Source organism: Taudactylus pleione, unplaced genomic scaffold (genome assembly GCF_031769625.1).
Source record: "Taudactylus pleione unplaced genomic scaffold, aTauple2 ptg000556l, whole genome shotgun sequence".
In the NCBI taxonomy this organism is placed as follows: Eukaryota; Metazoa; Chordata; class Amphibia; order Anura; family Myobatrachidae; genus Taudactylus; species Taudactylus pleione.
In genome coordinates, this window is record NW_028284958.1 from 208,453 (window position 1) to 276,489 (window position 68,037).

At 42.7% G+C, this 68,037-nt stretch overlaps 1 protein-coding gene across 2 annotated transcripts; it reads left to right on the plus strand.

The window, feature by feature from the left end:
* Nucleotides 1–4,588: 4,588 nt before the first annotated feature.
* RLBP1 (retinaldehyde binding protein 1) lies at nt 4,589–46,876 on the plus strand. 2 transcript variants are annotated; one of them, XM_088452835.1, is made up of 8 exons: nt 4,589–4,610; nt 17,905–17,944; nt 21,746–21,874; nt 24,786–24,990; nt 40,818–40,996; nt 41,609–41,767; nt 43,145–43,255; nt 44,344–46,876. In XM_088452835.1, the coding sequence occupies exons 2-8, from the start codon at nt 17,933–17,935 to the stop codon at nt 44,500–44,502; spliced, it is 954 nt and encodes a 317-aa protein (XP_088308961.1). In that variant the 5' UTR covers nt 4,589–4,610; nt 17,905–17,932; the 3' UTR covers nt 44,503–46,876. The 2 variants fall into 2 exon arrangements, with proteins under 2 accessions (XP_088308961.1, XP_088308960.1); XM_088452834.1 differs by lacking the exon at nt 4,589–4,610 and adding an exon at nt 13,953–14,092.
* Nucleotides 46,877–68,037: the final 21,161 nt, after the last annotated feature.

Sequence of the window (68,037 nt, forward strand, 5' to 3'; positions counted from 1 at the left end):
AGTTACTCTGAGTCTTATCCTGGCTCCGTGATTAACAGGGATGGCAGGCACATAAAAGGTGGTGTGTACTAGCAGCGGCAGTCCGTGGGCGCCACATACCGGGGGGTCGGAGGCTAAATAGCACAGCCAATGGTCATTACAGTACTGCTGCTGCTAGGCTGCGCTGATCGTTTTGACAGCGCTGAGACTGAGACAGCCTCCCCAGGATTCGCGAGTGATCAGTGTGGTATAGGCATTATAGGAGCACAGAATAATATTACTGCTGTGCATAGCACTTTTGACACAGCTAACAGTGCTGTTTGGGCTGGTGGGGCTCACCTCCCTCTCTGCCCTTATCTCCTACCTCTCTATATTTCTCAGTCTCTACTCTTACACTGTCCACTCACTACTGTATTCTTTGTATGTCAGTGTTGTGTACCATGGCTGGAAGAGGATCTAAAGCTTCACAGAAAACTTTTTCTTGCAAAAAATGCACAGGGACACTCATCTACCTCCCTGTTGTGTGACAATTGTGATTCAATGCAGCAGGCTCAAGGATCACCCCAGAGGAACTGCCAACTTGGGCAGCGCAGTTCACTTCTGTTATGTCTCACCTGTCTGCAGAACTGGAAGCCTCTCGTAAGGATAGAGAGGCTTCCAGATCTCAGAGGTCTACCCTCGCACCCCCTGACCCAGCCTGGGCTCGTTCCCTAGCTAAGTCAGTGGAGGGGCTCACAAAAGCCATGACTATGTCCCATGCCTCTTCCACGGGAACTTCACCACAGGTTCCCAAGATCATGTTGAGGATGAGGATATGCCCCCACTAGAGGAAGCCGAGTTTCATGATTCTGGTGAAGAACAGGTCCATGAACCTTTGTCCCAGGGGATAGAAGCTCTGATTTTAGCGATAAACCAGGTATTAAACGTGGAGGAAGTGGACCATGGTTCTGCTCGACCGCCTATCTTTAGTAAAAAGCAAAGACAGGCTATCTCCTTTCCAGCATCTGAAGAGCTGGATTCTATTCTGACCACTGCCTGGAAACACCCAGATAAAAAATTCCAGGTATCTTTTGTCCTACCCTTTCTCTACAGAAAGTAGGAAGCTATGTGAGACTCCACCCTCGGTAGATCCCTTAGTGTCTCGTCTGTCCAAAAACACGGTTCTGCCAGTACCAGGAGCCATTTCCTTAAAAGAGACTTCTGACAGGAAGTTGGAGAATACCCTAAAGTCCATTTACACAGTAGCGGGTGTGATTCTTTGCCCTGCACTAGTGGGCTGCTAGGTCAAACAAAAAGGCAATTGAAGCCTGGGCTAAACAACTATCTGAAGGATTATGGACAGGACTCCCATCTGAGGATCTTATTCCTTTAGCAAAACAGATTGGGGAGTTGGCTGCTTATCTTGACAAGGCTTCAAAAGAGGTATGTAATCTCACTTCTAGGTCTTCTGCTCTAGCAGTATCAGCCCACAGAGCTCTTTGGCTGTGGCAGTGGCAGGCTGATGCAGAATTAAAGAGGGTGGTGGAAGCACTTCTATTCACAGGTGATGTCCTGTTCGGAACTGAACTGGACAAGTGGATCTCCCTGGCTACGGGGTAAGTCTACTTATCTCCCCTCTGCTGCTCCAGCTTCCCATAAGCCTTATTCTGGCCCCTCCTTTCGGTCCTTTCATGACCCAGGAAGATTTAGAGGCCATTCCAGAGGAGGACCTACCACTTCTCATGGTTCCAGAGATAGGGGTAGAGCCACAATAACCTCTACACACCAGGACAATAAGCCCTCCAACAAACCAAATGCCACATCATGGGTTTCCCTCTCACCTGGGGGACCCCAGGGTGGGAGCTCATCTTCAAGATTTCAGGGCAGTGTGGGCACAATCTTGTCCAGACTCCTGGGTTTGGGACCTCATTACCCAGGGGTACAAACTCGATTTCCAGATCCAACCACCTCGGTTCTTCGCCGTTTAGATGCTCAGACACGCCTGCGTTCGCACCACCACTCCCCCATTCACAAGCACCTTCCCCTGTTTCCACCCACAAACAGCACTATCTGTCACTCAAGGTAGTGCTCAGTTTTTGTGCTACGAGCACACGATTCCCGAACGCAGTGACTGGCACGCGCACTGCGACGCATACGCGTGTACACAATAAGAACCATCAGCAGCTACGAGCAAACGCTTCTTAGCGTCCGGGTCTGAATCAGGCTCTTAGTTTGATGTATAATATGTGAATGGAAGTTTAGTAACAGGCTGAAATCTGTCCACTTTCGGCTTCAGGGCAGAATAAGCTGAAGGATCACCAGGGTATTATGTGTTATATATCCACATTCCATTTGTCTATAAACAATGTATTACCCAGGCTCAGGATGCTGATGCAGGATCTTAATGAGGAACTTAGGTCAAATTAGTTTGTGCAACAACCTGCAGGTATTACAGTAAATTAAAAGGGGTTTTCCATCTATTTTGCCCCCTATACCATCACTCTTTCTAAAGTGCCCTATTTTAAGTATGTCTCACAAGTATGACCCAGCACATATTTATAGGGGCATATTGAATTGGGTGCAAGAATAGCAAAAACCCCACACCAGCAATTTTTTTCCTGCAGGTGCGGGTTTTTTGCTATTCAGTTAGGTGCGTGTTTTATTTTTTTTCCACGCCGGGAGCTTTTTATTCTCGCACCTCCAAAGCAAGCATGATTTTTCCTAAAATCGTTCATTTTAGGAAAAATCTGTGGGACTTGCTCTGGCACCCCGGCGGCACCCCCCTTCCTTAGGACTAATTAAGCAATTGGAAGTTTCCAATTAGCTTCATTAGTCCTTAATTACTCACCTTCAAAACTGCTGTCTTCTGCATCCAGCCTCAGGAGCCAGCTCTTTTGCTGCAGGGTGAGTATGTAGTGTGTGTGTTGCTTGTAAGTGTGTATGAGTGACTGTGTGTGTGTGACCCCCGTTGTATGTGTGGCCCCCCCGGAATGGGCGCTGGGAGAGCTACATCACCCAGCAGCCCTTGTCCCTCCCAGGAGCCTCCGGGACTCCCAGCAGCCCCCTCTCCAGTAAGAAGAGAGAGGGAAAGCCACCAGGAGCTGCGGACACCCCCGGCCAGGTAAGCTGAAAGCCCCGCGACCACTAATTTTTTAATTGAATATCGTGGGTAACGGGAGCGCGCATACCCGCGGTATTCCTATATTGGGCACGAGGGGCACAAGGTTTTTTTCTTGCTAAACCTCGCGCCCAATTGTTTATGCCCCATAGTGTGAATGGCGAACTCAAAAACTACATAAGTGAAACTTTACACATCTTGAATTGTGCTGCGATTTCGCTCAACTCTACTATAGTTTGCCATTTGTCTTCATCTTTCCATGTGATCCTGAAGCAGGACACATTTATAAATTGTTAATGTTGTCTGCTACTGCAGTTAATATAATATGGAAATCTAGGTCATAAAAGTCAATAAATACTAATTATGTTCCAAAAAAATAAAGTAGTTGACTATCAAAGTATTCTGCTATTTGCATTAGAATCATGAAGTGAGACATTTGCCCAATTAGTTGCCATCTCCCTAACCCTTGCCCTCACTGAGAGAACAGAAACAGACGAGGAGCTTGGCATTCCTGACAGAGAGGCATCTTTTGTTTCCTCTGAATAAACCTAATGAAGAAAAGTTGTGTATTGAAAGTGAATAGTAAACATCTTCTGTCTGTGAATACACAGGGGAAGAAAAGTTTCCCCAAACCATATTACTGGGCACATAAGAAGTGTTTGCTAAACCTTGTTTTATTTTGCAGCATCTTCCCTTAATTGCTGTTGAGTATTGATTACAACATTCCTAATTGTATGTACTGCTCAATGTACTAAATAATGTAACACTATAGATGTGACAAGTGTATATGGAATGGTTATTGTGAATATCCGGTCTGTTGCTCTACAAAGGAGCCATGGCTCCCTCAGTTATGTGGGAACGAACCTGCTGACACTGCATTTGTGACATGACCTCCTATTTACTTAAAGCACTCTCTACTAGAACAAAGACTTACATGTTGTGTGATTCGTGTGTCTTTCATATTTCACCAGCAAATTCACTGTGTTGGCTATATCTATTACTAGCTGGGATAACCGCTGGGAAAGCCTGGGTTAAAGACAGGACCCAAGTACACCTGCAGCCTTTATTTATTTAAATTGTCCTCACCTATAACCCCATTCCATAGATCCTGAAAAGGACCCCACTGTTTATTAACATGCATGTAAACAGTGGCGTAACTACCGTGGGTACAAGGGGTGCGGTTGTTATAGTGCCCGAGCTGTCTCTGTGGCTCGCTACTCCTCCTGCACCCAGTCATGCACACAAGTTGGGCTGTTACGGGGCCTGGGTGTCAGAAATGTTGATTTGGTGCTGGCCTGCCAGCTGACTACAGCTGGTGCACTGAGAGACAGTCATCGAGAGACATTGTGACCGGTCGTGAGGCAATCGAAGCTCACGGATTGGCGCCAGATTCAAATTGCACTGGTGCTGTCTGTCCATGCCTGCCGGTGTGCCAGCTGTAATTAGCAGGCGACCCTGCCTCAAATCCCCTACATCTGCTGGCTGCTGATGGCACACATGGGAAGGCGAGAAGCTGCTGGAGGGACACGGGGAGGTGAGTTGCTGGGCGGGCATAATTTGTAAGGGACGCTACTATTGTGTGGAATAATGTTCTACATGGGGCACTACTACTATGTTGCATAATCTGTAAAGGACATTACTGTGTGGCATAATGTATAAGGGGCACTACTACTGTGTTGCATAATGTGTATAAGGGGTACTACTGTGTGGCATAACCTGAATAGGCTCTGTGCTGCATAACCTGAATGGGGTCTGTGTGGCATAACATGAATGGGCTCTGTGTAGGGACAAATGTTTGTGTTTTTTTACCTCTGGGGGTGGGGGTTTTACAGATCTTGCTATGTAGCCCACAAAGTTCTAGTTACGCCCTTCCATGCAAAGACAGCGGCTCTGGATTTAATATGAATTTACATGAGTCATCAAGTTTGCTCTGAGAGTAATAGGATACTTTTGTAGCTTTCTCACAGGTATTTGGCAGACTGCAAATTTCCACTGGAGCAAGCCCTGTAGCTGTGTAATTTAAGACTGCCCCAATTTTTAGGGATTGTGTGACAGTGTGTGGCCCTGATGAAGTTCAAACCTAGGCTAAAACCTTATCCTGGTCAAACTACACCACCATACCAAATTTGGTGGAGCTAGGTCCAAAATTTTGGCCGTGCATAAAAGACAGACAGACACACATTCTCAATTATTATATAGATGATGATTATTATTATTATTATTATTATTATTATTATTATTATTATTATTATTATTGGGCCTGATTCAGCAAGGATCACAATTGCAAAGTTCCACGCAAGAAGCTTTGCAATTGTAATCCTTGCTATTATGCAAATACAGCAGGAGGTGTATGACACAATCGCAGAATGGGTCCTGCACATGCACAGAGTCCTGATAATCAGGAATCTGCGATCAACAATGCACTTGCATGCACTGCTGAATCAAGCCCAGTGTTCTTTAGTTGTGAAATACTAGCAATTTATACACTAATGTGTCTTAGGGAAATAGTGATTTAATGGTGATTGCTTTTATCTGCTCAAATACAGCAATTTGGGTTGGAAACTTTGCACCTTTGTGCAACAAAATGTGTATTGTGAAACATACATATTGTATCACTGGGGCTTCATAACCCTGCCGGTTCTGCCACAGGTATGCCACAGGTATGCAGTCACCATGTCTCAATTCAGCAATGTCGACATAACATAAGTGTCGACATGCTATATGTTGACACTGACAGTATCGACATTATGAACATGTTGACATGTTAATGACGACATTACGGCCATGTCGACATTCTCCGGTCAACATAAAAATGTCAACTGTGAATGTCTAGAAAATATACCACAGTATTAGATTTTCCCATCTCTATCTACCATGTCATCATTGCTTTGTGTGAGACAGTCACTGATTGGTGAAATTGGTTCCGTATTGTAAAATCAGAGTCATGACCGTGAGATGTATATAGCTTTGGGGACTGATGGTAGTGTTTGTTGAATAGGATAAAGTATACTTGTGTGCTATTTAATTATTTGCTGTCATAAATGGGACTGCAAAAGAAGAAAAAACATATTTCCATTATGTTAGACGTCATGTGAAGCCACCCTGTGATCATGTGACTGGGCTTCAAATAAACTAATTTTTGTGTATCATGTGTGTCATTGAGTAGAGTAGACATGAATGAATCAAAACTGTTCTGCAAAATATTCACCTCATTTGGCTGTTAAATTCTGCATGGTTTGCTTAATTATTTCTATTTACTGTTCAAAGCACTACCACAACCACAACCACACCACAGAGCAATATGACCACCTCAGCTATATTCATATATTATAATGTTAACAAAATGTGAACTTTCAATTACACGGCTTTATTCAGACATGAAAACGTAACAAGACACCAACTTGTAATAGGTAGCAAATGCTGCTCTCTCCTGAGCAAGTAATAGTGTGACACCGTGATGGTGTGCCGGACACCGGCTGTCATTTACCGGGCCCGACAGCACTGACTGGGGTCCCGGTCGACAGCCTAATTGATCATGGGGTGGTCAGATTAGGTGCATTCCAGCACACCCCAAAAGAAAACATTTCATCACAATTTGCGATCAATTTGACCAGGGGCGGATTGGCAGTTACTTTCTGCGGGGAAAATCCCGGTGGGCCGATTGGTTGTGGGGCCGCTTTTCCATTGAGGCCCCGTCCCTTATCCCCGTCACCCGAGGCCGCTGGGTCCTGACACAGACTTACTATTTTTTTACAGGTACCCGGGCCGGCCCTGGTGCCTGTAAACAGAGAGACTGAAATCTGTCCACTTTCGGCTTCAGGGCAGAATAAGCTGAAGGATCACCAGGGTATTATGTGTTATATATCCACATTCCATTTCTCTATAAACAGTTTATTACCCAGCCGCAGGATGCTGATGCAGGATCTTAATGAGGAAATTAGGTCAAATTAGTTTGTGCAACAACCTGCAGGTATTACAATAAATTAAAAGGGGGTTTTCCATCTATTTTGCGCCCTATACCATCACTATTTCGAAAGTGCCCTATTTTAAGTATGTCTCACAAGTATGACCCAGCACATATTTATAGGGGCATATTCAATTGGGTGCAAGAATAGCAAAAACCCCGCACCAGCAATGTTTTTCCTGCAGGTGCGGGTTTTTTGCTATTCGATTAGGTGCGTGTTTTATTTTTTTTCCACGCCGGGAGGTTTTTATTCTCGCACCTCCAGAGCAAGCATGATTTTTCCTAAAATCGTTAATTTTAGGAAAAATCCGTGGGACTTGCTCTGGCACCCCGGCGGCACCCACCCTTTGGGCTAATTAAGCAATTGGAAGTTTCCAATTAGCTTCATTAGTCCTTAATTACTCACCTTCAAAAGTGCTGTCTTCTGCATCCAGCCTTGGGAGTCGGCTCTTTTGCAGCAGGGTGAGTATGTAGTGTGTTTGTGGTGCTTGTAAGTGTGTATGAGTGACTGTGTGTGTGTGACCCCCGTTGTATGTGTGGCCCCCCCGGGAACTACATCGCCCAGCAGCCCTTGCCCCTCCCACCAGCCCCTGGAGCCTCCCTGGAGCCCCCGGGACTCCCAGCAGCCCTCTCTCCAGTAAGAAGAGAGAGGGGAAGCCACCAGGAGCTTACGCGCCACAGGCTTTACAGAGCTGAAAGCCCCGCGACCACTAATTTTTTAATTGAATACCGCGGGTACCGGGAGCACGTATACCCGCGGTATTCCTAAATTGGGCGCGAGGGGCACAAGGTTTTTCCTTGATAAACCTTGCGACCAATTGTATATGCCCCATAGTGTGAATGACGAACTCAAAAACTACATAAGTGAAACTTTACACATCTTGAATTGTGCTGCGATTGCCGCGCCTGAGCCTCTCCGCGCCTGAACCTCTGCGATTGCCGCGCCTGAGCCTTGCCATGCCTGCGCCTCTCTCGCGAGGCCAGCGCGGCCTACTTAAACCCCGCCCAGCATGCCTTTGGCGTCACACACCGCGGAGGAGTGAAGAAGAAAAGAAGTGGAGCGGCCTGCGGGTGACAGCGGCGGAGGTAAGTTGCGGCGCCGGCGGGAATGGGAGGCCGCCCAGGCAGTCTGTCTCCTCTCTACTCTTCCCTCCCCAGGCTGTGAAGTGTCAAGTTTAATTTCACAGCCTGGGGAGAGGGCAGAGAGGAGAGGAGACATTCTGTCTAGCTGCAGTGCAGAACATTGGGGCTAGGTCCATCAGGAGAGACTCAGGATGTCTGGGGAGGGGGCCCTTCTAAGGGGGAGAGGAGATGATCTGTCTAAGGGGGAGAGGAGATGATCTGTCTAAGGGGAAAGGGGGATGATGTGTCTAAGGGGGAGGGGGTGAGGGGAGATGATCTGTCTAAGGGGTAGGGGGTGAGGGGAGATGATGTGTCTAAGGGGGAGGGGAGATGATGTGTCTAAGGGGGGAGAGGGTGAGGGGAGATGATGTGTCTAAGGGGGAGAGGGTGAGGGGAGATGATCTGTCTAAGGGTGAGAGGGTGAGGAGAGATGATCTGTCTAAGGGTGAGGGGGTGAGGGGAGATGATCTGTCTAAGGGGAGGGGTGAGGGGAGATGATCTGTCTAAGTGTCAAAGGGGGAGGGGGTGAGGGCAGATGATCTGTCTAAGTGTCAAAGGGGGAGGGGGTGAGGGGAGATGATGTGTCTAAGGGGGAGGGGAGATGATGTGTCTAAGGGGGAGGGGGGGAGGGGAGATGATGTGTCTAAGGGGGAGGGGGTGAGGGGAGATCTGCTGAACTGGGGGGAGATGGACTTTCTGTGGGGGAGGGGGGTCTGCTATACTGAGATGATCTGTCTGTGGGGTGGGCTCATTTTGTTCTAAGGAGATATGATATTTCTGTGGGGGAGGGGGATGCTATACTGAGATGATCTGTTCTAAGGGAAGATGATATTTCTGTGGGGAGGGGTCTGCTATACTAGGTGGAGATGATCTGTCTGTGGGGTGGGGCTCTGCTACACTAGGGGTGCGGTAGATGATGTGTTCTAAGGGAAGATGATATTTCTGTGGGGAGGGGTCTGCTATACTAGGTGGAGATGATCTGTCTGTGGGGTGGGGCTCTGCTACACTAGGGGTGCGGTAGATGATGATCTGTGGGGAGGGGGGGTATTCTGTGCTAAGGGGAGATGACCTGTGTGTGAGAAAGAAGGGCTATTCTGTGCTAGGGCAGGAAGACGCCACTGAGGAGACGCAGGATGATGACGCTGGGGAGGCGCAGGATGATGGCGCCTGGGAGACGCAGGAGGATGGCACTGTGGGGAGACACAGGCGGATGGTGCCAGAGAGAATTGGGGGTGGCACTGGAGAGGCGCAGGGGGATAGCGTAAAACACGTAAGGGGATAGGCTGGAGACACACCAAGGTGATGATGCTGGACACACACATAGAGAACGGTAGGACCACTGGTACTATTAGAAGAAAACATTGGGGCACAGTAATCTTCAGTAAAATAACAATTCTAATGAAACCATATTCTAATGCAAATGGTACCAAATGAGCAAATATACAGTATTTTATTAATATTAAATTGTTCAATATAGGAATCTCCCATTTTGTCCTGCCCCAAAACATCTGTTACTATGTATTATCTGGTTGAGCCTCTGTTGCATGATGATGACATTGGCTTTATTGCTACACAAACAGGCGGCTTCCGGATCATGTGATCTCCTGCATGAATAGTGATCACCGACTCAAGAAACTGCCTGTCCAAGAAGTATCAATTTCTTCAGAGGTTCCCCGCTGCAGAGAAATCATAAAGGTAAGAAAATACTTCTTCACCTGCCCCCCTGTGCTTATTCACTAAAGAGAGGGATTGGGGGCATGGCCATCATCTCCTGGAGCTGTGGGCATGCCCCTAGCATGAAATAATGGGGGGAGTGGCTTGTGGGCATGGCATTTCTCATTAGACTACACCCCTTGTAATTAGGCCACACCCACTTTTCCGGGCGCGCGCCTACGGTGCGCGCACATAGGGCCTCTTCCACAATTTTTTCCAGGGCCACTTTACATTCCTAATCCGCCCCTGAATGTGACTCTGCTACTAGAGAAATCCTCAGGAATTCTCAAGGCCTTTTTGGACACGGGCGCCTATACTAGGGAACCTAGGCTGAGGGACACAACCTTAGTGTCAGACGCAGCTAAGTCCAAACTTCCTCGAGGGGGTCCCTGGTGAATACCACTGGCACGTTAGACTCTGTGCCTCAATTCTAAGTCTTGTCAATCCCAAAGTACAGGTTAGCATGCACTATCCACCCGTGAGTTTGCAACAAACAGGAGCAGATGCGCCAGGAATATGACAGTAAGGGGTAAATTTACTAAAGGTCGATTTTGCATTTTGAGTGATTTGAGGTGCGATTTTCATTCGATTTGGCTTTGATTTGGGTTTTGAGTATTTACTAAAGGCCAAATCGCATGTAAAATCGAACTTCAAATTGAATTTGGACTCAAATCGCCCTCAAATCGCCCATCAGAAAAACATTGGTACTTTTACATAGCCCAGCACACAAAACCCTTATTTACTATCATTCAATTTGAAATCAACCTCAAAATCAGACTTCAAATCACTCTTCAAATTCCTAATACAATGGACCTGTTTCATGCTTTCGATTTGAGCATGAGCAGGTCGGATTGACACAGATACATGCAGACATCAGTGAGATGCCTGCATGTATCTGACTGTAAAAAGCAGTTAAAATTAGAAAAAAAATTACGTGAGGTCCCCCCCCAAATCATAACCAGCCTCGGACTGCTGAAACCCAGTTCTGGTTGACTAAGTACAGGGAAAAAATTATGCAGGGTCTCCCTGTACTTAGTACAACCAGCACTGGGCTATGGGAAGCAGGGCTGGTCCTGGATTTACAGGGAAAAAATGCGTAGGGTTCCCCTGTAAGATCCAGAACCAGCCCTGGACCCTTTCTAATGGGGGACTAATGCCACAGCCAGGGGAGCCCTATCACTGGTCCCCTGGGAGCCCTGACCGCTAGTGAGCCCAGGCTTTAGTAACCCTGCGGCTCCCACCATTGACTTCAATGGAGGGAGCCGTTCATTGGCTGAGAGGCGGGGCATGAACTCTCTCAGCCAATGAACGCACAGACATGGAGCTTCAAAGGATGAAGCCGCATCTGTGCACTTCATTCGGGAAGGAATAATCATTCTGGTTAGAATGATTATTCCTTAAAGCGATGGTCCGGACAGAAGAATTATTTCCCTGGTGAAGAAAAACCCCTTCACAACAGTTGGCCAAATCAAGAACATTCTCCAGGAGGTAGGTGTATATGTGTCAAAGTCAACAATCAAGAGAAGACTACACAAGAGTGAATATAGAGAATATATAGAAAATTCTGTCAATGTCCCAATATTTATGCACCTGACTGTGTGTATATATATATATATATATATATATATATATATATATATATTTGTTTTTGGTTTTTTTATCTTTTTACGTTAGCACAGATAAATATATGATCAGTCTTCCCCTTTCCAAAAAGAGAAGGAACTTTACTTTACTTCCTAAAAATGTGTATTCTAATGGTGCATACACACGGTCAGATCAGACAACGATAATGATAACGTTGTCTGATCGTCCTGCATGTGCTGGATGATCGATATCGATCAACCAGCACACCACCAATCCCCACAAGACTAAACGACCCACGATCAAGAATCGCGGGTCCCTATAGTAACCTGGTCGATATCGACCAGGTTGGCCTGCATGCACGGGCGATGGTCGTTATTGTTATCGACCATCCGTGCCCATGCATCGTCCATCGTTTGGGGGTTGGAAGGGGCCAAAAAATGCATGATATGAATGATATAACGATATCGTTATCGTTTATATCGTCCTACAAAATCTGACCGTGTGTATGTACCATTAAAAACAAGTATTCTGTACACTATAATCTTGCTTTTAAATCAGAGTCAAAGCAGTTTAACATTTACATTAATGTAAGCGTCTAAGACACATTCAACGGAACAGGCACAGCCTATGATCGTCATCAGTTTGCACAGGGTTTGAGCACTCACAATTCAGGTTCCTCTAAATAGGCAAATCTAAGGGGTATATTTACTAAAGTGCAGGTTTATAGAATTGGTATAAGTTGCCCATAGCAACCAATCAGATTTTAGCTATTATCTTCTAGAAGGTGTTAGATAAATGAAAAGTAGAATATGATAGGTTGCCATGGGCAACATCTCCACATCTATAAATCCGCACTTTAGTAAATATAACTCTAAGACTTTTTGCCAGCCATCTTGTCTGCAATACACGTCAACACACCCTTACTGTACTTTGTACCTTTACACCAAGATGGATTGCAAAAAATCTCATACATGTCTCTTTAGATTGATGTTACTGAGTACTGAAAGTCTTGTGCAAGTTGTGAGGTGATGATGAGGATGACGGCCTCAAGGCTGCAACACACCCATTAAAAGCAAGATGGCATTGTTATCAGGGGCTCCACAACATTTGGCTGGGGGGGCAAAATATAATTTAATTTTGGTGCCCACAAATATATATAGAACAGCTATTAGGATGGCCCTCCTCGGATTCAAGACAAACTGTTTCTTTTATGATCAATGTTTCAGATGCTTTATTTTACATCTTTCGACATATATAGATATATATATATGTATATATATATATATATATATATATACTGTAGATATACATTCACATATATATAAGTGGCGTGAAGGGGGGGTCGGGGGTCCCGCGAGATAGGGAGTCTGGGTGCTACAAGGGTGTTTGGGGGGAGGTAGAAAGTACAAAGGGGCAGCTGGGGGGTAAGAGGGGAGGAATATATAAACTGGGAGGGGAGAAGGGCGCAGGGCTGGTCCCAGAGGAGGGATCATCCCGTAGTTACTAGCCACTGTAGGGGTCGGAGCTAGGTGGAGGGAGGAGGAGGCGGTCAGAAAAGGTCTGTGGAGAGGGAGGAGGTGGAGCAGCTGGAAAGAGGAATAGCTCAGTTTCTGGCCCCATGGTAAACCTGCTCCCTGCAACCCAAATCGCAACTCAGATCATATACTGGCACCTCTCAAATGTTTGGGGGGTGGGGTGAGTTGCCTCCTTGCCCCCCCCCTTCCCTCTGGTGCCTATGTTATTAATGCTTGTTTTGCTAAAATAAAGTATGTTTCCTACTGTGTTTGGGAAGAGGAAGGCTGTCCATCTACTCCTGTTACTTGCATTGCGAGGAGGCCACGTTTGCTACCTACTCAGAGTTGGTCTGCGGCCAACTGCGTTCATTTGTCAAGTGCAACAGAATGTGCTGGTGCAATATAAGTACATATGTTAATAAACAAATAAATAGGTAGCAATATGCACTTTGCAATTATGTTTGCGTCCAACCTCGAATAAGGCCTATAATTCTTATGCACAGTCTAGTGTGCTTAGAGGTCGCACATGTCTTGTTACTAACTTTTGTCACTGGACATCTTTAACCTGCGTTTCTTACTTTCTGAGATGGTGCGCTCCTGGAAGGCCTGCATTACTGAGGAATATGGGAATATTTCCTTTCTCCCCTGAAATAGAAGCAGTGGGTTACTTGTAGGGAAAATGTAAAGAGATTAAATTTATGCTCTGATTTCTACTTGCACCACAAAGTCTACAGATTGGCATCATTTAACAGTCTTAACAATGAACAACACACAACGTTTAAATGTATTAATAAAGGGTACTCAGGATGGAAGCCAGGGGACCAGGCAAAGGGTTATTGTTCTAAATCTCACTCAACTTGTTCTCTCCTCCCTTTCTGCAACATCTAATGGCATCTATTGAATGTTCTGTGCTGATTTAATTAATAAGCCTGACTGAGTAATGCATGTGACGCCTAATCCCAACCTGATGACTATAGAAGCTTTGGGCCGGCGTCCTCCAAGCATACACATCGTGATTACAATCCATCTCAGCTATAGTTTTCTTATTTATTAACTTTTTCACGTTCATCATATCCTAACACTGACTTTCTTTGCTGTTTTGCTCACCTCTGTTCAACGGTGAGTATTATTTTTTTCAATTCGTTTTCAGGGTTAGACTGAAAGTTTACTCTGTGAGATGTGTGATTATTTTTTTTAAGCTCCACCATTTGGTTATCAGTTTCCTGTGACCTTGTATGCTATCAGCAATAATAATGATATATAGCAGAACAGGAAACAGATGCCTTTTCTGTTAGAAGAGAGAGCATATTTATCAGTCAAGGCTATATACAGGAACGCACATTCTGTTAAGTCAAGTAGACAATGCAGTGTTATTTCTATATAAGTTTGGCTCCAATCACTGTATTTATTTTTTCACATTGCTTATCAAAACCTTGTGCTTTTGTAAAGTAAATCTTTGTACTTAATAGCATGGGCAAAACCTCTAGGAGAATCCATTGCCTCCAACTACCCCTGTATAGACATTTAAACATTTGTCTCTATGAAATTCCAGGCAAATCGAAATTCTAGGTAAAAAGCGCCGTTTGCCAAGTCCTAGCAATAAAATCTTCAAATTACGCTTCGGTTTTGCCATTACCATTACATAGTACTATTTATGCATACATGTATGTAAAATTTATAATCTATGAGTTGGTACAATGGACAATTCTTCTGCTGTGTGCAGAGGTAGGGCGGTAGGAATAGAGAAACTACAAGACCAAAACATGGAAAAATTTGCGGCCAAAATTGGAGTGAAGAGAATATTTTATGGAACAGTTTTGAAAATGATCTCTTTCTGAATTAAATTTCTATTGCATGATAATTATGTCAGGTCATGTTGGTTGTTTTATCAATATATCTAGTGCTCACGTTATATTGGTAGGTGTAGTTTTCTATGTCAGTATAGAGTACAGCAGAACTGCATGATGATCATGTCAGGTCATGTTAATTACTTGTAGTCTGTATAGAGTGCAAGAAAATTGTATTATGATCATGTCCAGTAGCCATGTTATATTCTTGTAAGTACAGTGCCATGTTTCTTTATACATTGTGTCCAGTAGCCATGTTATATTCTTGTAAGTGCAGTACCATGTTTCTTTATACATTGTGTCCAGTAGCCATGTTATATTCTTGTAAGTGCAGTACCATGTTTCTTTATACATTGTGTCCAGTAGCCATGTTATATTCTTGTAAGTGCAGTACCATGTTTCTTTATACATTGTGTCCAGTAGCCATGTTATATTCTTGTAAGCGCAGTGCCATGTTTCTTTATACATTGTGTCCAGTAGCCATGTTATATTCTTGTAAGCGCAGTGCCATGTTTCTTTATTCAGTGTGTCCAGTAGCCATGTTATATTCTTGTAAGTGCAGTGCCATGTTTCTTTATACATTGTGTCCAGTAGCCATGTTATATTCTTGTAAGTGCAGTACCATGTTTCTTTATACATTGTGTCCAGTAGCCATGTTATATTCTTGTAAGTGCAGTACCATGTTTCTTTATACATTGTGTCCAGTAGCCATGTTATATTCTTGTAAGTGCAGTACCATGTTTCTTTATACATTGTGTCCAGTAGCCATGTTATATTCTTGTAAGTACAGTGCCATGTTTCTTTATACATTGTGTCCAGTAGCCATGTTATATTCTTGTAAGCGCAGTACCATGTTTCTTTATACATTGTGTCCAGTAGCCATGTTATATTCTTGTAAGTGCAGTACCATGTTTCTTTATACATTGTGTCCAGTAGCCATGTTATATTCTTGTAAGTACAGTGCCATGTTTCTTTATACATTGTGTCCAGTAGCCATGTTATATTCTTGTAAGCGCAGTGCCATGTTTCTTTATACAGTGTCTAGTAGCCATGTTATATTCTTGTAAGTGCAGTACCATGTTTCTTTATTCAGTGTATCCAGTAGCCATGTTATATTCTTGTAAGTGCAGTGCCATGTTTCTTTATACAGTGTCTAGTAGGCATGTTATATTCTTGTAAGTGCAGTGCCATGTTTCTTTATTCAGTGTGTCCAGTAGCCATGTTATATTCTTGTAAGTGCAGTGCCATGTTTCTTTATACAGTGTCTAGTAGGCATGTTATATTCTTGTAAGTGCAGTGCCATGTTTCTTTATTCAGTGTGTCCAGTAGCCATGTTATATTGGGTAAATGTAGTGTCCTGCATCTGCATAAACCATACAGTGTAATTGAAATGTATTATCACATATAATATTGGGTAACTGTAGTGTTCTGTATCTGTATAGAGTATTATATAATTGTATTCTCTTGCTTTCCTGCTGTCTGGTCATGTTGGATATTTGTAGTACTGTATCAATTGACACCGTAATGTTGATAGATATACAGGATATCTTATTAATTTCCTTACATGCCACTAATTTCTCTCTGCAGAGTGTGGAATAAACTAAACCTACATAAACATGTACGACTCCTTCCTAACATCCTTGTACAATTTATATACTTGTTACAGGAAATTATTTTGGCTATGCCCTTCCCTGCCAACATGTCAGCAAATAGAACTTGTAAAGAACCCCCAGTGACAAATGCCATTTCTGTTGCTGTATTTCGCTATGTTTCTGCAATTTTTTTTTTTTACTAAAACTGGATTACAGAAATAGTAATGGTTGCTTGTGGGCTTCATTTATAAGTAACTTGTTTAGACCTGCACATAGCAGCCTTTGATGGTTGTACTGTTTTACCATTTAAAGACAGCAGAAGACAGTTGCTGTATAATGTATTTTAGCTAGTTCCGTAGGGTTGGATTGCAAGCCTTAAAGAATACTCAAGTGTAAAGGCGAGTATCCACATGCCGATATTAATGGACGATTGAACGATAACAACATCGTTATTGTTCAATCGTTCATTAATCGGGCAGTAAAATGTTGGAAACGACCAGCGATGCGCGCTCCCGCTGGTCATTTCCGACATCAATCATCACCTGAACATGCCGGTCAATCAATTTATATGCATAATAAGCAAACATACATTGTATAATCCAGTGTATGCACAGTACGAAAACATGCAATATATGCTCTGCAAGCAGGCATATGTTCAGTTCTGCATCAGCCCCACAATGTGCTTGTAATATCTCTCTCTCTCAATGTATGTAATCCTGAAGACAGTGTGAATACACTGAAATGATGATTGTGACTTCTGCATCCAGCATCTCTATTGATTATTCTAATGTATATATACACACACACACACACACACACACACACACACACACCTAGACCCAACCCATTTTACTTAACTAGCAATGGAACTACATGTTTCAGCATGTCCTGCCAACCAAGCATACTTTTTTTTAACCCCCATTTTTTACTATTAAACACAAGTACATTAATTGGTTGTCCTTAATATATCATTCATAAGATAGAGATGCAAATTTGTGGTCTACCTCTTGAGGAACTACAAGTACTAGCATACCCTGCCACCCTGTATTTTTACAGTTACCTGTGGGTCTTACTGGAAGCAGAGGTGTCAACTTTTGATGACACTTTTTTACAGTGTACCTGTCCCTGTGTACATCATGATACACAACCCACAGCTATGACCTGTTTTTCCACAACACTTACCTCTGTTATCAAACATTAGCGGGGAACATTCAATTCTCCCTGAAGTACCTCACTGAATGGATGGCTGAAGGTACTTCCCAAATCATAACATTGATAATTATACTCACACCCACTAGTGGCGTGCTGGATAGTTTGCAATGTTTGGCTACCGTAATATATGGTGACGTGCGCAGCCGAGAATTGATTCGCAGAAATATTTATTTTGCTTTTAATGTTAGATCAATGTGATTTATATGACATAAAAAAGGAAAATTGTTATTTGACGTTAACAAGTTTTATGATATTTCCTCTGATTTAATTATTTCTGCAGCATCTTGCGTGGACATACAAGAAGTGAAATGTCAGACATTGTAAGTATTTTACTGTGGTGGGAATGTCTGTAAGTGCTCAGTTGGGTGCTGTGTTTTTCCCATTTGTGACTTTTTATTTGTTTTCTAAACAAATATCTAGAACGTGGCACTAATACCTTTCCATGTCTTGTAGGAAGCTGCTCTTTATGGCTATGAGCCCGCATGGTTAATGTATTTTCCTGCTTGGTATAGTATGTTACTGCAGATAGAAGTTTTGTCTGTTTATGATCAAGCCTAGAGTCAGTACAGCTCCAGGGGGTTGTGCTGCACAACCATAAGAGTTGTGTGTCCTAACAAAAGTTTCAGACCCCAAAACATTCTGTATAGGATAGGCCTCCAATTCTCTTTGTGTTCTGTCAACTAATAAACTAGTTATTACTCAAATATGAGTATTATTATTTTGTTTGTCTCTGATTTCCTGTTCATAAACAATAATCTATTCAAATGTTTTGGTGAGTAGCTTGAAATAGATTCTGGAGACTACTCTTTATGGAGCCAGTGTAGGGATTGGCAGAGTGGTGCAGCAAGAGGGGAAGGATGGATAGTAGTGGGGGTAGACTGGTGAGCGAAAGTCCAAATAAGAGGAGGCTGCAGTAGTTAAGGAGGGAGATAATGAGAGTATGGATAAGGATTTTGCTAAATCCAGATTGAGAATGGGGCGTATTCTAGCAATGTTTTAAAAGCAGAGGAGGCGACATGACAGTGTGAGGACCTGGATGTATGGAGTGAAATTGAGGGCGGAATATGACATCTAGGCAGTGGTTACATGGAACATATAACTATGTGATGCTGTCAATGGTGAGGGAGCCTTAGGTAGCACTGGGTCATCTGATTCCTGGATCACAAAACAGAAGAGATAAGGGGACAAGAGGTAGATTTAGGTGTCATCTGTATGGAAAATGATATAGAGAAATATGAGGGTGGAAGCTATAAAATGTGTGAATAACGATACAGATAGGAACTTCCCTTGTCTGATGACTGGAAGCTCTTTGTCAATCCAAGTTGTTACATTTCACGTACATCAAATGTAAGAATAAACAGCAATAGTGTATTATGCTCACACACTTGAAATGACACATACTGTATAGTGTATTGGCATTATACTTAGTGGAAGATAATAGATGGGTTGAAAAACCCCTTTGGTTATATGCTTACATCAACATGGATGTGAATACTCATTTTAACATGAAACATGGTAGGTACCCCTCAGTTTCCCAAATATGAAAGCTATGGAAAACAGGCACTAGTGTGATACTATACAAACTATTTATTCTTCTCATAAGAAAATAGCATAAAACATGAAACATATATATAAAGCTCAAGCCTAAGCAAATTAAGGTTGTCCTCATAAAAGAGTCCATATGGAAATCAGCATGAGCAAAATGGAAAAGTCTCCCTCTCCAGACCTGGGTGTCACGACCAGGGTTTCTCGGCATGGCGGTCGGCAGGTAATACCTGTTAGGACGCTATGGCGAGGGGCTTCTGGCGGTGGTGCTGGTGCCTGGCGGGGAGCATTGGCTGTGCGTGGTCCTATGCGGTCATGTTGTCATTCTGGGCTGGTTAGGCCTGGCGGTGCTTCCGTTCCGCTTCGGCATGGGCGCTGCCATCTTGCCTCTGGCCATGTGACCTAGTCGCCCTATCCTGGTGTGTCATGTGCTCTCTCTCTGACCTGTCACGGCAGAGCACTGTGTATTTAAGGGAGTTCAGAGCTTCCTTTCATTGCCAGTGCAACGTGTTTCTCAGCGGAAGCTGAGAGAGAGTTCCTGTGCTCGTACACCTGTCTTTGGAATCCCTGCCTAAGCCTGCTGCACCTTGCCTACTCCTTCCCCGCTGGATTCCCCTGCCTCCTTCATTTACCTCTCCCTTGCCTGAGTACCTCAGTCTCCTGTACCCTGCACCTTGCCTCCACTTGTATTACCACTGCACTTCACTTCAACCTCACAAAACCTGGAATACTGGACTGTCTCCTGTCTGTCACTACCTGGACTTTTTCCCATTGCCTCACTACAGTTCCAAGAGCACCTTAGTACTATCTGGACTTTTGTGTTGCCATATTCATATCTACTAAACCACTCATTAAAAGTTCCACATTTTCCTTTGTCTGCTTCAGTGTCTGCTCCTAATACCACCCCAGGTCCACAACAAAACCAGAACCTCACACTGGGCTGTTGAACAAGACTGGTAGAGAATATGAAGCACCAGATACTGCCTTAAGTGCATGAAACGCATTGGCACTTCAGGGTTGGACTAATATAAAGTCCACTTCTACCAGTCTTGTTCACCAGTCCAGACCTAAAGAAAGTTGATCTGGAGCCTTTTTCTTCCTTTTAATTTGCTCAGGTTTGAGCTTTTTATATCATGTTTTATTTTATTTTATTAAGAGAAGAATAAATAGTTTGTATGATATCACACTATTGTCTGTTTTCCATAGCTTTCATATTAGGGAAACTGAGGGGTATCTACCAGAAAGATTGCTATTGGTGAATCACAACCAAGTTATTTCGTGTTGAAATACCAATTCACATCCATGTTGATGTAAGAATATGACCGAAGGGGTTTTTCACCCCATCTCTTCCACTTATACCCCTTTTCCACCTATATTCAGGGTCTGACCTGGAGTTGGAACAAAGTTCCTATCCGGATCAGACCCGGAATTTTGCCGGCGCTGACTCGGATATTCCCGAGTCGGTGCCGCTCACACCGGAGTCGGGTCTGCATAGACCCGGCTTTTCCGTAGTGAAAGTGGTCGCTTGGAGATGACATCATCTCCAAGTGCCACTGAAGCCGGACCAATCGGCCGGTTAGCAGTGCACTCCAGGTCATCGTGACCCGGAGTGTGCTGTTCTCACAGCAGGGTTTCACGGGCTAAGCCCGTGTTAAACCCTGCTAGTTACCTGGGTTGGATTGCCGGGTCACTCGACCCGGTGATCCAACACTCACCCCTTTTACACCAGGGAGCTGCCCGGGTTAACCCTTCAAAAACCCGGGTTTTAGCTCCGGTGTAAAAGGGGTATAAGATTAAGGCCATTCAACTATATGCGTAATTTCAATAATGTGAGGATAATACACTGTTGCTGTTTCCTTCTACATTTTATGTTCATGAAAATCCATAACTTGAATTGAGAAAGAACTTCCAGTCATCACAAAATGGAAGTCCCTATAAATATTCAAACATTTTATAATGCCCATTACATACCCTCATTGTTCTTTTTTATTGTTTCCTACTGTTGGTCCGGGTGGAGGGCCTGAGAAACGAGCACAGGCTTTCTATGATCTCATACCAGGTGCACAGTTTGGAGGTCTATACTAATTTTCTTCCCAGTGTCATCTGTGTAGAGATGGTAGTATTGATCAATGGAGTACATTTCCTGAGAACTGAGGTATATATCAGAGAGGCAGAGGGCCAAGAATAGAGTCTTGAGGAACCCCAAAAGATAGCAGCGGTCAGGATGTGGCATGAGTAGAGACACGGACAGAGTAGTTCAAAATGTAGGTGATGAACCAGAAGAGAAGGGGGAGACGGTTGTTCTGACAAGTAGAGAATGTGAAGGATTAAACGTTCCCTGTAAAAAGCTGTGTAATATGTTGCCACTATAAACAAGATAATAGTAGTAATATACATTATACAATTCTAAAGGTGTAACTTCAATGTAGAAATAATCAGATTGCGCAATATCACATGATTACGACGTTGTAGAATGTGGACAGTATTATTTTTTCATTGCTATATGGTCATCTTACATAAGAGACATGTTGTGTCTTTGGCTGCAAGCAATACTAGTGTGCTTTCCATGCTTTCAGACTGGAACATATCGTATTGTCTCTGAGGAGGAGCAGTCTCTCCGTACCAAGCTAGAGCGGCTGACTACCAAAGACCATGGCCCAGTCTTTGGCAAATGTGAAAAGCTTCCAGAACACACAGTGCAGAAGGTAAACCATGAGAAAAAGGTGACAGCTACAAGTACACCCATCAGCCATAATATTAAAACCACTGACAGGAGAAGTGAATAGCATTGGTTATCTCGTTACAATAGCACCTGTAAACTAGTCGGATATATTAGGCAGCAAGTGAACAGTCAGTTCTTGAAGTTGATGTGTTGGAAGCAGGAAAAATTGGAAAGGATCTGAGTGACTTTGACAAGGGCCGGATGTGATGGCTAGATGACTGGGTCAGAGCATCTCTAAAATGGCAGGTCTTGTAGGGTGTTCCCAAAATTTAGTGGTTAGTACCTACCAAAAGTTTTCAAGTAAGGACAACTGAAGAACCGGCAACAGAGTCATTGGCGCCCAAGGCTTGTTGATGTGCTTGTGGAGCGAAGGCTAGCCATCTGGTACGATCCCACAGAAGAGCTACTCTAGAACAAATTCCTCAATAAGTTAATACTGTACTGGCTATGATAGAAAGATGTCAGAACACACAGTGCATCGCAGCTTGCATATGGGGCTGCATAGTCACAGACCAGTCAGAGCACCCATGCTTGTCCACTGCTGGAAGCGCCTACAAAAGGGCATGCAGCAGAACTGGACCATGGAGCAATGGAAGAAGGTGGACTGGTCTGATGAATCACATTTTCTTTTACATTTTCTTTTACATATTAAGGATGGCAGGGTGCATGTGTGTCTTTTACCTGGTGAAGAGATTGTACCCAAATGCACTATGGGAAGCAGGTAAGCTGGCGGTGGTGTGATGCTCTGGGTAATTTTCTGCTGGAAAACCTTGGGCCCTGGCAATCATGTGGATATTAATTTGGCAAGTACCATCTACCTAAATATTGTTGTAGACCAACTACAACCCTTCATGGCAATTGTATGCCCTGATGGCAGTGGCCTCTTACGGCAGTATAACCCACCCTGTTACACTGCAAACATTGTTCAGGAATGGTTTGAGGAACATGACAAAGAGTTCAAGGTATTGACATGGCCTCCAAATTACCCAGATCTCAATCCCATCGAGCATCTGTGGGATGTGCTGGAAAAACAAGTGTATCTTGATCATGTAATTGATTAATATAAATAAGCTGCTTAACTGGAAATCTCAGGGCACACATGTATGTGACCAGTTAGCATTGGTGCTCACAGCTATTGAGGTTTTAAGATGACAGAAATGTTCATGTAGTGGACAACAAATGTGCAAACTTACATGAGGAACAACAAGCATAGTGTAAGCACACAGATGTGGCTCTTTCGTTAATGAAGTCAATTACATCCAGTATGTACAGCTCATGTATAAATAAGATGGATTGCTAAGGTTCCTTATAATAATGGTTACCATAGCTGGAGACATCAATGACTTTGAAAAACCATTGATTGTTGAAGCATGTAGCTCAACTTGGTAATGATTAGCATACTGTACAGTGACTGGTGATGCCAGCATGGAACCCAGAGGAAAAAAAATTTCAATAAGGGCATTAGTGGTCACGAGCACATATCATCATAGCATCATAATCACTGTGCATTAATTTGAAGTGCAAACTAAACAGGCGGATAACTGCGGATAAGTTGACTGCAAGTTTCAGCTGTGCAGCCAGCAGCGAGCTAATAAAAAGCAGTCATACAATAAATCCATAGAGATGAATATCAAAGATGGGTTGTAATGCATAAATCATTTATGCATGTGAGTACAGTGGTGTGAGTACAGTGGTGCAAAGAACACATGCAATAGACTATGGGGCACAGGAGGAAGGTGATACGGTCAGATGATTTATCTTTACTATGTTTTTGAGAAATGGACTAGTGCATGTGTTGCTCCATGATAAAGAACCTATAGGAATCTCCAGCCCTGAGTGCTTGTTTCTAACAGTGAGGGATCTGTAATGTTGCAGGCACATGTTCCATACAAGGATTGGGTCATATAATTCCCTTAGAAGGTAAGGTAATTGCTAATCATTACTTAATGGCACAGAGTGATCACCTTCTCCCCATGTTGCAATATTTATTTCCTACAAAGATGGGTGTCTTGTGCATGGGAGGAAGTGGACATTGTCATGATGACAATACACCCCCATCCATAGAGTGTGTAGTCACCCAATGTCATGGCTTTGTGAGCCACCATTGAACCAAAATAAACAATTATCAGATATTCTGTTGAAACCGTATTTTCCACCACTATCAACTAGGGATCATCAATTTACTTCCTTCTAGGATTACGATGAAGAATCCTTCCTGCACAATTTCCAAAATTGGTAGATTTGATGCCACCACACACACACACGGACTATACTGGCCACACGTGGTGGCTCAACGCTCCATCAAATGACCTTTCCATGGTGTTTCCATCTTTTGTCTACTACCTGCACGTGCCTGTTGTCCGCCAGAAATACATTTGAAGCAGAACACAGAAGAGATAGAAAACAATCCTCAATAGCATTGTTCATACAGTAATAAGTTTATTTATAAAACCATAGACGTTTAGGGACACAGGGCCTGATTCAGTGATGGATGCAGTGCCGATGTTTACACAGTTGAGCAATTATCGGTGGTCTACTTATGCCGACCGTTTGTGGGCGTCAACGTGGGGGTGGTGTCGAAAATAAAGGCGTTTCACGACCATTTTTGGGGAGTGTTTCTGACTGTGACTGCCATCCTGTACACAGTAAAAATGGCTCCAGGGTCTCTGTTCCCGCGGCCATTCTGCAGGACCATAGGGTTACTCAGAAGTCTGATAATCGATTGACCTGCGTCCAAGCTGCCTCTTTGTACGCAGTCACATGGATTTGTGAAGCTGCCGGTGGGCGTCTCAATAAAAATACATCTCTGAATCAGGCCGACTATTTATAGCAAAATGCCTATTGATTATATTTTCTAAGATGTATAATATTTTGGTTTTCTTCTCCATTTTAAGGCTAAAGATGAGCTAAACGAGACTGATGAGAAGCGAGATTTAGCTATAAAAGAACTTCGAGAGCTAGTGCAAGAAAAAGCCAGCACTGGAGACGACCTCTGCCGAGTGGTTGCGGAGAAGGTGACCGGAAACGATAATTGCTTCTTTCTGAGATTCATAAGGGCCCGTAAATATGATTTAAAACGATCCTATGAACTTCTGAAAGGTAAGGGAGATGCAGGCAGTGGTATTCTCTTTTAGGTTGTAATTTACTTGCCAGCATTTCTATATAGTTTATATAATATTGGGCTGAGCAAGGGTTAGTATCGTTTTGAATGCCTACTTATGCTTACTGTTCTTCTTTACCTTGGAGCATCATGAGTTTCAGTTAAAGGAGCATTGTTGTAAGTGGACAAAAGGAACTGAGCTGAGAAACGAGGATAGTTAGGAGAGAGCACATCTCAGTATTTCCATATGTAAAGTTTGGAGGAAACTTATGGGACCCAAAAATCTGCGATGAATTACACAATTTCCCCGTTCTGCTGACACCGGGGTTGGGGGATCGGAGAAATCCAACATGTTGAAAAACTCGAATCCCCGATTCCAACCAGAAAATGGTTGGAATTGGCGAGTCAGGGATTTCACCCTCCACCAATGGATCGCCGATCATCGATGGCCGTGGATCTGCATTTATGATCTCTGATCGGCATCTGCAGAACAAAGAATTGGGGATGTATGACCTGCATTAGGCCACTACAACCCCCATGAAGCTTGTTTGGTGAATAAATACAGAAAATTACATTCAGAATAACAGGAAATTGGGCAATACCTTTCCCGAATATTAAAAACAAGCACATTCTCCAAGACCCCCCCCCCAAAAAAAAAAAATATAATCAAGGTTGAATCCTTAAAATTGATGTTCAATTGATAACTCTGAATTTTAGTTCAATTGCTGAACTATTTGAATCATGGTTCTCAGATGATGAACTGTAGTTTTAGTTGTGAGCTCATTCAGCCAGGCTTTAATCATTTCTCTGTTTTAGGGCATTTCAGAACTGAGTTTGTGATTGAGTAAGAACATACCTAAAATCTATCCTGCTTGCATGGACGCCATTATCTGTATAAAATTGTCACTTTAATCCTAACAAAGCTGTTCCATAGCGAATTATGGCACGAAATTGGTTTTGCTGAATAATGTAAACAGAATCTAGAACCTAGTGCTGTATGACATATTCCTTTTTGCTTCTCAATAATATAATTATCATAATGCAGGTTGTCAGTGGACAATGCATAAATCGGGACCAAGTTTGGTGGAATAAAAGTTACAGTAGCCTCATATCTTTTACTGCTAACCCTACTCCCTACCCTAACCCTAACCCTCCCTTAGGGGTGGCTAACCCTAACCTTCCCCCAAGTGCCTAACCCTAACCCCCCTCTGTGCCTAAACTTAACCCCCCCTTCCCCGCAACCTAAACCTAAGTCTCCCGGGGGGGTGCCTAACCCTAACCTCCCCCCGGGGGTGCCTGACCCTAACCTCCCCCCGGGGAGTAGCCTCATATCTTTTATTTAGGGTTATTCTGCCTATCACAGCATACCAGATATCACTCTGAATTTAAGCAGGTCAAACCGAATTCTAGGTGACTTTCCCGGCATCCCAATTGTCAAGATTTTTGTTCTGATTATAATGAACTGTTGGGAAGTGAATCAAACGTACCACTGTGAGTGTGTGCACTCAAAAATGCAGGCGAGCTGAAGCAAAGGCAGCCTAAAGCATCAGAAAAACTAGGCCTCGTACAATGCTCACACATACGACCCAGGCATCGCATTACCATGCCACTTATCAGCGTTTGCCGTTCACTCTGCGCTAGCAGAATTTCAAATGTTGGAATGTATCACACAGGGTTAGATGTATGTTACATAGCATATTGTCCCCTTGGAAAAGCAATGAGCAAACTTAGGGGTTCAGTCTGCTATCTCTTTGCCTGCCCTGTGTAATATCCATGTTAGTCTTTTTCAGACTATGCCCAATGAAGTTACTCATATTGTGCCATAATGTAATTCCATGAGGATATTTTTCTCAATTAGATTGACAGAAGAGCTGAGAGGTGATAAAGGGATTATTTGAAAAATAAAATAAAATAATGACTTACTAGCACCATTGTAGGAGGTAGGTAACGTTTTGTGACAAGAATATTTTTACAATTTATTAATATTTATATTTTATAAATACAAAAAGAAATTCAAAATATAGGTCATGAGAGACTTTTAATCTTTATTGAGATGCATGTCTTTCATTAACAGTAAAATGCATGATTTGCAGGTGCTATGGGGGTCATTACAAGACAACGTTCATATCAGTCTGTTTCTCTTATTTGAGAGATAACAATGTTGCAGCAGACCTCAATGCACCTCTAAATAGTGACCTCAATGCACTACTAAATAGTGACCTCAATGCACCACTAAATAGTGACCTCAATGCACCACTAAATAGTGCAATCTAACCAAGACCAGAGTGGGAGTAAATAGCAGTTCTGGCCAGCCAACAGTTGTGTACAACCAAGTCACAAGTGTGGGGCCTATCGCTGACCATTGCAGCTGCAATGCCGCACACTGCACTGAAGGAGGGTGCTTGAAATAGAAAAAGTGTGCTGGTAAAACGCACGCAGAGGGAGATGCATCAAACCTTGGAGAGATAAAGTACCAACCAATTAGCTCCTAACTGCCATTTTTCAAACACAGCTGTAAAATGACAGTTAGGAACTGATTGATTGTTACTTCATCCCTTTCCACTTATTTCTCTAAGGTTTGATACACCTCCCCCTCAGTGTGATTTTGTCATGTTCCATGTGGCGTGTAGTGACCTGGTTCACATAACATTTCTATTCAGCATACCATAGAGTTGAGGTTATATCGTTTGGCAAGTCCCAGAACTGCCAGATTGCTGTCTGAATCTAACGTTACATTTTGACAACACTCATATCAAAATTAACATTTAACAACATTCCTTTGCAAAATAAGATTTAATTTACTCCATTTAGTATTGTCAGTAGGGCTGATTCAGCAATGCACATTAGTGCTCTGCTGATCACAGATTCTCGATGGTTGGGAATCTGCATATACGCCGGACCTGTACTACACATGTGCAGTACCGCCGGTCTGTGGGATCGCACGCAGTTCAGCAGCAAACTTTCAGTGACTGACAGTCTACTGCACTTTGGTGACACGGTGTCAGTGTCAGCCTCCATTTACCAAAATGGTGGCGTGTCACTACCGTTGGGAGGGAGGGAAGAGACCAGGACCTCCATCGGCTGAGGGAGATTTCCTGGTCACTTTTCCTGACCTGCGATGGCCGGCCTGCGTGACACCATGGTCACTGAGCCGGCAGAGGATCATGCAGATTATTTGATGCTGCATCCAAGGACGCAGGTCGGATCATTAATACATGCAGGAGGCATGACACCACCTGCTGCATTACCATAATCTCAAGGATGGAATTGCAAAGCTAAAGCTTATGTGCGGTTTTGCAATTCCTTCCTGTGCTGAATCTGGCACCGTGTTCATTATGTGAACAGTTTTGTATATTTTGTTTTTCACCAGTAGATGGAGCTAGGGCACCAGACTTATACTGGTTTAGTCAAAACATTTAATAAGGAGAAGTCTATAAAAAACATTTTCCAGGAAGATAAACTTAACAATTAACTTAGTTAGATGTCAGTGGACTCTAGAACAATAATATCTCTCCTGGCAAATTGAAAAGCCTTTGTTCTGTACTATGTCACTTGATGGATAGAGCAACAAGTTGCACTTCAACCATAGCTAGGAAGGCGCTGGTTAATTAAGCCTGTCTACTCTTAAAACATGTATTATTCTGGGATTATGTAATGTGCCACAGCTTAATGCTAGTAGTTGGTACTATGCATATAACTTACATCTCTGGAACTGCAGTGCGATTTCTGCTGTGGGATTTAGAGGGGCGAATTTTTGCAAAGACAAAACATGTCTGGTATTGCCTTTAAAAAAGTTGCTGATTTAAATCACGGTACAAAAATCATCGAAAGTCATCGATTTCACAAATCACTGTTTATTATATTTCTCCCATATAGTTCCTCCTATTGTAAATTAGAAATTTTCCTCTGAGAGTGATGATGGCTTTCATTGGAACATGTAGTCACAGATATGCTGTTTTAAGACTTAGGACCTGAAAGAGATTACCAGGCATGTGATAACACATTGTGCCTGATTCAGAGCCTGCTCGCGAGCACACAGCGCTCGCAAACGGCTCAATGTTTCCCCATTGCGCATGCGCGAACCCCGGGGCTCACTACAAGACGTGGTACTGGCGGTGGCCCTGGCCAATTCCAAAGAGATGTTGTCACGTCCCCCTCCCCCCAATAAAGTGAATAAACTAGTTTGTGGTGTCGCACAGGGGGCGGCTCCAGGGGAGAGGGAGGGTGGCTCCAGGAGGACACTTTTCTCTGTCCACCACCGCTGTGACCACATCTGCATAGCAGCGCAGCCACAGCTGCACATCAGGCACTGGAGTCTATTTACTAAGCCTTGGATGGAGATAAAGTGAACGGAGATAAAGTACTAGCCAACCAGCTCCTAACTGCCATTTCACAGGCTGTGTTTGAAAAATGACAGTTATGGATGGTACCTTATATCCATACACTTTATCTCCATCCAAGGCTTAGTGCATAGACCCCAGTGAGAGGAGACTAATGCAGCAGCAGTCTCCTCTCTTTTTACTGAACGATATGCGACTGCGCTGCTATGCAGACATAATGGTAGTGGGCAGAGCAGTGGGGGCAGTTTCTGACCCAGGCCACCGCGGGGCCCCTCTAACTAAACTTGGTCCGGCTAAGTAAAACCAACTCCCCCCCCCCCCTCCCAGCACCTCTGCATATGAGCGGAAATCAGCTATTTTTCCATGCTATTTTTTATACCCATTTTGCTACCAACTCTTCATCAACCCCTGTATATCATTATTCACATGCATTCACCATGGTGCTGTACAGGAGAAGCATGGTGGGGATTACTGCGCATGTCAGAGGTTTTATGTTACCAATACAATTATATTGCAATATCACTGAGCAGTATATTGGTTATTGTTATACTCTTTATGGCATACTTGCCGACATTCTGGCTGCCATCTGCGGGAGAGGGCCGTCAGGTCGGCATAGCGAAAGGACATGGCGCGGATTAGGTGGCCGGGGACATTACTCGGCATTAGGGGTGGAGCGGCGGGGCGTGACCACATGATCGCTTAATCGTGGCCCCGTTCCAGCTATACAATGCTGAGATTACCAGGCCCCCTGCTGCAGGGGTATGTCTGGGATGGCAGGGGTGTCAGAGGGTAGGCAGCCAGAAGACCCGCTTTTCCGGGTGACTGAGAGCGCCACCCGATTTGGACCGAGAGCAGGCAGCTATGCTTTAGGGTTTATTAACAGTTTATGTTTACAGTTCTTTCTATTTTATATCAGTTAAATAATTGTACACAGGTTATTGCTGGAAACTAAGGACCATGCTTGCCGACATTTGGCTCCCTCCTTCCGGGAGGGAGCTGTCGGGCTTACAGGGCTGGGGGCGTGACGCTGCCAAAGGGGGCGGGGCCCGGCACATGACGCAGCATTGGGGGCGGAGCATGGGGCGTGACAGCGCGATCGCGTCATCGTGGCTCCGCCCCATCTTCACAATGCCGCGATTAATGGCATTGTGCAGCGGGGGCGGAGCCACGATGACGCGATTCAGCGTGAATCGCGTCACCGGCCCCCCTGCTGCCGGGGTTTGTACCTAAAGGCGCGGGGGGGTGCGGGCACATCGCCGGGGGCCAGGAGGATTGCCTGTCTTCCTGGCAGGTCGGAAGCGGCACCCGATTTTCGGGAGGCTCCCGACCAAATCAGGAGGGTAGGCAAGTATGCTAAGGACCTCATTCAGAGATGTATGCAAACCCGATGGTTTGCATGCATCCCCGATGTTTGAAGATTGGCGCATGCACAGGATGTGTACTACACATACGCCGGTCTTCTGCTGGGAGATCTTTCTCAGTCCCCCAAAGCTGCAGCCTAATTGACAGGCTGCGGCCATTTGGGAATTGAAGTGGGGGGAGCCAGCATACGCTCCCTGAAACGGGGGTATGTTGCACTGGGAGTTACCTGGGAGTGCTGGGGCCACAGTCTAAGTCTTCCAACACAGAATTCCTGACCCCAGCTGAGCAATTCCTGCGGCGTCTTCAGACGCAGCACTCGGATCACAGATGCTGTCAGGAGGCGTCTTTTTCCTACATATGCCTCCCATTGCATTACCATATGTTAGCATCTCTGAATAGGCCCTGAGTGGAGAAAATCATTGTGTCTATTGGTGAAATGAATTATGTGGGAAATATAGAAAGTAGAAATACTTCCCAACTAACAGTGTGGTGGGACGTCTTTTGTCAAGACCCTGTCATTTCAACCAGGGGCATTTTAAGAGAGGAGGTGGCCTGTGTGCAGCCTCTGTTTGGGTCCCCTCCTCTGTCGGCAGCTCAGCGGCACTGAGTGCTGTAGACTCTGGCTTCATGCCAGAATCAACAGCGCATGCACGGATCTCCGGGAAAATGGCGCCCACGCCTACTTTCCCAGGGGACATCTTTTCTGCGCATGCGCAGATCACCGGGAAAATGGCCGCAGCCATTTTCCCAATATGTGTTTGCTGCTCTGCAGCGCCGGAATCGGCGGAGAGGTAAGTATAATTACCTATGGTTGCAGGGTGTGCGGTGTGGACTCCCCTGGATCCAGGGGCCCGTGTGCACTGCACACCTTGCACCCATTATAATGACGCCTATGATTTCAACTCTATATTTGTTTGCAGTTGATGCTGTGTAAGGCACCACAAATTCCCCCATGTCAGACAGTCAACATAGAAAAACATGAGTATAAATGAATCATAATAGTAAGACAAGTGGTAAGAGGGCAAGTATGAGTTGTACAGGTGCAATTACAAGTATCACATGATAGGTAGAGATTCTGTACGTGTAAGTTGAACGTAGCAGTATGACACTCACATAAAATTGTAACATAAAACATAATAGATACAAGCAGGATAGACTGTGGTGGCGACAGAAATTAGATGGGCCTTGCTCTCCAGAGTTTACAATCTAGAAGGATGGTACAGGTGGAGAGAGTAGGGGCAATGAGATACAGGTGGCCATGAATGTGTGGAGTGAGTCACTGACTATGGCCATGGGCTTGAGGAACAGGATAGAGCAACATGTTGTCAACCATGAGGGTGATGAGAGAAGGGGTAGTGACATTGGAAGGGGGAGAGATAATGAGCTCTGATTTAAACATAATGGAGCTGATCCTGAGTTGAAAGCATCTATGGCCAAATGGAAAAGTGTCTTCGGATGTGTCCAACTCATAATCAGCCCCAATATGTCTGAATCTGTGTCTGCTTAATACATTATGGTAATGTGAGAATCTGCCTTTGTACTGTAATAATGAGCATGACTGCATGTGGAAGCTTCTCCTGCCCACTGTTCTTACGTCCACTGCCGCAGATGTCATCATTAGTATTGGGACATCAGCCCCATGCTGCCAATGGACAATCAATCAGTATGCACTAGGTTTGAGAGAGGTAGAGAATTGGATGGGTTAAAGGCCATTAAGGCTTTGCTGAGTGCACACGCATATAAGTGGAGTAGGGCTCGCAGGAGATCAAGTGAGGTAGAAGGTGATGAGATTGTGGTTGGAGAGTGGGAATGCAGAATTGGATAAGTTACGGATGTAGCTAAGGTAGAAGGAGTAGCAATCACAATAGGTGGCTGGTCTATGACTCCATACAACTGCCTAAATCTGTCAAATTCCTCCTGGCTGCAATGCTGGGAGATTGGAGATTATCTGGGAATGGCATCGCACATAGAAGTTGTATCTCTGTCATTCTATTATTAGGGAAATTAGTTGCAAGACAGCTCTCTTACTCAATGCCTTGCATTGCAGAGGAACCAAAATGTTTCTATTACTTGGCAGTAGGTAAACGGATATACAAATAATATTTGTGATATATACCCTTGTGATTTGAAATTGAACCCATTTGATCTCTGAAATGTGTGACTAACGCATATGGAATGGTAGTTTCATAAAAGTACAATATTTATTTATATATAAAAAAAAATAGGAATTCATTCTTGCCTGGGAGTTCCTAATATCCCACGACGCACATTTCACTGATTAGTTTGTGTTGCTTGGTCAGGATGAGCCGTGTAAGGATCTGCTCTTGATTTACCAGTCACTGTTATGACTTCTACTTCAGGGATTTCACAATTGCCCTGACCTCTGCCTGCCCTTGACCCCTGTGTATCAAATTACAGCTCTCTGGCCACCTACAGTGCGCTGCCTCATTCATTCAAAGCCCGGACTGGCATGTGGGTGAGATATTGCAGATCACTTTGTAAACACATTAAACCTATTAATGAGATAGTGGCTCCTTTAATTGTGCAGCAGAGATAGGATGAGGGTTAATAGCAGTTACTGCACAACATACCACTTTACAACTGAGCTGGCCATAAGGTGGAAGATAACATTGGCATCGCTTAATGTATATTGTATATATTGGTGTTAGTATTGATAATATTTAAATGGCTCCATATATTAAGATTTATTTAAACCAATAATATTTGCTTATAAGAATTGAACTGTTGTTTAAAGTATATACATGTAGGGTGAGATGTATAAAAGATACAAATGTGGTAAATCCTCCAAAAACTGCCATTTTCATAGGTTTACCACAATACATATTGATCCCCTAGTGTATTAAACAGGTCTGTAGCAGATATCGCCAATATCAGTTGTGGTCCTGTGGTATAACAAGTCCCATAGTATTCTATGTGGCCACATACATCAAGCTCCAGAAGCAGAAGTTTCCAGAGCTTGGGCACACTATCTAACACCATCAATAGATGTAGTTAACTATAGAAGCCTATGTACTTATTATATCCACAGACTTCCTCTCTGTTACTTGCAGCTTACGTCAATGGCCACGCATTACTATTTGGACTCTCATGTCCTAAACTAGAAGTCTATACATCGCCAGAACAGCTCTTTATTGGAAGATCAGTCTCTGCAACAAGGTTTTGCTTATTACTGGTAATAAAATATGCCAGTATGCAGGTGATTAGAGGGGTAGATTATTGTATTTCCGATATTTGAGACATGGGACAGCACCGCTGGTGTAATGGTTAGTATTACTACCTCACAGCACTGAGGTCTTCAGTTCGACTCCCACTATGGCCCTAACTGTGTGGAGTTTGTATATTCTCCCTGTACTGGGGTAGGTTTCCTACGGGTACTCCAGTTTCCTCCCACATTCCAAAAAATATACTGATAGGTTAATTGTCTCCCAAGAAATAATTAACCCCGGTGTGTGTGCATGTGGAAGAAACATAGATTGTAAACTCCACTGGGGCAGGGACATATGTGAATGGGCAAATATTCTCTGTAAATCGCTGCGGAATATGTGTGCGCTATATAAATAACTGGTAATAAATAAATATATCTTACCCTTACGGGGTCTATCCATTACGCGACCTGAAAAACTGAACGTCTAGCGTTCAGTCCTTCAGGTCGCTGGGTGCGGTGCCCGCACTGAACGGTGTTCACTGAACGTCATTCAGTGCAGGGAGACCTACCTCCTATCTGGGAACATGTGGAACCTGACGATCGTTGTCAGGGTGACCAGCATGTTCCACAGCTTCTCGGGGTCGGCAAGGACCCAGCGTGCATGCGCATCGCTGGTACTTGCCAGCTATCCATTACACGACTTTCTGATTGTTCCAACCAAAACCTCCTGGTTTTGGTCGGATCGTTCAAAAAGTCGTCTAATGGATAAGTAAGGTAATTTAATGTAGAAAGTGCTAAAGCCCAAAATCACCTTTGGTCCTGCCATGTGTTGCATTTTGTTCAAAGGAGTTTACTGCTTACCAGCAGTCTTTACAAGATAACAGGTAATTATTAAAGTGATATGATAGGGAAGAGTTTTTATTGTCACTCCATGCTGCAAGGATTGGTGCAGAGTCATTTTCACTCCACATAATAACTGGCCACTATTGAGCCACACCTGCTCAGAGTTGGCTGTAATATGAGTAATAAAAAGTAATTGGGGTCCGCAGTTTGACAGCAATATCATATTTTTTCATAACAATTATTTATATAGCGATTAAATATTGGGTAATGGTTTATATATATGCTAGCTGTTGCCCGTGGCTTCGCCCACGATTAAATCACTTGTGCCAACATTTTTTTTTATTTGAGGCATTCTAGTTGCATTAATTTACATAGGGTCCATGTCGCGGAAGTAGCCCACGTGACCAGCAGCGCTCTACAGACTGGTGGCAGCAGTGTCTTCTCCCACCACCCACACTTAATGTCACTGTGTGCCCTGTGCACAGACTGCTATGTAGCCTATCCCAGTGGTTCCCAAACTTTCTTGAATCACGGCGCACTAGAGTATCAACATTTCTTTTCATGGCACCCCTTATTTTCTTATTGAGAAATTCAGAAAAAAATACTAAAGTAACTAAATTGTGCTGTCAACCTTAGGTTCAGTTATGTGGTAGTGGATAGGGTTGTGCTTCTGTTTATCTACATATTTTATGACTGGCAGACACCAGCAATGGCTTTGTCTATCACATTGACTATAAATAATTTTATTTGGTCCTGGACAATCAAGCCATGGCAGCCTTGCAAGTGCCCAAAGGCACCCCAGTGCCACAGCACACCGTTTGGGAACCACTGGCCTATTCTAATCACATGAATGCAGGGCCAAAGCACCTTTCCCCTAACCCTTACTGGCCATGGCCATGGTGCCACACCTATCTCTTGCATTGATGATGTGATACATTTTGTTGTTATAGTTGCTCAGCTTTATATTAGGATGTATACAAACATACACACTGTAGTGTCTACATATTTATATTACTCATATAAGTCTGTGGGGCTTACGATCTGTATTCCCTACCACAGAAAGGGTCAATCTCCTCATCTGGACCACAATATAACAAAAAATAAAAAAATATATTAATAGTTGTATATATAGACATTTATGCACCTCATGTTATCATTTTGCATGAGCCCCATTAGCCACCAAGGGATGAAAAAAAACATATGAACATTGTGCTCTGACTGAGGTATGGGGTCCCATAGCAACTTCCTGAGGCATCTCAGCCCTCATTGCTGCCTTCTGTGTGCCCACTTATTTATTTATTAAATAATATTTACTTATATAGAACCAGCATATTCTATTGCAATTGGGAACAGAACAGTAATAAAACAAGGCTGGGTAATAACAGACAGAGAAAGCGGTAAGAGTGCCTTGCTCGCAAGCTTGCACTCTATATCACTTTAGGTACGTTCCTGCCAGTTGAAACGCACAATATAGCTGCACAAAGGTACATAGAGGATAAAGAGCCAGAGAGAAACAAAACTCTCAGATCTGTTCCACTACGTATTTCCCTCATTCCATGTTTGGATATAGAATTCAATATTTTGCGCCTGCAGAAGTTGGACATGTTCCCAGTCCTACCCCAACTGCACCGCACAGCACAATGTCATTGGCTCAGCTTTATTCATAGACTACAAATTCAGGTAAATGTAAACTTACAGTTACAGTGTGGAATATAATTCCACAGAAATTGCACCTCTCTGCCCCGTGTCCTCTTCCGCTGCACCTCTCTGTCACGTGTCCTCTTCTGCTCCACCTCTCTGCCACGTGTCCTCTTCTGCTCCACCTCTCTGCCACGTGTCCTCTGCTGCTGCACCTCTCTGCCACATGTCCTCTTCCACTGCACCTCTCTGCCACGTGTCCTCTTCCACTGCACCTCTCTGCCACGTGTCCTCTTCCACTGCACCTCTCTGCCACGTGTCCTCTGCTGCTGCACCTCTCTGCCACGTGTCCTCTTCTGCTCCACCTCTCTGCCACGTGTCCTCTTCCGCTCCACCTCTCTGCCACGTGTCCTCTTCCGCTGCACCTCTCTGCCACGTGTCCTCTTCCGCTGCACCTCTCTGCAGGTATCCTCTTCCGCTGCACCTCTCTGCACGTGTCCTCTTCCGCTGCACCTCTCTGCCACATGTCCTCTTCCCCTGCACCTCTCTGCCACGTGTCCTCTTCCACTCCACCTCTCTGCCATGTGTCCTCTTCCAGTGCATGTCTCTGCCACGTGTCCTCTTCCGCTGCACCTATCTGCCATGTGTCCTCTTCAGCTGCACCTCTCTGCCACGTGTCCTCTTCCGCTGCACTTCTCTGCACGTGTCCTCTTCTGCTCCACCTCTCTGCCACGTGTCCTCTTCCGCTGCACCTCTCTGCCACGTGTCCTCTTCCGCTGCACCTCTCTGCACGTGTCCTCTTCCGCTGCACCTCTCTGCACGTGTCCTCTTCCGCTGCACCTCTCTGCCACATGTCCTCTTCCCCTGCACCTCTCTGCCACGTGTCCTCTTCCACTCCACCTCTCTGCCATGTGTCCTCTTCCAGTGCATGTCTCTGCCACGTGTCCTCTTCCGTTGCACCTCTCTGCCACGTGTCCTCTTCCACGGCACCTCTCTGCCTACAGTCCTATGACCTCACATTCCTGGCGTTTGTCCTAAAATAGCCAAGATTGTTCAATTCAGTACTAACCGTTGGCTTAAAATTCAATATTTCATATAATGACTTTCAAACTAACAATTACCATTGAATATTTTTATTGTATGATGGAATACAGAGGAATATTCTATTCATTTTATTATGCAGACTTTCCAGCTTGGAACTCATCCACCTTTATGAGCGTAAAAGCAAGCACCTGCTTCCTCTACTTCTGTTTGCCACATACAGTAACATGGCTTCATAAAGCCCAATGCTCTATCAAGGGTACTACTTTTCCGTTTACTGGAGCTCATCTCATCCATGAATAATATAACTCATGACATAATGCAAACTTCATGCTGTAGCACTTGTCTATGCAATAGACCGGTGACTTTGGAACTGGAAGACCTCCTATGGGAAAACATTCCCCAAAACTCAAATTCTCTGCAAAATCTAAATGAGTCATCAAAGTATTTTACATTTTTAATGGTTCCATTAAATAACAATTTTCTGAATGACCCTCTTTCAAAAGTTTAACATTTCTAAAAACTAAGGCTTAACGTTCGATGCCCAGAGGAGCCATTATTGTGTGCAGAACTGGTGAACTAGACATAATAAAACAGAAGCATAACTAGCTAGGAGGACGGAATATAAAGACCTCACTATATAAGTGGCAGTAACAGGACACAGTCACTCTGTACAGACTGCACTAAGCGTGCCTGTGGGAGGTGCACGTTCTCCCCTTCTGAGACCAGCCAACTGAAAGTTTCCCTTACTAACCAAACACACAGCAGAAAGGAGACATTTACCATCCTGTGACTGATTGATCAAGGATTTCCTCATTCAGAAATAATTTCCTCTGTTTTTAGTTTATTATTACCCCTCCCCCTACCCACATGCAAACTCACAGAAAATATACCAAGAAGGGTACAGGCAGGTCAGTCTACCATCTCATCAAAAAATTAGCCGCTTTAGTAATATAAAACACAACTGGGAGACAGGCATAATTTGGCTTGGTAATGGGGAATAGTGACTATATTGTGCAGAATAACTAAAGCTAGATAGAAGATACAGCCAGTGTTAGACAGGGATGTACATCAACCATCGATAGTAACCTTCGAGTTTCCTCCCAGATGGTAATAGTGTTACCATCGATGGGAGAGTTCCAATGGCAAAATTCCATGGCTTTTCAGTACTGAGCAAGCATGGCCACCATCCATGTTCTATTGTACATGGATTGACTCCAAACATTGATGGTTTACCTTCAAAGGTTCCCCAATGTTTAGTTACAAACTACTGACAATTAACCCGTCGATGGCCATCTTTAGTTTTAGACACAATTTCACCTAGATATGATGTGTAACTTAAACAATGAAAACTGGGCCAGGGGTTGGGAGAACTTCTATATTGGTAGTTGTATTGCACAATCCAGCTGCCAGTCACATGGTACAACTGCAAACTTTTGTACATAGCTTTGCTGCTGCCAAGATACTGTGCAGAGCTATATATGATGATGAGTAATATGCTGAGCTATGTCTTCTGTCAAGATTAATATACAGAGACATATTTGGTGTCAAGACTAATATGCAGAGTCATATCTGGTGACAGCTTGCCACAGGGCCACCATCAGGGGGTTACAGAGGACAATAATGTACTGGACCCAGGCTCAGTGGGGGGCCCGAAGTGCATAGATGATTTTGTCTGCCCCTCATCTCTCCCCAAGTGTGCCTCCGCTCCTATCCCTCCCCAAGAGTGCCTCTGACTTCCCCTCCTTAGGTGTGCCACGGAACACATTCACCCCATGTGTGCCTCTGCTCCCATCCCTCCCCAGGTATGCCATTGCTCCAATCCCTCTCCAGGTGTGCCTCTGACCACTTCCTCCCCATGTGTTTCTCTGACCAATGCCTCTACATGTGCTCCTCTGACTCCCCCTCCCTCCCTATGTTTTCCTCTGACCCATGCCTCCCTGTGACTTCTTTCCCATATGTGCCTCTGCCCCCATCCCTCCCTATGTGTATCATTGATCCTCCTCCCAATGGGTTCCTCTGACACACTCTCCATGTGTTCCTCAGAAACACACTCACCCTTCCCCATCTCTGACTCTGCTGCTGTCCCCATCTCCAGCTGTGTCTTTGCCCCCTCCCCATGGCTGGTGGCTGCCGATCAGAAGTAGCGTGGATGAACGGAGGCAAGACCATGTTCATTGCCATGCCAATAACGGAACATAAAAATGACGAACAAGCACATTTTATTCTTTAATAAATGATTTGTACTTTTTACCCTTTAAGGGTTACTGTCATAGCCATACTATGAGGCACATGTTTGTACTGTGGGAACGCAATAGCATGTGCTTGCTCTGTGCACCAGCAGCTCCATGCTACACCTCTGCCTGTCTCATCTGTACTGGGCCCCACAATTTCTGATGTTATTTCTGGCTAGCCGGTCAAAGGGCCTGATTAAGAGATGGACACTAATGGCACTGCATCTGCGGATTTGTATGCAGCAGCTGTGCAACATATGCAAAGTTGCAGCCGCCGGGATTTGTATTGAGACACCCACCGGCGGCTTTGCAAAACCAAGCAATTGGTCACAGATCAGTCAATAATCGGCTATTAGAGTAACCTTATAGTCATGAAGAATGCTTGTGGGAACTGAGCTATTTTTGCTTTGTATCAGATTGCAGTCGCAGGCTGAGACATGCCCTGAAAATGGTCACGACACACCTACGTATGAATCGCCGCCCCTCGTTGCTGCTCATAAACGGTCCCTGGGCCTGATTCAGAATTGGGAATAGAGTAAGAAAGAGCAAGCAACTTGGTAAAACCATGCTGCACTGCAGGGGGGCAGTTGTAAAACGTACAGAGAGATTTAGATTTGGGAGGGGTGTGTCCAAACTGACATCTACATTGCAGTGTACAAATAAAGCTGTCCAGCATTTGTGGGCTACATGCAAAAGCAGCCAGTATTTGCCCCACAAGCAAGGAAAATTTATGTATTTGCACCCCTTGGATTGCAGCATGGTTTGCCCAGGTACACCGTTACTTGCTATTTCTTACTCTATTCCCAACTCTGAATAAGGCCCCCTGTCTGTCAAATAATTCCTCACTACGAGCGATAACAGTAGTGAAACATCTTTGAATCAGGCCCAAAGTGTACATTAGTACCAACACTCTCAATCAAATAAAGTGTGCCTATTCTATATTTCAGTAGGAATGCCTTCATTCCACCCAATTTCCATACCTCCTGTATCTGCTATTACACTAACTCAGCCATGTTTTTCTGTAAAAAACCAGGGTGCCATGGCTGAATAATAAGTTTAAGAGCTACATAAATAAGCTAAATATCCTCAGCACATATACTGTGTTTGTGAATAATGCCCACTCACCTTGCCAATATCAACAGATATTAAAGATTCATCTTCAGCATTAACATTCCTTCATTTATTTGTAATGTTTCCAACAGGCTATGTAAATTTTCGTCAGCAGTACCCAGAGCTGTTTGAGAATCTGACAGCGGAGGCTGTGAGAAGCACCATCGAGGCCGGCTACCCCGGAATTCTGACCAGCAGAGACAAGAATGGCAGAGTCATCCTCCTTTTTAAGATTGAGAATTGGGACTATGAGGAGATCACATTTGATGAGGTTTGTGGTACTGTGCCCCCATTGAAAGTAAAATGATAGTCAAAATGCTAACTAAATATTCAACATTAATAATTACATATACATAAAAGGCCTGATTCAATTAGCCTCGTTAATGTACCACGCGAGGAAAAGGGTAGTAGCCTCGGACATTTACGCCCGGAGGTATTCACTTAGAAGTCCTTTTCCTTGCTCGTTAACCAATAGATTCTGGGATAAGTACCCGGAGCTAAGGGTTAACGTGTTCACGACAGCCATGATAAGGGAAAAAAACACTACTTAATGCAGATTTCCGTTGAATCCTTAGGAGAAGGTGAACATCTGCGTTAAAGTGGCTGGTGCGGGCTGTAATTGAATAGCCCCAGGCAGTGCATTGTGGCTAATTAGCCCTTCAAGGCTAATTGAATTCGGTCCAAAGCATATATGTAAAATGTTCTTTCCTCACTTCCTGCTGGTGCTGTTAGTATTACAGCCTACAGAAATCTACAGTATGTGAGAAACACTAGCTCCAGCCATTATCAACTACACTTTAATTAGTTTTATGGTGTGGTTGTGTAACTTACATGATCTCTAATCCAGTGGATAATTCAAAGCCTGTACTGGGGTTTATTTCAGATCCTCCGTGCGTACTGCATTATTTTGGAGAACCTGTTGGAAAACGAAGAGACCCAGATAAATGGCTTTTGTATTATAGAGAACTTCAAAGGATTCACAATGCAACAGGCTTCCGGCATTAAACCTTACGAGCTTAAGAAAATGGTGGACATGCTACAGGTAAACACAGCACAACCAATGATCTGGCAAGGGAGGGGGAGGAGGCACATTTAGGGGGACGTTCCCCATTTTACAGGTAGGTGCACAAACTTATCCTTCCCTGAAAAACCACCTCATCTCTATCCTTATACTGGGATGTATTTTACAACTTCCAGTTGTAAATTAAATTACAAGCGAGCACATTTCCTGCTGTACTTTGGCCTCTGTAATAATAGCATTCAAACTGTATAAAAGTGAACACATGTAATAAACAGCCCCAATGTCCCCCTCACTCTTATAAATGATTCTAAACCAGGACCAGTGTTTGCTGAGAAAAACATAACATTTTAAATGAATGAGTGTTTGGTCCCACAGTAGAAGTAGTTAGTTGACATCTGAAATTATATCGAAAACTCTTTGCAAGGTTTTTGCTATTAAATTTGGAGCGGGAATTTCAGCCGCAGTGATTTCCAACGGGAATTAACACAGTTTATTTCTTGCAGCCCCAGAACAGATGAGAAATCAGGGAAGATCCCTATTTTAAGTTAAAAAATGTCGGGACTTGCTTCAGAACCACTTAGACATCCCCTAATGACTAATTAGGCAATTGGAAGTTTACAATTAGCTTAATTAGTCCAACAATTACATGTAATTATTGGGGTAAAAAAATGGCCTCAAAATTATTCCCATATCAACTTTTTCATATTTTTATGCACCCCAAATTTAATTAAAGTATTTATTTACACAAAATATTGCTTTTTATCATTGAACATTTTTTAAAAATTTAAGTTGTCCTCAAAGTACCCCCAAATCACCTTTTTTTTCAAAAAAACTTTTTAATTTATTTGTTTGCATTTAAACAAAAATACATATTTTTGTAATATCTTTTACTTTTTTTTAAAAAAATCTGCAAAATTCAGACATTTACAACATTTTAAAAGTACAAAATAGTTTTCTTAGGGACAGTAATATACATCTATACTGTTTCCCAGTATTTGATATAATTTTTTTAGAGTACATGCTATTCCACATATTTTAGCATTTTTAAATCTCCTGCGGGAAAAATTACTGCAACCTTTTTTTTCCACTCGGATAGCGCAGGCATGAGGAGAGCAGAAACCTGAGTTAATGAAAAAATGGTTTTGATGGCCATGGTAATTTTGGCTTCAGTGTCCTCTAATAAATCATTAACACTCATTGTATTGACTGAGCCTTGTAAATAAAAAATGGCCATATAATCCATAATAAAGCTGTGTCGGATAAAGTACACACAAGTCATTCCTCAGAGGACACATAATTGGAGAAATGAATTTCCTTGCCTGGCTTTATGTTTTCTTGGTTGGATAAAACCAGGTTCATTTGGTTTTGGGATAACTTTTTAAACTCTCTTGCTTACAGGACTCCTTTCCTGCACGATTTAAAGCTGTTCACTTCATACATCAACCCTGGTACTTTACTACAACCTATAATGTAGTGAAACCTTTCCTGAAGAGCAAACTCCTTGAAAGGGTGAGTTTCAGTCAAACACATTCAATATGTTCTGACAGGCTAGATGATTATGAGTATGTGCGCCTTGTTTTATGGTGACAGTAGTAGTTTTAAACAGTTTCAGTAAACCAAAATAGAAAGAAATAACACATTCTCCGGCTTTTCGAATATGTTGTGCAATGTACATAGATTCAGCTTGTACTTAATGATTGTGAGTCAAGTTTTTTTATGTACAGTATTTAGTATACAAGCCCTGGCAACATCACAATTCACAGAAGAGACATGAAGTATAAGGGGTTTTTTTTGTTTTGTTTTTTAAGATGTTACAAAGTTATACATGTGATTTAGGTCCAAAACAGAACATTTGTTTTTTGTAAAAAGGCAATTATATTTCCCCTTTTTGCAGTCTATACTAATAAACCTTAAACTGTCAACAGTTTAACTTGAGGAGCTGCAGGTTACTGTATTGACAGCAATAGCGACCAGCTGTCCCAATGAGTGTGACTGCAAAAAGAGCTTCAAAGCATATTGGATCATTAGTGTATGTGGTCAGTAGATAACAGCTAGCTGCTTGTGCATGTGGTCATCTTCAGACAGGACTAACAGGTCATAGTGACTCCTGGGTATAAGTTTACTAGGCGTCGGTTAGGGCTACAATTCAAATCCGATAGGCATCACCGGTGGTTTAGTCCTGAAATAAATAGCATTTACTAAACGTTGGTTTTGACTACCATTTGAAATCCATTGGCGATGCCCATCGGTTTGGAAGCCCCTCATCTACCAAAAATCTGCTGCGATTCTGCTTTCAATCTTCACAGATTAGCCGTTGGCTAAACCTGCCGCATAATAAATCTGGGGTTTTCTGCTGAGCAGATGTTCTTTTGTGTTCTAAATTCTGCATTTTTGGCAGATTCCCGTCGGTTTTGCCTTTAGTAAATATGCAGATTGCAAAACTGTTAAGAAACCAACAAAAAATGCAAAACCTACCCCCAACCAGATCTAACTGTTCAGTTATGGATGGGACGAGAGTCAGAACAGGTCTGTGTGCGGCTGTCTTATATCCCTTTCACCAATGTCAATAACAATAAATATTTTCTAATGTGACATAGGTTTTTGTACATGGGGATGACCTGGAAAGTTTCTACAAGGAAATCGATGCAGACATACTGCCAGCAGACTTTGGAGGAAACTTACCAAAATATGATGGGCGAATAATTGCCGAAAAGCTCCTTGCACCAAGAAATGAATCAGAGGACACAGCTCTTTAGAAAACATGATGTACTTTGGTATATTCATAAGATACTTATTAAAAATACTCAGCCTTAGTGGTAATACAGTACATTCTACAATAAACATTTAAACACATACCTAGATGTATACAGGATGACCAAGAGAAAATCGGGCCCCAAATTTGTTTGCTTTTTAAAGGGGAGGCCTGAGCATGGGACCATTAGCAGTCAGAGGGCAGGCTGCTAGTCCAGGTCCCATACTTGGGCATTCCCTCTATCCCCCTGATTACAGCACCATAAACACAATTACTTGCCCCAGCATGGGGCTGTTTCTGTGTGGGTGGGGCTGGAGTTGTCGGTAAATAAACAATTTACCTTACTTTATCATATGGTAAAGAAAATTTGATCTAGTTAGAGCGTTTGTCAAAATAAGGAGACTGATGTTTATTAATTCCAGTGCTTTTCGCATAGGACTTTTATCCTGATCTACATGATAAAATCCACTGTGTGATTTAAAGAGTGGATTTAACAAACTTCAGTTTTCTTTTTCTCACATTCCTGCGAGTGTATTTACTGCACGGCTCTGACAGTAGATGGATCACAGATTTCTGAAAATGAATCGTGCTTTAAGGGACAGGTTTGCAGAAGTTCAAGTCATCTGCTTTACATAAAGTAATCTGAAGAAGGGCGGTTAGCAGCTGTGACATATATAATGGCTCCAAACGTCTTATTCTGCAGCTTGAATTCCTAATGTCTTCCACACGCATTCAATAGCAGATATTAAATTCTGGTTTTCATTTGCAATGCTACTTTAATCAATAGTGATCAGAATATACAGGACTAAGTACTGGGTACTTAGTAAGATGGGCGGCGGTGTTCGTACAACATAGAATTGTGCCTTTAAAGTGTTATTTTATGCAGCATAATTTTATAAGTGTTTACATCAGCCTTTATTAAAAATGTACAGTATATACAATTTCTGATCTTTACATTCCCCCTGGTGATGTCAGTCAGGAAGCCAATACTTAAGCAGTAATGAAGTCATTGTTTGACTCATAAGACCTAGGACTAAAATGAAGGCAAGGATGAGGTATAGACGTGAATAAGCTGCTTTGGGCACATGAAGGCATAAGGTCACAGGGCCACATATTATTGGAGCGGAGCATCGGGAGCCTGTGCTTAGATCTTCTGATTCTCTGGTTTTTCCATCATTTGCTGGATTTACTTATTACCATATACTGAATAAAAAGCAGCCTTCTCAGTAATAGTGCCATGGCCTTATGCATTTCCATGTGTAGATGTTGGGGAGGAGACAGATGAGTGCAGTTAGGTAGCATCTTTATTCATTGACCTGGCAATGACTGTGACTGCTTGAAGGAGATAAGCACATTAACCAATTCCATCCACCATTAATACAAAGACCTATTGATGGTAAAAGACAATCATTATGCATGTAATACTTTATTTCCTAAACTAAGGACAGTTGCTAATGATCCTCTTATCTATTAGAACTTTTCAACCTTGGCCCTCCAGCTGCTGTGGAACTACACATCCCAGCATGCACTGCCACCTTTTTGATATAACAGCATTCTAAAACTGTCAGTGCATGATGGGATGTGTAGTTCCACAGCAGCTGGAGGGCCAAGGCTGAAGACCCCTGCATTAGAGAGTGTATCCAATAACCTTACTTGGTTATTGTTTGGTCAGGAAAAACTTTTCCTAATGCAGGGGTGCGTTATTCACCCATACGCCAGTGAGAATAGGGAGTTTGAAACTCACTGATGTCAGATGGCCTTCTAAGCTTCAAGGAAAGAAGTCAGGTAGGGCATTCCTTTACTTAACATTACTATGATGATATACAGAATGTGTTTTAGATAAAGTTTGCAATAAGTGTAGTTATCCTAGGAAGATTGAGCCTGCAGCATCGGGAGTGTCCTTAAGGCAAGTTTTAGTTTATATTTTAGCTTGTTGCTTATTTCTGAATTAAGACTGAAATTATTCTTGATCATTCGATCAGCTTTTGATTATATGTAAAAGCAATTTTAAATATAGACGGGGAGATGTATCAAGCATTGGAGAGAGATAAAGTGCAGAAGTTGCCCTAAGCAACCAATCAGCTCCTAACTGTCATTTATCTAGCCCAGTCTTTGAAATGTCAGTTAGTAGCGGATTGGTTGCTTTGGAGAACTTCTCCACTTTAACTCTCTCCAAGGCTTGATACATCTCACCCAGAGAGAACTGGATTTTTTAAAGCCCTTTAATTTGAGGTATGTATGATGCAGCTTCTTTCTTATGTTTCAAACATCAGAAAATTTAAGCCATGTGAGGTGAATTGTATCACATTTTGCTAAATTATTAGTGCAGATAAAGACATCATATATAATTTAGCTGTGTTCTTTATTTTAAGTAGAATGTCATTTACATAGAATTCTATATTTTTTTTGTCTCATTCTTGAAATAAACTCTTTCATGTACTGTAATTGTTGTCACATCTCTATACAGTAAATCTCTGCTTTGTTCGCAGGATGTGTATTTTTTGTGTTGCCATGTGGACTCATACATATCACACGTGAAGAGTGACCACAGATATTTAATTGATTATTTATGGCCCATTGAAATAAAATCAGGTGATCAAGTCATCGATAGATCTAATTAAGGATAGGAGGGTGCTGTGACCACAATGTGGGTGTGTGGGATCCCAGATCCAACCAAGGCATAAAAATGACAGCAGCATTTCTTCATATTACAGATTCCATATTATTATTATTTTTTTTAAAGTGCAAAAAATAATCCCCCTTCCTGTTTTCATGTCCTGGCGTAATAATGGGAAGTGTGTTACTATCCTGGCAATTCACCCAAGTCGAAATGTACCCCCAGCCTGACGTTATTTGGAGGCGTGCCTCCAAATAATGTCACTAGGGGGCGTGACCTATGGTAATTAGGCCACGCCCCCAAATTCCGTCGCGCGCGAAGTTAGGGGGCTCTCTCAAGAGCCGGCACAGGGTGCTCAGAACCCTGGAGCCGGCCCTGCCTCAGGGTAAAATGACATAAAAATAGATGTAGTGACACTTAGCACTGATGGTTGCTATAAAATATATAGTTTTATTTAGAAAACATAAAAACAGTATAAAAGAAATAATGAATTAGCTGCAATAGTACATGTAAACATTGGTAAAGTGCATCCAGTCGTCCAACATAGAGGTATGAAGATTTAAATTCAAAGTCTCAATATGTAAACATGACTATAGTAAAAAACAAAACAAATAAAATTGCCTCCAGAAACGGTATGCGGGTAAATTCTTACTGGTAGGATAAGGCTGGTAGGAGTTCACAGTGTGGTATGGACAAAGGTGCGGTGCTTGACAATTTGTATAGGGCAACAATACACTTTATGGAAAATTTTACTCTCCAAATTATTCTGGGTAGTTTATGAACAATAATTTTAAGTAAAATTAAAGCTGCCACTTTCCTGAATATATATATCTACATATAAGTATGTAATTCTAACAGTATACATTTGGAAATGATCCATTAGGAGAGGGAAAGAGGTTGGATACTTTTTGTGCCATATAGGAAAAAGTCCAATTCAAGTTTATTGAGATAATGAATTTAAAACATATTTTCTTGGAGGAGAACTTTTGACACTTGTACGTAAAACCATAACATTGCAAAACTCCAGGTGTTCCTGTTCTTTAAATCACAAGATACTTCACAGACAGTTGTTTTAAATTATGTACATATGGTTAAAAAAAGCAAAGGTTAAACAAGACCACAAGTTGAAGGATGGGAACGATGTGCAATAGAATAGTATGTGTATGTTTCTGGATGTACTTGTGTTGCTGTGTGCCAATATGTGAGCAATGTAAAAGTCTCCTGTGAGCCTTCATCCATCAATTATTAACTTTTCATCCTTTATCATTCAACTCTCACCCTCTGTCATCATTTAACACCCTTTCATCATTATTCTCGATTATCCTGCTTATACTCACAATATCATCCAGCCACACTCAAGGGTGCCACAAGGGGGCGATTGCTAATTACTCCGGGTTCATCCCCTCCATCTGCCTACCTGCCCCCTCTTACCTCCTATCAGCGGCAGCAGCCTCTCTCCCCAGCCCAGCAAACGCTGCTGTGTACTGGGCGTCGGTGGGTCCAGGGAGGTTGCTCAGCGGCAGTCTCTTCTGCCTGCACCTGAAGTGCAGAGGAAGCGATCACACTAGTTGTGCTCCCCCCCCCCTCCAGATCTTCCCCTGGCTGAGGGGTGCACAAAGCCCTACTGTGTGACACCACAATTAATATTTTTCAGACTATTTTTGTAGGGAGCGTGGCCACGTCTGCACAAGTAGGCAACACCCCGTACCCGGGCCCAGCCACACTCTCATTCTCCTGTGCAGCCCCACACCAGTCCCCCTCACAGTGCTTCCTTTTCTAGCACCATATCTGCTCCTGCGTTATGGCAGATAAACAGAGCAGTTTGCCTCTGAGCATGGTTACATTTGGCACTCCTGAATATAATAGATAGATAGATAGATAGATAGATAGATAGATAGATAGATAGATAGATAGATAGATAGATGCATCACTGGCAGATACTTAGAAGTGGATCCTGATGTTGTACATCCACATTCAGGGAAAAGGATCCCCATCAGACATTACTGAGCTAGACCAGTAAATACATCATCTATATCATCTACATCATACACTGTCCCTGCGGGTTAGCTTATGTGGGAAAAACCTCCTGCACACTACGAGTGAGAATGGCTCAACACTGAACGGCCATCCGACAGGCACAGGAAGGGAAAGATATTAATCAGCCGGTTGCCCAACACTTCAGAGACAGCCATTGGCGACATTATTGTCCAAAGTCATCGGCCATGTACCGATCTCAAGAAGAGGACAACAACTTGAAACACGGTAGATCCACAGAATGAACAGTCTCCCTTTGTGGACTCATGAAACCTTATCATTTGCCTGTTTTCTCTAAGCATCCTGCGTTCATGTCTCATTTGCTTTCTCTGTTGTTTTGTTGTCTCGTGTTTGTTGTGCTCGTCTTTAGCCAATTTGTGGCTTTTCAACTTAACTCATTCAGTTTGACAGTTGCTTTTGTTTCTTTGCCTAAGTTTTATTTTTTCTTTCCTTTTATCATGGAGCAGATGCACATACACATTCATTGGGCCCTAGGGGTGTACACCTCTCATTTACATAACATCCGTTTGGACAATTTTTGCTGAGCACCAGCATAGTAGTCGGTGGCCAGGCGATGGATGGTGTGTTCCTTAAAATATATATTGAACCACGGTACTTACAATCTTGGAAGCTATACAATGTCTGGCCTGGTTAGTACTAGGTAGGGAGACCACCTAAGAATACCAGGTGCTGTAAGTGAATCTTCAGTTGTATTTGTTTTTTGCACCACTACATCCACCATGTGCTATCACAACCATTGACAATTGCATCATTCCTTCTCCAGTGCTTCCACACTGGTGTATGTGTTGTACCTATTTGGTCCCACAATTCTGGGACGGTGTTGGAGGACACATTGTTACCATTTCTTGACATGTTTTTTTCAGGAGGATATTGCTCTTGTTACTACAGATGTGCTTCACACATTTATTTTTATATTCATTGAAGGGTCTTATCCTTATAACGTGATGGAGGGGATGATCCCTGTGACTGTTAGTACACAGCCGCATAGTCAGCATTTTATACTTCTATATAGCATTTCTGACAGCATCCAGACACAGATACCATCAGATCCATACAGTATATTTTATCCATTGGTCATGATGTGTTTACATATTCATGTATACATATACTTGTATGCATCTTTCTTTGTGTTTGTCTTTTGTTGTTTTTCTTATTTACGTTTTTCACCATTATGTTTTTTTTTGTGTCAATGTTTCTTTATTTTATTTGTATATGTTATCTGTTTGTAATTGGTATTGTTTGCACATTGGTGGTCCTAGTGTTGCAGTACATCCAGCCCCCTGTATGATTTTTGTCCAATGTACTGGTTGGTCACCAGTAGCTTCTATCAGCCATCTGAGTGTTCAGCACCCAGTGGGTGATATCAGTATGTAGTACCTCGCGCCGCTGACGCATGACGTTGTGACGTCAAGACCCATGGGGCACACTAGACACACGCAGATGACATCCGGGGCGCTACCCACTCTGGCACGGATTGAGGGGAAAGGTATAATTCCCCTTCAGATTCTGTACCTGGAAGTGACGTGGACTGAAGACAGAAGCGCTGTCCCTGCCCATACAGTCCACCAGAAAAAGAGAGTTGGACCCTGGCGGGCTTGCTTCCCCCTCTATGCCCACGTGGATGGTAGGGAATGACGTTAGACAGTGGAAAATTATGTCAGGGTACAAAAACTGAAGGGGATCTATCCACTTCCCTGATTTAAGGGCTGGACTGAGACTTGTACGACGGAGTTCTTCATTATACAGGTATGTGTATTTGTGTTTGTCAGTCTTCTTGATGAAAGTCACAAGTGACTGAAATTGTGAACGAACTACCCAGTGTGGTGTGATCCTTTATTTCCATACCCATGAGTGCCGCTGCTTTGTTTCTTATTCATATCAAGTATTTCAAACTAAGGAATGATGCAAGGGATGTTGGCAGTGTGCGTTACCCATCTCTCAGACCAGACCAATCAAAGATTTGTCCAAGCAGTGTTAAAAAGGAATATATGCCCTGGTCCATATTGTTCCTCTGACTTCCTAGCGATAGCGTTTTATAGCAACAATAACCTCTTATCTCAGGTCCTTTGACCTTTCAAAGAGGAGTTTAAAATTGAGCTTATGCTAATATAATAAAAAAAAATTGACATCAGCCAGTAACTCACTCCAAGCCTAAAGACTGATTTAAAGCTGTCCTGAAAGACCACTGATCTTGCCTCCCCAAACCTTCAAAAAAATTAATAAATGCAGTTTTTTGGTTAAATACCCTGTCTTGTTTTATTACTGTTTTTTTCCCAATTGCAAAGCATAATTGAATATGCGGGTGATATATAAATAAATATTGATAAAATAAATAAAAATGTTTACTACTGAACATAGCAAAGGGATATGAACCACCCTAACTTGGAATTGGGCAGCTGCCATAAATCTTCTTTCTAAATACACATAAAAGCAATAAAAATCAACATGATTTTGCAAAAAAAAAAAAAAAGTTTTAGACTTTGCATAAAATTACATTTAATCCAATACTTAATTCTAGATAAAGCAACAATACAAACTTATTTGCCTACCATTGCTGGTAAATAGCATTTATTTCTGTAGAGAGGGTGGTACAACCCATTTAATAAAGCTTATATACACTTGGAGTGACACTGTCTGGAAATTAACATTTACATTCCCTGTAAACTATGCCCATGTATGGTTGGCCTTAGTGGAAGCATACTATATATGAGACATGTAGATGGCAGTCTGTGCATTGAAATGAACGGCCTCGGCACACAAGTAAAGTATTATTCACCCATCACCTGGCTTAATATCAAATCAAACAGGATGTCTGACATGTGGTCATGGAGAAGGGAGGTAGAAAGGGAGTGGGGAGAAGCCGTTCTACATTAAGAGATCTATAGAGGCTCTGAATTGCACACAGGGAGTTATTTAGAAAATCACATCACAGAGGAATGTAGTGCACATTAGACTGACAGCCTGTAGACTAAGCCTATTTCATATAATCTACAACTTTGAACTGAACAAAACTACCCTAGCCAGTTCTACTATAAAAAGCATCTCCAGCAATTTATGAAGTTCTGTGCAAGCTCTTTTTCAAATGATGGAGAAAGGAATGTTAGTCTGAAAAGCAGATTTGGGGAGGAGGGTGCCCATGCTTTGTGGGAAAGGTATAGATCCCACTGCAAATACAGAAAGATTGTGGAGTAGGTCAGTGCGCTAAAGCAGCTTTTGGAACTTTTTGGTGTAACTGTGTCACCAAACATAGAAAATAGTTCAAGTCATATAATGGTTCACCAATGAATTCCTGTATCGCTATGGGAGGGTTCACAACATGGGTCTGTTCTCTTCTTACAGAAATGTAATTTCCACTTCTTTTATCTAGAGAGAACTCGGGAACACAACAAAAAAACCATCATAGTGTAGATGTATGTGATAATTTCTACTGTATATGTAGTGCACCTACCAGAAGGCGTAGTCTGTCAAATGGGCAGACAATAACGCTTATGGATGTCTGGTGGGGGAGATCCCTCCTTGGAGTATGCACATGGATATTTCAATTCTTCCACTCTGTTCTCTCAGTTTTATATGCAAAGAATTATAGAAAAAGTGCTTCCATAGTGCATTACCAAATTTATTAACATGAGACCAAGACAAACATAAAAATGCTGATAAAATCAAGGTGAAAAAACTTCAAAGACAGACCATATACAAAAATATACTAAACATTCAATAGAGTATAGCAATCTTCAAATCAAAGCTAAAAGAAAGGGTTGGTATGACAAAGATACACACTGGTTTAAGGGTGGGCTCTCACCAGATTTATATGTCCACTAAAACGTAGACAAAAAAGGCATAAAGGTAGCGTCCTCCAGGTGTCTCGGGATGACCTTTCTTTCTAGGTGAGTTCCCACTCCGTCAGCAAAAGGAATTCGTTTCCCCAGGTAGACAACGCGTTGCGATACTTAAACCAGTGTGTATCTTTGTCATGCTCACCCCTTCTTTTAGCATTAAAGGAAATTATCTCATACATCTTCACTATGATGGTGTTTTTTGTTGTGTTCCCGAGTTCTCTCTAGATAAAAGAAGTGGAAAATACATTTCTGAAAGAAGAGAACAGACCCATGTTGTGAACCCTCCCATAGCGATACAGGAATTCATTGGTGAACCATTGTATGAATAGATCCCCCTTCAGTATTAGTATCTGGAAGTGACGTGAAGTAAGGGCAGAAGTGCGGTTCTATGCCCATAAAGGCCACCAAAAGAAGAAATGTTTTCGCTCACCACACTTCGGGCATGGTGGCTCACCATAGGTTGATATCCCCCTTCTATGTCCACATGGATAGGAGGGAATGATGTTGGACAGCAACGGATGACGTCAGGGTACAAATACTGAAGGGGATCTATCCACTTCCATGCTTTGGTGGCAAGTGGGTGAAAAGTAAATTGCATAATACAGTGACATGATGTAAAAAGAAAACTATAAACCTGAAGCAAACACAGAAGAATAACTAAGAGGCTGGTGCTGATTTGGCCACAATTACATTGTAAATCACAGATGTAAAATACTTAACCGAAAAAAGCAGCAGGCCGGGTTATAAGTGACATGGTACAGCATATACTGAAACTGCACTTAACATTTGTCCCTTAAAGTCAGATAAGTCAAGTAACACGCACGGAGCTCCTAATCTTTGGTAATTACATTTTAGCTTTGTATGGCGCATAATCAGGGCCGGCCCAAGATGGTGTAATGGGCAGGCAATGTTTAAGCCAGACCAAAAATATATCATAAATAATCTATAGATCCTTCTAATTAATCACTAAACTCTCTGGCTGTAAGTTGTAGGGAACGACTACAATAGTTAGCAGGAATTAGGAGAAGAGTATCATTATTTATTTATCTATTTATTTTAAGAAACTACGAAAGCTGTACAATGAATATACATAGTAACAGTGTAACTAGTAAGAATGAGCCATACAGTATTCTAGTCAGGGCCGGAGTAAGTGGAGAGGAGACAGGGGCAGTCACCCCGGGACCCCCTCACACAGAGGCCCCTGTGTGACCCTGCAATTGGAAAGAGCACCTGTTCCCGGATGGGGGTTGCCATGGCTCTGTGTAAAACATGCAGTCAAAGCGGTTCCTGAGTCCCCTCATCAGTCATGTGGCACTTCACATTTGTGACGCTGATGAGGGGACTCAGGAGCAGCACTGTGCTGTATGCACTGTTACTGTCCATGCAGAACACAGAGCTATCAAAGCTGGAAATGAAACATAGAAGAGGAGCTGGTCACAGGAGGTAAGTGATCAGGTGCACTGGGGAGGGGAACACTGTGTATTCCATACAAGGGGGCACTGAGGGGCATATTGGGGGGGGGGGGGGGACAGTGTGACATAGGGAGAGCACAGTGTGGAATATAGAGGGCACTGTCTGGTATATTGATTGAGGCTGTGGGCATACAAGAGGAGCACTGTGGGCATAGCATGGCATATAAGGGAGCATTGTGGGACATATTGGGGGTTAGGGGCACATTGTGGCATATAGCGGGCAAGGGGCACTGTGTGGGAAGGTAACGGGCAAGGTGTCAATTTTATAAGAGGAGGCTCCCACAAGCCTTAATCCAGCCCTGATTATAGTTACTGAACAGATTTGGAGATTAAAGAGAAGGAGCATAGGTGGCATGGAGACTGCTAAGGAGAGAACAAGAGAAAAGCAGACTGTACCCGTCATACATTTAAAAGAGGGCTAGTAGGCTTCAAAGGAAATGTGTGTTTTGAGTATATGCTTCCAGCTGGTGACACTGATAGAGTCTGAATTTGTGGGGAATGGAGAGCAGTCTTGGTGGTGGGCATAAGAGGGTGAAGGTGAAGCAATGCAGAAGGTGTCAATCCTGGATGTGAAGGACAGGGAAAGAGGAGGGTAAGATACAAGTGGGGGTGGCAGGAAGGGCAAAGCAGGGAGTTGAAGGTGGTGAAAAGGTGGCAAGGATTGGTTAGGGAAGTCTGCTTAGAGTAGATTTGAGCAAAGCTGCAGCAGGGGAGTATGAATTTTAATATTTAAGTGTATATTCATTGATTTAATGTATACTGTTTTATTGAGTTTTAGCACAACATACAACATGCATGTAAAATAGAAAATATTGAAAAAACAAAAAGAAAATGAGGTGTGTACATGTTCATACAACCTTAAAAATGATGCTTGCAACATCCGAATAACAAACTTGACAAAAACAAAACAGGATAAAATAAAGTGTAGACAATACAGAGGGCCAGATTCAGATTTGGGAATGGAGTAAGTTATAGCAAGTAACTATACACCTGGATAAACTATTTGCATGCAGGGTAAATACTGTCTCCTTTTGCATGTAGCCCACAAATACTGGATAGATTTCTTTGACACTGCAATTTAGATGTCACTTTAAACGCACCCAGCCAAATCTAAATCTCTCTGCACATTTTAAATCTGCTCCACCTGCAGTGCAGCATGGTTTTACCAAGATGCCGAGTTACTTGCTCTATCTTACTCTATTCCCAACACTGAATCAGGCCCAGAGGACCTTATTTATGAAGGGCTCTGAATGAGTCCTGCAAAATGCGTTAAGATGGTCTTTCCAGGGGTGCCGAGAGAGAATAGTATTTTTCATTTATTTTTTTTCCGTTAAGGACATGGCCACGTCTTCCTGTTTGGTCACGCCTCCCCATGTAACCCAGACCCGCCGTTTGTCTTGGTAGCCCTGGATCTTTTCAGCACACTTCAGAATGCACGGCTACTCTCTTCTCTGCAAATAACAGGCATCCTGTGCAAAAGTGTATGTCACATCATATTTTCTGCTACTTTAAAATGACTCCTTTAGTCAGATAATGGGAAATAGAGACGTGAAGGAATTACTGAACATACATACACCCATCAACCATAACTTTAAAACCACCTGCCTAATATTGTGTAATGCTGCCAAAACAGATCTGACCCCTCGAGGCATGGACTCCACAAGACCTGAGAAGGTGTCCTGTGGTATCTGGCTCCAAGAAGTTAGCAGCAGATCCTTTAAGTCCTGTAAATTTCTAGGTATGGTCCATGGCTTGGACTTGTTTTTCCAGCACATCCCACAGATGATCAATCAATCTGGGGAATTTGGAGGTCAAGTCAACACATTGAACTGTCATGTTCCTCAAACCATTTCTGAACATTTTTTGCAGTGTGGCAAGGTGCATTATCCTGCTGAAAGAGGCCACTTTCATCAGGGAATACTGTTGCCATGAAGAACTTGGTCTGCAACAATGTTTTGGTACGTGATATTTGTAAAAGTAACTTCCACATGATTGGGAGGAACCAAGGTTTTCCAGAGCATCACACTGCCTCTGCCAGCTTGCCTACTTCCCATAGTGTATCCTGATACCATCTCTTCTCCAGGTAAATGACGCACATGTACCCAGACATGCTTTATATAAGAGGCAATGTGATTCATCAGACCAGGCCACCTTCTTCCTTTGCTCCATGGTCCAGTTCTGTCACTCACGTGCCCATTGTAGGTGCTTTCAGAGGTGGACAGGGGTCAGCGTAGGCACTCTGACCAGACTGCGACTGGGCACCCCTAAACTCAGCAAGCTGCGAACCACTGTGTGCTCTGACACCTTTATATCATAGCCAGTAGAAACTTTTTCAAAAATTTGTGCTACACTTTTGTGGGACAGGACTAGATGGGCTAGCCTTCGCTCCCCACATGCATCAATGAGCATTGGGCATCCATGATCCTGTCACTGGTTCACCTTCCATGGACCACTTTTGGTAGGTACTAACCACTGCATACCAGAAAGACCCCACACGACCTGCCGTTTTGGAGATGCTCTGACCCAGACATCTACCCATGACAATTTGGACCGTATCAAAGCAGCTCAGATCCTTATACTTGCCCATTTTTCCTGCTACCAACACATCAACTTCAAGAACTGAATGTTCATTTGCTGCCTAATATATCCCAACCCTTGTCAGGTACCATTGTAACAGGATAATCAATGTTATTCACTTCCCGTTAGTAGTTTTATTGTCATGGCCGATGGGTGTATGTTCAATCTAGTCGAATATGTCTCACCTAATCCTTTACACAGAAACACATTTGTTTTTTTTTAGCAGTTTAGTAATTTACTTTCATGGCATTTAACAATTTGGACCTGATATTGGGACTGATTCGGAGTCACAAGTAAAAGCGAACACCCTTACCAGTCTGCGAGTTTATGCAAATGACAAACTCCTTCCCTTGTGTACATCCATGCTACGAATATGCAAGGACTGAGACGCCCACTTTTATTGCCCTCACAAGCTCTAATACCGATTGGTGCATTCTTATACACCACCATTGGTCGCACCATAACAAATGCACCAGCCCTATGGCAGGTGCACTTTCTTCACCTGACTGGCTGTGAACGCAGCCACTTGCATTGACATGCCGCAACACTCCAGTAATACTCCCCATGAACAACCCATTTGTGTATGCACTACTAGCTACCACCCAGAAACTATCACATTTCCACTCCATATCAGATACCGCCTATGTGATCGCAACAGCACCTGTGCGCGCACACTGTGTACCGCATGCCCCGCAGGGGTTTTCTGGACTTTTCCAGCATGCACAGTTGCAAATAACTACTCTACCATTTGCACATAGGCATGCATAATGCATATACAATTCCAGACGTTTGCGGTGAACGGAATGCTAATGCTGACCCATACACATCTATATGATCACACCGACCGCCTCTTCCATCCGTGCGGTTACCATTGTCATCTGCGCTTTCACCTCCCCCATGTAGGCCCAGAGATCTGTCGGAAAATGGTTCTCTTGTGTGAGTTTGCATTGTTGCCACCCAGAAATGTCCATTTACTGGCCGCAGAGAATAGTCTGTGATGCGTATGAATCAAAATGGATCGTAAGTACATAAGGACATGTAGGCAGCCGGCCAGGCATGTGCAACTAGCAAAGATAAAAACATTGGTAGATGCAGTAACATTCGGTCTTGTGTGCGACTCAGAATCAGCAGTGAGAGGTAAAACAGATATTCTTTCAGTCTTAAATCTTCCTGTTACCCTTCTTGACAGAATTACCATTCACATTCACTTAATGCTGTGGCATCTCAGGAATTCCCCATTATCTGCTAAACTATGCAGACCAAATAGCTTACAATGGCCAACTGAACATGGGTCTGAAAGAGAAACAGCTGCTGGGTTTTGCAATTGTTTCACAAATCTTCTTTAAAAAAGAATTCAATTATTCAGGAGATAAGAGTACAGGAAGTCATTATGAGATCTAGAGTGAAGAATTGTCTAATGGATATAATAATAATTATTATTCTCTATTTATATGGCGCCACAAAGGTTCTGCAGTGCCTTACACAGTACATAAATGAGCACACAAGAAAAACAGTTAATAGTGATACAAAACAATGTAGGACAAGGGCATGGTTTATAAACGGAATCGGTATGGCCGGCGGCTCAATTCCCGGCAGCGCCTGGCCGACAAAAGCAGGGTTCCCGGCAGCGGAAGCCCGACAGCGCTGGAAATCCAGATCGTCACTAAGTATAAACTAACCTAACCCTCCTTAGGGGTGCCTAACTCTAACCCCCTCCTTCCCCGCTGCCTAAACCTAAGTCCCCCCCGGGGGTGCCTAACCCTAACCCTCCCGGGGGGTGCCTAACCCTAAGTCCCCACCACGGCTGTCCGCTCGCGGCGCCCGGCATCCCTTCGATCGGGATGCCGGGCACCTGTCTCCCGGCAACAGGAAAATGTCAGGCGTCTACATCTAGACGCCCGGCATTTCACCCTCGCCGGGATATGACAGTCGGGAAGCCGGCTGTCGGTATTAAGGCAGCCGGTTTCCCAATTGTATACCTTATAAACATAGCTGCATAACACAGGCAGCAGGACATGAGCAACCAGATATTAAGTGCCGTTGTGGGGAGTTAGGAGTAAATGGTACTATAAGTAGGGGGAGGAGAAGCACGTGAGGGATGAGGGCCCTGCTCGTGAAAGCTTACAATCTAAAGGGGAAGGGCAGACAGGGGTGACACAGATGGGGTAGTGAGGAAGGAGCATGGAGCAATGGGTTAGGATATGTGCTGCGGAATGTGTGTGTTTATGATGACCTGATGCTATGTCAAAATTAAGTCCTTCATTCATATATCTCTATGACAGAACACAGATTTTGATTGTGTTATTTACATGAGAGATGTACAAAATAAAGTTGTAGCACTTTAATTATTGTGTGTTACATTTTAGCATCTAAATACATCCTGATAAAAAATGGATATATTGTGGGACTGTCCCACCATCCTAATACAGTAGTGACTACTTTAATCCAGCTGCTGGGTGCTATGCCATGCTCCTGTGAGTGGGTGCACCTCATATGCTAGACCCACCCACAAATGGGTGCAGCCATGCCCAACATGCTGTGGTCCCACAGGATGTTGCAGTACCCGGGCCGAGAAGATCTCTGAGGTGACATGCAGAACCAGGTGGGCATAGTGGTGGGGTAGCAAGGCTATGGAGGGAGGGAAGTAGTTGGGAGTGGAGGAACAGGAAAGGCAGGGGAAAGAAGCAGAGGGTTGGAAGCAGACTGATGAGAGAAAAAAGGGGGGAACAGCAAACGGAGGAGACAAGAGGGGGAGGATAGGGATGGATAAAGTGGAGGATGATGTGGCACTGAATAAAGGGGGTGTTTGAAGTAAGAATGTTCATGCTGTGGACGAGGTAATAAGTGAGATGAAAACTGGAGTGGAGACTGTGTGATATAGAGACAGTGTGATATAGAGACAGTGTGGATTAAAGTTGTTAAATGTTCAAAATAGAGATAAAAGAACAGTGCTGCTAATGTATGAGCGCAGCTCCAAAAGTGATATATAAAGAGGTGTGCGAGTAGTGGGTGCAGGAATTAGTTATTAAACAAATGATTAAAGTGGATTGATGTGACGCAATGGGAAAAGACACTACAAACAAGAATTGATGTAGTATGAGGGCAAAATTACAATGTTCTGAGCCGATCCAGTCCGAAGTGTTATGATCAACAAGAGCAGCACGGAGATAGGGAAGTATTTGCAATGTCCAAGCAGTGAGTGCAGTAAGGAGTTTCCTGGATATTCATGAAGCAGAATATGGTGATTTTGGTAATTCACATAAATATGTTGCTTGATGTTGTTCAGAAAGTGTGCTGGTTTTGAGTTTGTTTTCCCTCAGTTTCCTACAGTTTAACTCCGGCGTAATTTGGACTTAGATTATAAGTGTTATTACAATTTGATAACTAACACTTTTGGCGGAATTCAATTGTTTACGTGGTCCGGATCTCCCGTCTAAAGTGACAGGAGATCGCGGGCCACTATTCAATTGCTGCCATTTTTCGCACTAATCGCGCCCAAAGTGGTCAGATTTAGTCATGTAAAGCAGCTACCCCTGACCAAAGTGCTGGGTGCGATCGTGAAAAGTGATGTTTGGGCGCCCAAACAGGTCACTTTTCGCACATTTCAGCTCTCACCCCCCTGGGGCTGCGAGCTGAAATGGAGCACTGACAGCTGATTGCGCCCGACAGGAGCAACAATTGAATAGCTCCGTCGGGCGCGATGGGGGCTGGAAACAATTGAATTCCGCCCTTTGAATCTAATACAGCCTACGTCTATGCAGCCTTAGTGAGCACTAATAACTAAAGTTACAAACATGTCTGTGTGCTCACTGATTGGGACCCCACTCCCAGAGCTCAACACACACTAAATTGGAATGCAATAAAATCTAAGATAACAATTTGTGAGAAGGAAGTGGACCATCACAGAGTCACAATACATTCCTAACTTCCTTTATATAAATTGCTCTTAATATAGCAGTAGTGATAATTTACCTAGTATACATTTTTCAAAACTGTGCTGTGGCAATCAATAAAACAGCATCTGATGGGTGCGGTAGTGATAATTTACCTGTGAAATTCAGAGGAGAAGTCACATCAGTCTTTGCATGGTGCGCATATGGCTACTAAGATCTACGGCGTAACTCCGACTTAGGCCCTCATTCAGAGCTGCTCGCAATTAGCGCTCGCTCGTTCAGAAAAAAGGGGGTGGCTATTCAAATGAACCGTACGCTCCTTGCGGTCTGTTGCCACCTCCATGTCTGAACGAGCGAACAAAACATGCGCTCGTTTATTTGATAAAAACGCCCCCTGGCCGCTCGCATCATACGTCATGTCCGCTATTTATTAGATTAATCGAGTACATCGAACAGGGTATGAGCTGCTCGCTATTCTTGTGGTTGGTTTTTGCTAGCACAATTTTGCGAGCAGTTCTGGCTAAAAAAAAAACCAGTGACGTGGTCAATGACGCTGCTGTTTTAAATATGCACACCCCTAAAACGCCCGTTTTGACCTTTAAGCACGCCTGCGAACGGATCTCCACTCCCCGTTTTCAAGCACCTTCCCCCGTTACCACCCACATACGCCTCATCCTGTCACTCAAATTAGCAGGCATTCGCTATTTTGCGAGCACATTAATTTCGGCCGCACTGACTGGGTCGCGCATGCGTATAACGATCCGTACGCATGCGCAGTTTGGCAAACATCGCTCGGAGCGAACGAGCTGCCGCTTACGAGTGGCTCTGAATCAGGCCCTTTGTTATTATAATTTGAAAACTCTTATAATCTAACCTTTGAATCTAATACAGCCTACGTCTATGCAGCCTTAGTGAGCACTAATATAATAAAGTGTTGTTTACTTTTACTCCTGTGCAATTGTTTTTCCAATCCTTCCCCTCTCCCTTCCTTTTTACACACTAAATATGTTGTCCGATCCAGTGGATGAGAACGACATATCGGGTACATCGTCTAGTGTGTACCCATGATATGAGAGCTCCCACGGGTCATTAGCATAATCGCTTGTCGGCCCTACTGCATGGCTGAAGGGGGATCTCGCTAACAACATCATGCTAGAAAATCAGCACGGCGCGTCTCTCCCTCTGTCGTACCTGGCATCGACAAGTGTGTATGCACTTGCTGCAGGTCGGGTCCCATCGCCCGCAATGTCGGGCTGGGTACACATCGTCTGATGTGTACCCAGCTAAAGGATTCATAAAATAAATAACCTTTTGGTCTGTCTAAAACATTAAAACCTCTCTTTCATATCACACAACTATTAATATTACCTGCGCCACCAGTAAGGCTTGATTCTCAGGAAGGTCTTCAGTTCTCCCTGTACGTCACAATAAATGTGGCTTTTTGATAAAGCTAACCGATGTAAAATGTGTGTCAAGCTTCTCAGTTGTCCTCAAGATCAGTGGCCCTCCTGCACTCACAATTAAATATAGAGTGGTGGTGCACTGAGCCACTGTATCAGTGACGCTGCTGCACCAATAGTACAAATCAACTATTAGCCGACTGTGAGCCTGATGCAGAGGTACATGCAGAAAGTTCGCGGCTGCGATTTCTCATGGAATCTCAAGTGCGAAAATATACAAACCGAAGCTTAAGCATTTCCCAAGTGCTCTGGTGGATCAGATCTCTCCACCAGCTACGCAGTTTCAGTTGCAACCTGACTAGTCAACCAGTCACTGCCTGGCGCAATCTACCTTGTAAATTTCGTAAGATATGGCAACTGGGGCTGCGAACGAGGACAGTCGCATGCTGAAACACACCCATGGCACACCAAGAACACACCCATTACACCTGACCTTTTTTGCAAATATTACAGGTCACCTCCCAATTATCCACCCAGAATCGCCCATGGGTCGCAGAAGCAGTGTTAGGCAATAGTGATGTTGTACGTGACAATGTATGCTATTGCACTCTTTTTTTCCACGTGTGGAGTAAGGATATCTTCTGGGCTGCGCATGCGCTGTTCACCAATTATCGATACTCATTTCATATTCTTCTAGATCTCTCCGCTGAATTTGACACTGTTGACCACTCTCTTCTCATACAAACACTACAATCCCTAGGTCTTCAGGACACAGCCCGATCAGGTTCTCATTCAACTTATCTAATCGCTGCTTCAGTGTTCGTTTCTCTGAATCCACCCACTCAATCAGTTGAAGTACTGCAAGGCTCAGTCTTAGGTCCTCTGCTTTTCTCAATCTATACTACATCTCTTGGCAAACTTATCAGGACCTTCAGATTTCAGTATCATCTCTATGTGGATGACACTGAAAACTACCTATCCTCCCCAGATTTGTCACCAGTCCACGTTACATCTTTCGGCCATTTCATCTTAGATGTCATCTCGCCATCTTAAACTTAATCTTTCCAAAACAGAATATTTTCACCAGCCAACAGTAGTCACCTACCCTACCCCTCAAGCTCCCTGCCAAGGTATCATCCTTGACTCTGAACTGCCCTTTGTTCCCCACATTCAATCTGTTTCCAAACCCTGTTTCAATTTTGATAATACATGTAAAGACGCACCTAGCAGTTATTTCAGCTGGCAGATGGGATCTCAGCCTTTGTACATTCAGATGAACGGCTATACACCAGGGAAGGTCTTTGTAACGGCATTAGCATAAAGTCACAGGTGCAACTGCTGCAAAATATGCAAGGGAGGCCGTGACTGCACCCAACTCAGAATCAGGCCTATAGTGTTTAATCATATAGTTTAGTTGTGATATTCAATTTTGTGAGACCTCCATATTTTGGTCCCAATTGTGGTTGACAGCATGTTTGCTGAAATTACTGAATAGGGCAACTGCAGTCATGTTTTTAATCAATGTAATATGTTGTCTTGTACATTTATAATTTAAGTCTACGTCTATATTTAGCTGTCATTTTTTTCTTTTTCTCTATTTTTAATGTATATCTAATAAAATGTAAGTTTTATTCTACACAATATCATTCTGGACCCAGAGTGCCTTTTTCTGCTAGGAATAAATTGGTATTTTCCAATTTATATTCACTCCATACATTTCCAAATGGTCAGAGTAACCATAATGGATACAAAAACTGGGATTCTCGAAGTTTGCGGCTAAGTAGATTATTTCAATTTGAAAAACAACATTGTTCAATTATGTACTTTATTAAAATAGATGAATGACGCTCCAAATTGTAACTCATTAAACAGAATTTTCAGCAGTTATGAATACTTATGAATGGTGATCATTTACACTAAGTGGTATATTTACTAAAGTGAGAGATTTTAGAAGTGATGTTGCCCATAGCAACCAGAATCTAGCCATTATCTTCTACAAGGTGCTAGATAAATGTTAAGTAGAATCTGATTGGTTGCTATGGGCAACATCTCCACTTCTAAAACCTCTCACTTTAGTAAATATAGCCCTAAGTGTATGCCAATGCAAAATCCCTGGATTTTCCTAGTGAGTCGGCCCATAACACATCAATGCACAAACCTACTTTCCAGTTACAGGAGATGCCTCTGCAAACTAGAAGCCTGAAGATAGGAGGCGAGATGAGAGGGTGAAGTTAAAGAAATAGGCAAGATGGGAACAGGGTTGAGGAGAATGGGAGTAAAGAAGATAGGATGTAAAGGGGACCATGGGAAATGTGGAGGGGGATAATAATGAGGACACAGACTTTGATCCCAGTGATGAAGGAGAAGGTAGGGAGGGACATATGGAGGGTTAAGAGAGGAGTGGGAGGGCAAAGCAGGTTGAAGAGTTAAAGGTGTTGTAAAGGTGGGCAATAATTGGTTAGTGGGATTGGGCACAGCTGTAGCAGGAGACTATGAATTCTAATATTTAAGTTTTTTTGTATTTTCATTAAATTAGTTGTTTTAATGTGAACTATTTTTTTATTGCATTTTAACAAAACAACCTTGCGAAATAATAGAAATACTGAAAAAACAAAATCAGGATCTGCATACAACCTTAAAAATTATGCATTTAATATTATTGCTATTTTAAATTTCAGGGTCAAAATTGCTGAGAATCGGTTGCTTGCAAATACCGTCACTTAGTACATCTAGCCCCTTGTGCTAAAGGCTGTCAGACGAAGATAGACTTGAATGTCTTATTTGAAGATATTCCAGTTAGTTATGTTATTATGACTCATCTGAAATGCAGAAAAGTCTAAAAGTTGTAAATATGACATGTAAAAGCCTAAAACTGGAGACCATAGATTTAAATAAATTGATTTATGAGGCGCATTTGGTACAGAAAGGAGACCATCTTCTGCTTAAAAACAATTGTGTACTTTTCACTTCACTTTAACAGCTGTACCCTTAAGAAGTAAACAAAGTCATCCATACACAAAGACATGAATCATTTTTTTTATTTTATTTTTTAACATATTCAGTTCCATTAAGTCCAAAAGGTAACAAAAAAAGTAATTTTCTCATTGCAGTGAACTCTGTTATACATCACAAAATGATCAAAGAAAGAAAAAAAGAAAAAAAAAAAAAGAAAGACACTGTTTTAAACAGGGTATATATAAAATTGCATTGCTAGTTGCAAATCGCTAGAAGTAACTGGCCCCTTATTAAGACCACTGTCAATTCTAGGCTAGGTGTTCACAAACTTAACCAAGGCATGGGCAATCCTAGGTTCAGCAGTTATATTGGAACTACAAACTCCTAGAACAGCTAGAGAGCAATAGGTTGCCCGCTCCTGAATGAATCCATTTTAGGGCAGCATTTAAGGTTCAAAAGTAATACAACTTTAAAGTATTTTGCTAATGTTAGGAGCAAGCCAACTTAACTGAAGAATACAGCGAAAGCATTACAAATAAATGCATTCTAATACAACAGCTCTCGTCTATATCACCAATTGCCCTGCTTATTAAGGCAGTTGTGTTTGGGAACAGGGACACAAAAACAAGCAGATTGGTAATACTATCAATAACGTTTCAAAGACAAAAAGACTCCTCAATATTCTGTGCGGCGGAATAGAAAAAGTCAGAGTACATTCTTTGAGCTGGAGAAAGTGTGTTAGAAAACAATGTAATTTGCCATAATAAACTTTTACAGACCACAAAGACAGCACCCCTTGACAGAAACTATATTCTGTAGATATATGGCTTGCTCCAAAGGCTTTTTTTCTCTATATGTTCATTTTTGATTGTAAAAATATATTTTTCCTACCAGTTATTAAAATTAAAAAAAAAAAAGGGTTGCAATATATATCACAGGCTCTTGCAGCGTCAATGACAAGTTACAAGAGAGGGACAGTTGCACACAGTGCATGTTAACATTAAATCGGAACGTTGTTCCTACAATTGTGGAGAGTATTCAAGTTAGATCTATTTTAATGGTATCATTTGACTGAGAATTTTCAAACGTAATAGGACACTACAATGGCTAAGGATCTGTGGAATTTTCAGTAAAAAGCTGTCATGTTAACCGCCATAAATGCTGCCCTATTGAAAATGATTGTGATTTGATTTAACCAGCAAAGAAAATAAAGAGCTAATTTAGATCATATTATTACAATTCATAACAGTACTGTTTACTTTACAGATCGCTATGGCCAACACAAGGGAAGCAGACGTTTTGTAGGCTAAATTATTAACAACAATGCAGCCCATCAATTTACTAGTAACCATTGACACTACAAAGGGATGAGGCACTAATAAATTGATGGGCTTTGTTCTTATGCATATTTGCTTAGTAAATGACTGCCTCTGCTGTGTTAGCGAGAGGTACAATTTAAGTAAAGCATCATTCAAATGGGCAAAATAAATTCTAGTCAATGTCCGGCTGCACACATTACCGATTAATATAATAGGCAATCTTCACTCATTTCCCTGAGCACCTCTAAGGGGTGCAATGAAAAGGAGAGAAGATTGGTCATGGAGTGCCGTCTCCTGACTATGCCGGAGGCACACCGCGCACATTGCTAGGAACTGAATCACCCCTAAGTGTTTCTGAAATCTGGTTTGAAGAAAAGGCTACGGCTATTGTGGGTGGCATTGAAGATACTTGCTGTTGATACCTAGTTGCAGCACATTAGCAGTGTTAATATTTGTTGCATTGCTGCATTGGTCAGTGGGAGATGTTTGCTCATCAGGTAGTCCAATATATCAATGTTTAACCCCACTCATTGGCATCAAACAAAGATGTCCACCAAAGTACTAAGATATAATACATAACAAAACAAACAAACAAAAAAACCCTGACAATACGATATGTAGTACACATGTGGAATGTTATACAGTTATTAATTTTCCTAGTTATTTTATAAAATTATACAAGATATCGGATTATGTGGCACTGGTTTTAGCAACATTCCTGTCTGTTTGATCTGAGAAACTTGTGTTGCAGCGGATGCTCAGGAAATCATTAATAAGAGATGCTCTGCAGTGTTATGTGACCAAAACTACTAGACTTCCAACATGAGAACGTAGTACCTTAATTCATTTCATACAGGCATCTGACTATCTGCAACAGACTGAAGGCCTCAGTGTACACTTCAGATGCAAAAAGCATCCAGTAATTCCTAAAAATTTGTGGAATAAAAAAAAAGAAACTTCCGACCATGTTGTTTCAGAATACACTGGAAGCACCTAGATGACCATTATGAATTTCCTGTGTCCATCTTTGTCAATAATGTCAAACTTTTCAAACACTCAGTAACAGGATTAAGTGCATCACTAACAGACTTGAGACAAAGTAGAAGTCTTACATAAAACAAAGCTAGCTGCAGTAGACTATACAAATGTATGGACAGCTGCTATAATAGCTTGCAGAAGCTTATTTTAACATGTTACCTTAAAATATTCAAATATTATGCTAAGCTCTCTACATAACTAAACCTGAAAGTTGCTGCAAAGCAGGGTTGCATAAGATTGTTTTTTAAAAAAAATAAATAAATAAATCAAAAACGGATTTATTTGAAGTAAATCAATTTTTTGGGGATTTAAATAAGATTTTTTAACAACATTTTATTTAAAGTAAACGTTTCAAATTCTTAAACATTTGTTTTAAA

Coding starts and splice junctions, on each gene's coding strand:
- RLBP1 (XM_088452835.1), top strand. Junction 21,875..24,785: donor CAGAACACACAGTGCAGAAG/GTAAACCATGAG, acceptor CTCCATTTTAAG/GCTAAAGATGAGCTAAACGA. Junction 41,768..43,144: donor AAATGGTGGACATGCTACAG/GTAAACACAGCA, acceptor TCTTGCTTACAG/GACTCCTTTCCTGCACGATT.